Source organism: Pyrus communis, chromosome 5 (genome assembly GCF_041283825.1).
Source record: "Pyrus communis isolate YQ-2024b chromosome 5, ASM4128382v1, whole genome shotgun sequence".
Taxonomy (NCBI): Eukaryota; Viridiplantae; Streptophyta; class Magnoliopsida; order Rosales; family Rosaceae; genus Pyrus; species Pyrus communis.
This window is the reverse complement of record NC_142569.1, coordinates 15,864,582-15,936,071: the sequence shown is the minus strand read 5'-3', so window position 1 is coordinate 15,936,071 and position 71,490 is coordinate 15,864,582. Positions and strand designations below refer to the sequence as shown.

The 71,490-nt window shown below is 36.6% G+C and overlaps 6 protein-coding genes, 1 long non-coding RNA gene and 3 pseudogenes across 8 annotated transcripts in view; 1 reads left to right on the top strand and 9 right to left on the bottom strand.

The window, feature by feature from the left end:
• The window catches only part of LOC137726209 (mechanosensitive ion channel protein 6), a 4,574-nt gene extending 2,552 nt beyond the window's left edge, over positions 1-2,022 (bottom strand). Inside the window, exon 1 of the mRNA XM_068465096.2 lies at positions 1-2,022. This exon is cut by the window's left edge and continues 213 nt beyond it. Within this exon, the coding sequence (XP_068321197.2) occupies positions 1-1,688 (1,688 nt within the window). The 5' untranslated portion in view covers positions 1,689-2,022.
• A 6,213-nt stretch (positions 2,023-8,235) lies between these two features.
• LOC137725698 (serine/threonine-protein kinase STY46) lies at positions 8,236-14,598 on the bottom strand. 2 transcript variants are annotated; one of them, XR_011067536.2, is made up of 16 exons: positions 14,213-14,573; positions 13,714-13,828; positions 12,865-12,956; positions 12,580-12,699; positions 12,103-12,160; positions 11,694-11,804; positions 11,420-11,470; positions 11,030-11,202; positions 10,807-10,914; positions 10,254-10,327; positions 9,951-10,126; positions 9,732-9,827; positions 9,096-9,192; positions 8,956-9,009; positions 8,707-8,841; positions 8,236-8,616 (listed from the first exon to the last, which is right to left on the bottom strand). XR_011067536.2 is itself a non-coding variant. In XM_068464467.2 (16 exons), exons 1-16 carry the CDS (start codon positions 14,413-14,415, stop codon positions 8,545-8,547), a joined length of 1,719 nt encoding a protein of 572 aa, XP_068320568.2. In that variant the 5' UTR covers positions 14,416-14,598; the 3' UTR covers positions 8,236-8,544. The 2 variants fall into 2 exon arrangements, 1 of the variants encoding a protein (XP_068320568.2); XM_068464467.2 differs by having other exon boundaries at positions 9,096-9,176; positions 14,213-14,598.
• A 10,575-nt stretch (positions 14,599-25,173) lies between these two features.
• Positions 25,174-25,285, bottom strand: LOC137727169 (U6 spliceosomal RNA; annotated as a pseudogene).
• Positions 25,286-26,874: 1,589 nt separating this feature from the next.
• Positions 26,875-29,980, bottom strand: LOC137725931 (F-box/LRR-repeat protein 10). Its single transcript, XM_068464773.2, has 4 exons — positions 29,675-29,980; positions 29,363-29,568; positions 29,132-29,225; positions 26,875-28,600 (listed from the first exon to the last, which is right to left on the bottom strand). Exons 1-4 carry the CDS (start codon positions 29,858-29,860, stop codon positions 27,149-27,151), a joined length of 1,938 nt encoding a protein of 645 aa, XP_068320874.2. The 5' UTR covers positions 29,861-29,980; the 3' UTR covers positions 26,875-27,148.
• Positions 29,981-32,282: 2,302 nt separating this feature from the next.
• LOC137725793 (heterodimeric geranylgeranyl pyrophosphate synthase small subunit, chloroplastic) lies at positions 32,283-33,832 on the bottom strand. Its single transcript, XM_068464586.2, has 2 exons — positions 33,341-33,832; positions 32,283-33,070 (listed from the first exon to the last, which is right to left on the bottom strand). The coding sequence occupies exons 1-2, from the start codon at positions 33,686-33,688 to the stop codon at positions 32,411-32,413; spliced, it is 1,008 nt and encodes a 335-aa protein (XP_068320687.2). The 5' UTR covers positions 33,689-33,832; the 3' UTR covers positions 32,283-32,410.
• A 5,275-nt stretch (positions 33,833-39,107) lies between these two features.
• LOC137726341 (GPI mannosyltransferase 1) lies at positions 39,108-41,663 on the top strand. The gene is made up of 4 exons (XM_068465256.2): positions 39,108-39,452; positions 39,674-39,856; positions 40,328-40,872; positions 41,079-41,663. Exons 1-4 carry the CDS (start codon positions 39,182-39,184, stop codon positions 41,388-41,390), a joined length of 1,311 nt encoding a protein of 436 aa, XP_068321357.2. The 5' UTR covers positions 39,108-39,181; the 3' UTR covers positions 41,391-41,663.
• Positions 41,664-43,972: 2,309 nt separating this feature from the next.
• On the bottom strand, positions 43,973-45,278 carry LOC137724868 (acetylserotonin O-methyltransferase pseudogene; annotated as a pseudogene).
• A 3,063-nt stretch (positions 45,279-48,341) lies between these two features.
• LOC137727164 (U4 spliceosomal RNA) lies at positions 48,342-48,482 on the bottom strand (annotated as a pseudogene).
• A 107-nt stretch (positions 48,483-48,589) lies between these two features.
• Positions 48,590-50,843, bottom strand: LOC137722601 (acetylserotonin O-methyltransferase-like). Its single transcript, XM_068461646.2, has 2 exons — positions 49,732-50,843; positions 48,590-49,052 (listed from the first exon to the last, which is right to left on the bottom strand). The coding sequence occupies exons 1-2, from the start codon at positions 50,509-50,511 to the stop codon at positions 48,750-48,752; spliced, it is 1,083 nt and encodes a 360-aa protein (XP_068317747.1). The 5' UTR covers positions 50,512-50,843; the 3' UTR covers positions 48,590-48,749.
• Positions 50,844-61,786: 10,943 nt separating this feature from the next.
• LOC148696869 (uncharacterized) lies at positions 61,787-65,022 on the bottom strand. The gene is made up of 2 exons (XR_015962812.1): positions 64,435-65,022; positions 61,787-62,033 (listed from the first exon to the last, which is right to left on the bottom strand). It is a non-coding gene; the product is annotated as an uncharacterized LOC148696869 (long non-coding RNA).
• Positions 65,023-71,490: the final 6,468 nt, after the last annotated feature.

Here is a 71,490-nt window from a genome sequence, read left to right as displayed (position 1 = left end):
ATCGTGATCCCGGTCTCCTCTGCCTTCTTGGAAAGTGGCCTAGAATACTTGGTGCTCTTCCCAATAAGCCCGCTACCCGCAATCACCCTCCCACTCCTTATCGAACCACTCCCAATCACCCTCCCAATCCTAGCGGACGGGAATGCATTTGCCTTGAGGTCCGGAGGCATAGTAGCCCCGGCATTCTGCAGCTTCCTGACCTCATCCTCCAGCCTATCGTCCTCCTCCTCCGCATTCTGCATCTCAATCAAAGGCCGCCCGGACAGCGTCTCAATCACATACTGATTAAAAAGCGAGTCCTGAATCCGATCAAAATACGACCTCACATGGAATGACGAAGCCAGCACCTTCACAATCAACGTCTTCACCAGCCACAGCAACACTCCAATCAAGAGACAGAACAAGATTTTCGTCACATAAGCGACCACCTCGCTATTGGTCTCCCTTTCCACCTTCTTATCAAACATGAAATGCCATGCTATCAGAACCAGGCCGAGCCAGAGGCAGTTCTGCACCGCCTTTCGGACTCCATACACGAAATACAGAACTCTCTTCCGCAGAAGGAAATTCCTCTCCACAAAAAACACTATGATCCTAATCCCCCAACCCGAAACCAATCTCCCGCATATCAGAACCAAAATCAAGACCTCCCACTTCCACAATTTCAGTTTCCACAAGCTCTTCTCCCTCAGAACTGGAATCGTCAGCGTGCAAACCACCGCCCCAATGATCAAAACCAAGCTTACCCACTGAAGCAGCGTCAATGCGTTGAAGTTCTCCCTCTTGTACTCGTGCGGCACGTCCTCCTCCAGAAACGGGTCGTCGTCGTCGTCGTCGCCGCCGCGGCTCAGCAACCCGGACCTCATCTGACCCGATTTCGGGATCTGTCCCGACCGCGGGATCCGGCCCGACTTGAAATCCGGCTCTTCGGGCGGGTCCATTAGTCTGGACTTGGTCTTTATTCTCAACAAATCGGACTTGTTCGAGAACGAAGGCTCTCGGCGGAATGAGGCGTTGGAAGTGCACCGGACGATGTCGTCCTGTCCGTTGCTCAACCTCTCGCTGCGGCGCCGCTCCTCATCGGGGGACTCCCTGTATCGCCTCCGAACCGACTCGGCTTGCGGCGTATCGGTGAGGTCCGGCGCCGGCGATTGGAACGAGACTTTGAGCTCCTTCGAGTTGCGCGAGTTCCTCGGACTCGGCGACTCGGCGAGGGGCGGCAAATCGCGCTCGCTCTGCAGCTCCTCCATCTCCAAATCCATATCCAGCGTCATGTCGCCGGAGGCTCGCTGCTTATGCAGGAACTGCCCAATCAGCTTCGACGGCGGATCCTCCCCAGTCCCCTCATCCGTCTTCCCACGCTGCACGAGATCAAAATTCTCGGCATTGCCAGCGCCGTTGCCTTCCCCGTGCCAGAAATCGATGCTGGACTGCCGCCAAACCTTCCTGCCATTTTTGGCAGGGTCGCTGGTGCTTGTGGACGAATCTGCGCCTTCGTCGATTTTGACGATGACTTCCCGGCGGTCGGCCAAATCGACGTCCGTCATCGGCTTGGTGTGGTGGCGGTGGTCGTGATCCAGAAGAATAGGGAGCTCCTCGTGGCTGATGTCTTCTGCTCCGGCGGATATCTTCCTCATATGCTTGGCAGAGCCATGGGATTTAAACGGTTTCTTGATGGAGAACTCCATTACACGACGACACCACTGGTAATTATAATAAACAATCTCCTCCCAATAAAAAATTAATCTTTTTTTCTGTTAAATTTAAATAAAAAACAATAAAAATAAACTACAAGTGAGAGAAAAGTTGAAAAAAAAAATACAGAAAGGTTGGAAAATTTGGTTTTGATTAGGGTTCGCGGGGGATTAGGTTGACGCGTGTCCTCGTATAACAACACAAAGCTTCTTTTTTATGAGTTGATTGAACACACGAGAGAGAGAGAGAGAGAGAGAGAGCAGAGGAGAGAGAGAGAAAGTGCAGAGGAGTGGGGAAGGAGAGAGTGAAGCTGCAACAGAGAAACGTGTGGACGGCGACCAGTACGGCGTTATTGAAAGGAGAGGGACAGAGATGGGTTGGGCCGCTTTGCATGGGGAAGGTTTTGAAATTTGCATCGTTTAGTCCACCTACGAAGAAAATGACACTAAGTTGGGGTTTAATTACTATTATGCCATTTGTGGTTTTCTTTGGTGAAAAATCCAAAAAAAAAAAAAAAGAAAAAAAAAGAAAAAAAAAGGAAATTACCTTTCACGAGAATATAAAAAGATTTACCATTACTGAAAATTTGAATTACTATAGGCTAGTAGTCATTTTAGCACTCATCCAACAAGTAACAAATGATTGCAAGTGACTCTTTATCATAATGGTGGAAAGATGTTCATCTCTTGCATGACGACATAGGTTCGAATCTCATCAATAACTAATCTTACATCTAATTCAACAAATCTATCGTTTTGGCAAAAAAAAAAAAAAAAAAAAAAAGTAACAAATGATTCAAAAATCGTTATTCATATCATAAAACATGTAAAGAAATTGATCCTAGAAAACTCCTAAAAAAAGTTTGGCAGAGAAATTGTTGTAATCGAGTAAACGTTAAAACTCATGTGTTGAATTTTTCAAAAAAAAAAAAAAAACTCTCAAAATGATGGTATTGGTACAAGAAAAGCTACAGTTTTTTGTTGAATACAACTTAATAAAAGGGAAGTAAGGTATTAAAATGACCGAAATAACCCTAAACAAAAGTCATGTGTGAGGCACATAACTTATATTGGATGTAAAACTTAACAGAATTAGGGACATATGACAAATTAATGATTTCAAAAAGTTGGTATGATAAATTGCTTAAAATTTTAGTTTATATGGAAAATTGAAAAATGCGTACAAGTTCATATAACATTTCAAAATTTTTTCCATACAATTATATATATTTTTTAAGTATAAGTAGATATTTATTTGTATGTTATGTAATAAATTTAATTAAAATTAGAAAAACAGCCCCGCCTAGGATATCAGGCATTAAACCCCTTAAAATTTTCTTTCATCATCACATTGAGTGGCATCACCGTTTGGTAAACATTCGCAGGAGCTACTACATAAAAAAATTTATTCATATTTTTCAAAAGTTGATTTGTACAAATGAATCATGATAAAAATAAATAAATAAAAAAACCAGCTACTTTTATTATATTTCTTGTAAGATTTTGTAAATTTGGGTCGACACGCTACGCGAGCTTGAAGGGCAAAATGGTAATTTTACAGCGCACTGCCTCGACCTTGGCGCGCTTGCTTCTCTTCTCCCAGTCACGTGGCGCCGTTCCATTCAGACCCCACAAAAAGCCCGCGAATTCTTTTCAAACGACACGTCGGTAACGCACTCGAACCCGCATCAGCACAACACGCCCATACAATCAACGATACGTGGCACGCATCCAACGGACTGTTTCTTAGTCATCAAACACTCAAAGTAACAGTACAACTTTGCAACCATACGACAGCAATATACGCGCTACGTGTCTCGGACACTGAGTCTACGGCAATGTTTGGTAATTAATAATTTAATTGTATTGTAAACGACATGGGCCGGAAATGGTGGAGGTAACAAAACGCCAAAAGGGAATGTCGTTGGGATGAAATATCGATTGATTTAGTAAGTATGAACGGATGGTATATTTTCGTTGCTTGTGAAATCAAAACCAACCAAAAGGAGAAGGGTGGTCACTATCTACAGCTCCATGCTTTGCGTGACACAATTGGTGCTTAGGTGTTTGCCTATGTTGGGTTGGAATCTGGATACAAGAATTAGTTCCAACTTATCACCCAATTAGATTAGACTTGTAGTCGTTATATGGACAAAAATTGGCAAAAGTGAGGCGATTCTTGTCGCGGGTCAGTGTTTTTAGTTTGTGTTTGTTTTCCAAGTTTCATTTGGCTTGCAATGGAAGCGTTGTGGTACGTTGTTTTTTGTTCTTTGGTCTTAGGACTATGGCTTTTATTTTGGTGGGTCGATTTGTTTCAATCATAGGCTGTCTTCTTTGTAATAATATCACAATTTGTTGTGTTTTATAGTCTCGCTAGAGCCGATGGATATTTATCTTGTTATGCTGATTTGCATCCGATATGTATTAATGACCAATGTTATTTTAGTGTTTTTTTTAGTCAAAGTTATTTTAGTGTTTGAACTTGATATTTTATCTCTTGTTGGTTGCGATTCTCTTCAAATCATGCCGATTTTGCTTTATGTTTGTCTTAGAAGCTTACTGATCACTTGAGAAAGTGTATCCTTATTTAACGTCACATTTGTTCTTCAATGCATGCCTCTTCCAGTTGGGTTGAAGAACCTGTTATCTTCTAATGGTGGGTTTATTGCACCGGACGATCTCGGACTGCATTAGATTTATGGACTAAGCTGGACTGGCTTAGACTACACTAAGTTGGACTGATTTAGTGAAGCGTTTAGTGCAGTGTCGGACTAAAAAACAGAATAATAAAAATAACAAAAAAATAATATTTATTTTTCTTTCCATTTTTTGGAACTCTCTATCTGTCTTTTTTTACTCTTTCTTTTTTCTTATTATTCCCCTAAGTTAGTCAAAGTGCACAAATTGATAAGCGCAAAATGAAGACATGCCTCACTTTCAGTTCTCAATTCCTAATTTTTTTTTTTTTCTTCCCAAATTTCCAATTTCCACCAAAAACCCCAATGACTGCTCCTCCCAATTCTGTCGGCGGCCATGATGAGTTTTCCCATCCAACAACCTATCTCTTTCCTTTGTTTTCCCGTCTAAATCCATCTCGCCAAATCCCTCTCTCTCCTAATTTCGTTGGCGGCCATGGCGAGTTTTCTCGTCTAGGTGGTTCTATTTTAGGGGGTTATGGGTCATAATTAGATTCTGGGTGGTTCTGCACTCCCTCGCGATGCAAGCATGTGGTGGTGGGTTGAGGGGTTCTAGGAAGACAGGAGGCAATGACATAGTCATAACTAATACTAAGGTTTCAGTTGGGACTAGCTAGTGACGCCTAGCGAAGTTCGAAGTTGAGGCGAGTTCGACCTAGCGACATTTAAGTTAGTCCTTTGCTACGCTAAACACAAGATTATATAGATTGTTAGTCCAGTATTGTCCAGTGAATACTAACGATATCAAACAAACGCCCCCTAAAATTGTATTGCTTGAGTTTTGCATTATCTTCTTTTTGTCTCAATAATATTGTATTTAATTTAAATACAATAAAATAAAATAATAGAGTTTAGACCTTGGTATATAATGTCTCATGTAGGGATCCTCTTCGGATTCCTTCCACTTAATCCTTCTCATCGAACAATTCGAACGCTTGAAATTTGATCAAACGGCTAAAGTTATTATAACTTTTAGAGTGAGCTCGTATTTATAGCCGTTTGATCAAATTTTAAAAATTCAGATTGTTTGATAAGGAGAATTAGGTGGACGGGATCCAGAGAGGATCCCTTTCCTAATGTCTCATCATAAAACTATCACACTCAGCACATAGAATTAATTATTCTCTAACAAAATATCTATTTTATTCCGTTGAAAAGATTTTTTTGTTTTTTGTTTTTTTTTTTTTAAGAGAGACAACTGATAGTAAGTTATGATACTTCATTTCTTTCGGGTTTGGAAAGGTTATGAGGAATTTCCCCCTACCTATAATCACAATCAAACAAATTCATCAGCTTTGAACATCGAACCCGAAACCTCCCACATTATGTTTATTTATTGGGAGGAATGTTAATTTTGACGTCATATGGAAGCAAAGAAGGTGGAGAACCAAATAGTCTCTCTTCTCAGTTCCCACCTGTAAGCACTAGCATGCACTTGACACATAAGTACAAATAGACAGCCTCTCAAATCCAGGTTGTTAAATCTACCTTTCCAATTTTAAATTCTAATCAGATCCGAGAATTGTCGTTTATGAAAAACATCCACTTTGCTTATTTGTGATAGTGAAAGAGAAACGATAAATAAATGGTTGGACATATTAAAATAGCACTGTGCAAAAGCAGTCCTAATAAATATTTTATATTAAGGGGAATATAAGTTCGATTAAATCACACAATGAGTAATTTAATTTAGTATCGTATTCATTGTTTAAGAGATTCAAATATAAAACCTCTTACTTACAAGTGAATAAAAATATCATCGTTTTGATGTATTTTTTGATCTGAAAATCAAAATACGATACTATCTCATGTTGTACTTCGGCTGCATGAGAATAGAATTCGGTTGTCATCATTGTGTGATAGAATGTACACACACACATATATATATATAGAATTAGAATTCGGTTGTCATCATTGTGTGATAGAATGTATATATATAAATAATACACACACACACACACACATATATATATAGAATTCGGTTGTCATCATTAGGTGCTAGAATATATATAGGCCCTTTAAGAAACGCGATTTCTATTTATTTTTTTTAAATGAAGATTAATTGTATGATCTATTTTACATTTAATTTCAACGACTCAAACTGTCTATTTTGTAAATTTTGATTTGTAGATTATCTATGCAAAAATTTAATTCAATTTAAAACTATTTGGCCATTTAATTATCATGATAAAATTTCAATGTTTCTTAACACATAGTGTTTGTCAATTTCTAACTCAATCAGATGCCTCAAATATTTTCAATTTGGCTAATATTTTGTAAGGATGATTTATGAAGTGCAACTTGAAAAATAGACGATTCAGGTAAATTCGATGTGGCGTGAACCCCACTATTGATCTCCATTTAAAAAAAAAAAAAACACAAAATAGGAATCTATTCTGTTAAAAATCTGTATATATATATATATATGTGTGTGTGTGTGTGTGTTGGGTCCTAATAACTAATTTAAGACCAAATTAAAAAAGAATGATTTCAAATATTGATGTGAATATTCATAAAAGCTATTTTTTTTTCCTAGTCCAAATCCAGAACTTCCTATTTGATTACTCTTTGAAAAGAGGATCGTGAAGGCAAAAAGGTATCATGGAGTGCCCCACAGCCATATGTTAAGCTCCACTATATTCGATTCCACATATGTCTAGCATCATCTTTTCCTCCTTTCTAAATCATAGGCTACTGTACCGCCGTGAACGTCGGCTAATTGACCTGTGCAGATGTACTTTCCGTATGCTTGGAGTCCGATATCTATTTGTGCAGTTCACATTATATTAAAATACAATTTTATTGGTATCAGAAATTTAAGAAAAAAAATACAGGTTACTCTCTTCGCCCATTGTATGAATTATTAATAAAATTTAGGTTTTTTTTAGCTAAAAGGTGTCTGAGATTGACATAACTCTTCATTTGGTCCCTGAGATGTGGAAATCATAGAAGTAGTCTCAGAGACCACTTTTATTGATTTCAAATTTGAGGGACCAAGTAAGGAATTATTAATAAAATGTAGGTTTTTTAGATAATAAGTGTCTGAGATTGACATAACTCCTCACTTTGGTGCTTGAGATGTGAGATGTGAAACCAATAGAAGTAGTCTTTGAGTTTGTCTACCATAAATCATTTTGGTCATTCCGTGAGAAATTCTATTAAATGAGGACCAAAATGACAAAAATACTTTTAATTTAGTAAACAATAGGCCAAAATAATTCAACAAGAATTGAGGGTATTTTTGTAATTTTATCCTTATTTAACAGAGATTTTTCACAAAAGAACCAAAATGATTAATGATGGACAAACTTAGGACTACTTCTATCGATTTCAAATTTGATGGACCAAGTAAGGAGTTTATACCAATTTTAAGGACTATTTAAACGAAAAAGCCCACAATTATTAATATATCAATCCTCTAATTTGACCACAAAAGAAAAAGAATGCTGATCTGATTAAGAGAAATGAAAATTAATACTTTGGAGCCTTAGCTTAAATCTAGCTTCAGGGACATTGACCTGTAAATTGGGCAGACTTTGGCACCCAGGCCCATTTCACAATCTGTATGAATTACTGAACCGAAAAAGGCCCGTTTAGACTATTTCTGTTAGAATTATATATGCTAGTAAGCACTTTTGCTAGAAGTATTTTTATTATAAAACCATGTAAGGTTTCGTTACACATCCTAGTGTCTCCTAAACTTATAGTGCTTTCCTACAGAGGCACGTGCTTCCCCAACAAGCACTTCTACCCAAATACGAGTAAAAATTGAAAAGCATGATAGAATAATATTAGTAAGAATCATTGTTGTTCACTTTTGCATCGAAAGAAACATAAGCAGCCAATTACAAAAATCATTAATCGTTGAAAGAAAAACTCACGACAACATTGTCATTGTTAAACATCAGGATACTTGCAAAGTTACAATGCTCATCCAAACCATCACCATTACATTCTGAACTCTTGTTACGATATGAAAACGCAAAATAAATAAATAAATAAAAAGACGGTGCTCCGTCAAAATAATGGCTCTAACAAGTTATCATACGAAGGAAAAGAGGATGTACTACTGTACATGGTATGTGAAAAATAGTTGGGGAATTCCCCGCACTATAATTCCTTTTGATCAAGCAATAAACATCTGCTTGCCTTGGTTAGTGGTGACCCCGTCTCAGGATGGACAGTAATCCTCCCGATGATTTGTGTCGTTCCTCTCCATCACCAACCTGTTCCAAAAAGTTAGTTTAGTCCGTTAATTTGCTCGTATTATTAATGACATACGTGCTTTGTCAAGTAACTGCAACCAGAATTTATACCTCTTTGGCTAATGCCTGCAAAATTTCTATGATTTCCAAGAAATCAGGTCTTGATTTTGGATCTTGTTGCCAGCATTTCTCGAGCAGCTCAGCAAGCTTGGGAGGAGTGTTCTTTGGGATGGTCGGCCGTAAGCCCTGGAAAGATGGTAAGCAAACTTATACACAGTCCATCGTTTGGATTCAAGATGTATCACTCAATGATTTTTCATTTTTCTCCCCAGGAAACAAAATTGTTGAATGATGATGTACCTTTTGAACAACTCCAACGGCTGCTTGTAACGGGGTCAAGTATTCATATGGAAGCTGTCGATGAAACAGAAGAAATCTTAAAACAGTAGCAATGGTGGGCAAAAACATGATAAAAATAAAATTCCCATCGCCAAGCATACCTTTCCGGTCAGCAACTCCCATAACACAACTCCAAAGCTAAAAACATCAGCCTTGTGATCATATGGCTTGTGTTCTATAACCTTCAATGCAAAAGAACTGTTGTAAGGAAATGACAAGATGAAAGACCAATTAGAATTCATGTAATAGGAAGGACACGGACAGAGATTCATGACGGAAATTAGGTAGCGAATAACCATTTTCTTAAATGTTGCTTTCACTTTCAAGCACACTTCTAAAACAAAAAATTGAAAATAATAATAATATTATTATTATGTTATAGTAAATGTGAGAATTAGGAAGGACATTTGGAGCTGCAAAGAGAGCTGTGACCATGTGAAACCCTCAGGCACAACCCAAAAAAGTCTAATACTCTATGTTGACTAATTAGGAAGGTTTACCGCATAGATGATGATGAAGCACTTGGTTTATTTATTTTAATAGTACGGGAAAACCTAAGTTACCTAACTATGCAGGTCTAATATAATCTCTCTCTCTCTCTCTCTCTCTCTATATATATATATATATATATATATATATATATATATATCTCTCTCTGTGCATTTGTATTTGTGTAAAACTAAATGATGAAGTGAATGAAAACAATTTCAAAGAACTTTCAAGGTGGAAGTACAGACCTCTGGAGCCATCCACCTATATGTCCCAGTTTCTGCTGTCATTACTCCGGATTGAGATATCACTCTAGCAACCCCGAAATCAGCAACCTTAACGACCTGTAAAGATATATCAGAAAAGGTTTAGAAATGGTAAGTTATTGATCTCTAAAAGTATTAGCAGCTAAACTAGACGCAGAATTACTTTGCTGACTTGATTAAAGTATCACGGGGGTCTCTTACTTCATTTTCATCCATCAAGAGATTGGCCGCTTTCAAATCCCTGTGGATTATGTTATTCTGATGCAAGTAGGTCATTCCCTTGGAAACATCGATTGCTACCTTGAGCAAGGATGGGAGCTTAAAAACACCCTTTTGTTTATGCAAGTAGTCATACACACTTCCACCAGACATATATTCTGTCATACGACGAAAATAAATCTTAAAAAAAGGAACTAATAACTACCATTATTTGAAATATCAAGGCATCAAGTAAGGTTTTTATGTACATTACCAAACAGCAATGATAAAGTCATTGTAATTTACCTGTTACAATGCACAAGCTTGGAGGCTTGGTACATGCACCAATGAATTGGACAACATTCTTGTGTCGAACTTTCCTACAAGTTTCAGAATTTTTTTGTCAAACTAGGAGAAAAAAAAACGTAGTGTAAAAATATTATAGTAGATTTCAACCACTTCCTCGTTTTCTTGAACAAGAAAGAAAACCGTTCAGCAGCTAACAAACATTTAAAGGAACGTTACATAACAAACACAAACATTTGAAAGAACGTTGAGTTGAGGCGTCAAATCAAATTAACGTAAAATATTTAAAAGACCAACTGGGAATGCAGTCCTTATGATTCCTGACAAACCCCTATTCATGTCCCTTAAACATACCATCTTCACTTTTTTTAACTGCCTTCACAAGAAAATGCTGATAAAAATGATTTCTCTTGGAAATTTACACTGGAATTTGCCAGCCTAGTATCTCCCTGGCGAGCCAAAGCCCAATATACAGCTCTCATGGCTATTGATTCTGGGCAAAGTCAGATTAAATAAAAATGGTGCACATGTAGGTTAATATAAATTGATATACCTCATAATATAAACTTCCTGGGCAAAATCTTTCTGCATATCAGAATTTACACACTCAGGCTTGAGGACTTTAATGGCGATTTCTTGAGTACAATATGTACCTTTATATCTGATAAAAGATCCACAGTCAGTCACCACTCAAAAGTGCATGCTTAGCTGGGAGGGAAAAGAAAAAGGGAAAAACCGATTCGAACAGTACAAGTATCTTATACTTCAAAACTTACAAATCTCCACAAGACCCAGATGCAACTTTGTTCCCAAACTTCAACTGTCTAGGATCAATTTCCCATACATCAGTCCCATCATTAGGTATTTGCAGATGAACAGGTTCAGTTTTGATCACTACTTGATTATGCTCGCTGCCAGAAGATGATTGATGAGTAAGCGGCCATGGCCTCTGCACATAAACACAAAATTTCACATGTAATGATGCATTCCTCATGAAATTGCATGTTGACCATGGGAAGGTAAAGGTTAAGGTATAAGGAAAAGATAAGGATGTGCACCTCAACTAACATAAAAATGAAAACAAAAACATTATACCCATGGGACATCACGCATTGTCACCCACCCTACTCAATCCAAAATGAAATTAACAAGTAGAAAAGAATCACCTCAATCTTTAAAACTTCCTTTTGTATTGCGATCTTAAGCTTCTCTGTTTCCTGTTTCAATACCAAGTCAGGCAACTTAGTTTCTCATTGTAAAGAAAATAAATATTAAAAAAAATAAAAAACTGCTGTTGGGAGACTGGAAAAGCCTGATGTTGTAATACTTCCTCGGTAAAACACTATTCAATCAAAATCATGTTTACCATCTTAAGCAAACGAATGCCTTAATAAAAACTGAGTATTCGAATTGAAATGTCTAAGAATTATGTGTATGTACCTCGTAAGGCCAGCCATCAACAACAAAGACATCCAAGGAGTAACCATCTAATGTGGAAAAAGCATGTGCTTCTTGGATGTTCAGCCCAATCTCCGCAAGCAAGGAAGTCAACTGCCAAATTTGTCATGAGAGAAATGACCATGAAAAATGAGAGGTACCCTAATATATGAGGATATAATGTTCACAGAAAAACTATGTATTTCATGTGCGTGACCCTCATATGGAGGCAACATCAAGTGAAAATATGTGAGTTTTATGTTTTTACAACAGTAACTTGCGACATTTCCTAGCTCAAAATGTGTTTATTGCCATAAGCTTAGCTCACACAAGTCCACACACACACACGAAGGTTCAAAAGATCCTATGAATATTACTTGGTTTTAATTTCATATAAGAAACTGGCAAATACCTGACTGAGTAGTTTAGGCTTGTCGTCTGTTGAGAAAGTAATTTCATGCAATATGGGCCTACATCATTGTCAATCAAAAGAAAAACACATCACTATCCATCTGCAAGTGTAGTCACTTTACTTTAGAGAGACATTAGAAAGCAGAATATAGTTGATTTACCAGTGGTCAGGTTCTTTTAAAGTTTAAATTCTGAAATATGAAAATTAAAGTTTAGGCATAGATGAGTACACTTAATCTAGCTAGCATGGATGACTGTTAAAATGCAGTGCGTCAAGCCATCAATTAAGTCCATGGCTAACAACAAACTAGCCAATTTGCAACCAATCTGAAGGATAAATAATTCCTAGAGCCTTCCATAAACTAATTTTAAACTAGGAAAGTGAAAATATTGTAGTCAAAACTCATGAACAAAACTGAAACAACTTCAGAAGGAGAGGTGCAGTGAAAATATATTTACTAGAGACAAATAGCTATACCGAGTAAACTGAGTACTGGCATGTACAGAATGTTCATCATCATGCTCTTCGGATTTATTTGCCTCAAGTGCAAGGGCTTCAAGGTTAGGAGATGAGCCGAATGCTGGAGGAGGATGTATACTGATACTCGAAAAGCCAGCTGGAGTTGTCAGTAATGTTTGAGAATGCAGTAGGATGACAGAAAAAAAAGAAGGTGAACAACTTTTATTCGCAGACTATATGAGTTAACTCTTTGGAGCTGCATTTGAAAATTTGGATACACTATAGGAAACTAAATAAGAGTACCTTAGCCTGCTAGATATGTTAGAACTTTGGGCAGCATCTTTACCCAGAGAATCTGTAGCATCTGCTGTATTCCCATCTGCAACAGAATGAACCTGCGTACAATATTGTGATTCCCAGAATGCACGAGGTCATGCAACAAATTTTAAGAATGAATGATAAAGGGGCATAAATTGCTATAAAATTATTAGGGAAGTTCCAGCAGAAGATGGGAGTTAAGACTTTGTTTGAATTTTGATTTTTCAATTATTCATTTGATCATTTGTTTTCTTAAAATTCTTTGGCTCTAGTGGCAGCAAATTTTCCGCCCTCCATGTAAAGAAAACTTGTAGCTCTTATAGAAATAACCTAGTTTCAACGGGCAGCTACTCGTGGCCTTGTCTCTCACAACATGACCAAGTTATTAGGTGCGAAGTGCAAACTGCAAACTGCATTGAGAGTAACAATTAATGCGACCCTCAGCTTACAGATCTAATCTTACTTAACGATAACCACTATGAAACTAAGCTGCACGGGGTAGAACCCTTCATACGATTTCTCTAAGGGAAAAAAACATTCTTTGGGATAAAATTAAGGTTGTGGGACAACTCCTTAGCACAACACTAACTTCTTTGAATGTGATATGATAAACATTTACATATGTTAGGTATGCAGTCTCAAAGTGGGGCCAGATCCAAATTCAATTTCTAAACTTAATCAAGAAAAGATCGCAGAAAATCTGCGGTGACAATAACGATGCACCAGCCACAGAAATGATAAGATAAACAGGCTAGCAGTTAAGCATCAATGGCAACCACCAAATCTTATACATCAGAGGCAGCGGTGGGTCAGATATGTAGTTGATCATCTAACCTGTACAAGGCGGACTTCGATCGCTGGTCGATGAGCAGGATCATGAGCCAAATGCAGTAATCTCTTGTGCATAAGCACATCTTCTGCCCTCTCCACATTCACATCTAATGCGTACCTGCAAATACGCGAGTACAACCAAATGGCTCAACTCATTAAAAAACCGTTTGTGATTCTACAAAACAGTAAACCGCGAGTACTGAAGCGATTACAAGTAGAATAATTTGTTCGAGAATTGCTAAATCTGCTTTATTTACTACTGTTTGGCTCAATAGAAAATTACGCCATAACGTAACAGAAAACGAAAGGAAAATTTCCAGATACCAATTTCCATAACCAAGATTCAGAAACAAAAATTTCAAATAACAGATTCAGAATCAACAAAAAATCTTAATAAAAATAATAATTAGAAATTAATTCTAGTGAGAGTAATATATATACACATGCATGTATAATATAAATAAATAAATAATTCAAGGAAAATATGAGGATTAAAAGGTACCGAGTGGGGAGGCGATTGAAGTGAGCCCAAAGCTCGTCGTCGAAGCCAGGGCAAATGGCTTCGTCGTTTTTGGAGTCCTTGAGGCGGCGGAGGACCTCATTGTAAACCCCGAGCTTTCTCTGCTGGCGAGACTGAAGCGGAGAAGACGACGCGTCGTTCAGCGCTCTACTCCCGCAGCTCTCGCTGTTGTCCTCCATCACCATTGGCGGCGAGCGCGACGGAATTAAGTAAACGGAGGAAGAAAAAATGGCGGAGAGAGAAGGTGAGAGAGAGGAGGATCGTCGGTTGGTTTGTTCGCTTTTTACGTGATACGACGAGCAGCTGGGCTTTTATGCGCAGGATTTCAGAGTGAGGGTTCAAACTGAAAAATAATAAAATAAAATAATAATAAGAGTAAATAAATAATAAATTACCACAAAATGGAAATTAGAAAGTGCGCACCATTGGCGGTGCGAATCATGCCGAGGTGTATCTCTTGCCATATCGACGCATGCTGATCCGCTTGTTAATTCTGTTTATTTTATTTTATTTTATTCTTCGATAATAACTACTTAATTAATTAACACTAGCATTTGCCTATACATTTTATGTGTATGAACACATTTTTTTAGAAAATGAGAAGGAGAGAGGGGGAGAGAAAGAGAGAGAACGTCGGGGGAGTGAGAGATTTTTGTTTTTTTTATTTTTATTTTTAAATATTAGAGATATTTTAACATCACCGGTAAGTGAGATTTCAATAAAAAAAAATAGTAAAATTTAGATTTGTGAAATTACATTATTGCCCATCATTTTTTTTTTGTGTAATAGAAGACTAAGTTGTCTTTTCACCCTCTTTTGATTGACAAAGAGGGTTTCATTAATTAATAGAGATGGGCGAAAAATCCATCCACTCCATCCAGCATAACTTAGGGGTATATTCAATTGTGTTATGGGTATATATTCAATTGAAATTGAGAGCGCTTTTAATGAATTTATACGTCCATAGATTTTAATGGAATTTAATTTAATTTTAGAAATTTTATGTAAATTTATTAGTGAATTCACTCAAATTCTCAAGAGAAAAATGTGAGATTTGATAATGCTTAAAATACATTGCGAAATTTCTTAAATTTCCTCGAATTCTCTAACTTTTAAAAAATTCTTTAAAATCAATTTCTAAATAAATAAAGTTGGAATGTTATAAACATCTTAAATATTGGTTAAATAATCTTGATTCTCAGAAAATCACTTAAAATTTTAATTGAATACTCATGAATTTGTAAAAAGAACTAAATCTCTAAAAATCACAATTGAATACACCCTTCTTAATAACAAATTAGACTAGATTATGATTTGGATTCATTACATTACAAAAGTAATGATGAGATTGATAACTGGTGAAAGTTTCATCCATGGCATATTCAGTGTCTTATCTTTACTTTTTATATTAACATTTCTTGTCACAACGAAGTATTGTATGATATTTCATATTGTATTGCTTGAACATGTATTTTTTTTTATCGCGCTTTGAAAAATTGAATTAGTGATCCGACCACAAATTAATTTCGTAATACATTAGGGGTAGTGAATTGGCAATTCTCGTTTAAGCTATATGCACTCCAAACATCAATTTTTGACGTGTTAAAAGAAATCCGTCTTGATCGACGGTGTGATTAACTGTGGGGGCATATGTCTAAATTTAATAAATTTCTATGAACCCGTGAGTCGTGACGCCAAAGCCACCTTTTTCTTTGCCAATTAGACGTCTCCGACTTCCCTCCCTCTCCACTCGCATTTCCTCACAATTACCAAAAGCAGACACAAAGTAGCATATTCTGAGGCGCCCACCGATTTGGATAAGCTCGTGCCACAAAGACAATTCTACCCCTCACTCACTACTTACTTTTGTATTGGCCTCCCCTTGTAGGCTTGTACGATCAGCATCCCCCGCCACGAGGTAGGGCCAAAGTTTTGGCTCCTAATTGTTTGGAGGAAGGGTGGACCACAAGACATGCACTGAAGGGGTACAAGTGTAATTTCATGTTGATAATTTCGATTTTTTTTTTTAACAAACGATATCATCGTAACTAAGATGAGAGGTAGACATAGCCTCACAATAGGTTAGCAATAATGTGGTTCAAATTCGCATTTTGCGAGAATCGAACATAAAATCTCTTACTTACAAGTGAAGAAAAATAGCACCAGACCGAAATACTAAATGACATAAAGCAGTTGGGTTTAAACTTAAAAATTCATAAGAAAAACGTGAGGGGCAGAGGAATAAAGGTAAAAGGGTAAATTGAGAGATATCAGTTTGTTTGGCTCGTTGTTGTGTTGATGCGAGCTTCTGAGGTGGAGAATGACGAGGAGTGATGGCAAAATTGACACTTCAATTAAATTGCGCTGTATTTTTGTTACATAGTCAACCAAAAAAAAAAAAAAAAAAAAAAAAAAAAAAAGGCGCAATTTTTATAAGGTTTAGGACTTGGATTCCATCTCTTACTTTATACTAGGAATCTAAGTCGCCATCTTCAATAATTTTCTTTGGGGATCATATTGCCATTGCCACTTGATCATACACATTGGACCACGTTGGACCACCATTTCCGTCTTTATGTTATCTTTGACATAAAATTTATCGAAAACTTCTTATTGCGAAATGTTTAAACATGTGATTTATAGAGCAATCTGTTGTGATTTGCCTAAAAGTGCGATGCATCTAGTCTACCAACCAAAAGTTGAGTTGTAATTAGTTGTGAGAATTTTAGATAGGATTTTTATCTATGTGACATTTCTTATATTCAACTTCCAATGTCCATAAATAGGGTGGATATTGGCTTATAATTCACACACCCAAAGTGGGCTACACTTGTCGAAGCAATTGCAAACCATGCGGATGACGCCGAAAGGTGGTTTACCTTACACCAAGAGTGTAATACCCTGAAAAAATTAAAAATATGAATTAGATAATATAATTATGAATATATGGAGAAAATTGAAAATAAATCGATTTATGATTATGAAAATAGAATTGGGAATTTTAAAGTTTTATTTATGGAAATTATTATAATTTATGTCGTAAATTTTATCGATACGTGGGAAAAGGAAAAAATGCCCTAGTGGTATAACGTAGATATACAAGGACGTATTTTATTCTCATACATCTTGTCGTATTTCTTAGCATAATTTGATAGAATTCGATTCTATGAGTGTACAGGCGAAAACCGTTCGTCAAACGAAATTATAATGAATAACATAGAAGCAAACGAAAGTAAGGGCAAAATAATCATTTAACCATGATTTGGAAAATTCTAGATTTTGGGGTGTTGTGGTGGAAATATGCCACAGGAGTGGCTGACAAAAAAGGAGGGAGGAAGTCGGTTGGGAAAGAAAAAAGAGGAAAAAGGAGAAGAGGAGGACTGACGAAGGAGGGCCAAGGAAAAGAAGAGAAAGGAGAGGAACAAAGGGAATCCACCTAGCCAAATTAACCGGGTCATCCCATGACCTGAGGCTCAATTTGGCGGAATTGATGATCTCCGACGCCGTTTTCAGGCGATTTCTCTGGTGATTAGAAGTCACACACCACCTGAAATTGACCTAGCATCCAATCCTCTCCCAATTTCATAAAAAGAAAACCAAGTTAATTGGGTTCGCGAGGAGTACAACGGAAATTTCCATCATTTCTTAAGGTTATCATGTTGACCACCATTACTAATAGACTTCCCTTAACCCCAGGAACAAAGCCCAAGCAATGGTTGGGACCTCGGAGCTTGTTTGGAGTTGAATCAAGAACACCCATTTCTAGGGTTTCCGGTGAGTTCGAGGGAAATTGGAGACTTTCCAGGCCAAATTGGACTTCGCCGCAGGTATAAAGTTTGCTCTACTATTTGAGATCTTCATTTCTGTAATTTTTGAGAATTTTTAAAAATAGTTGAATCTTCTAACGAGTCGGGGCGGCCAGCTGCCATTGGCGGCAGCAGGTGCGGCGGCGCACGGCCACGGAGCCGACGTTGCCATTTTTCATGTAAATTTCGATATTCTGAATCTATAATTGGTAACCATTTGATATGAATTGGATTATGAAGGTTAGTGTTGAATATGGTGGTTTCTAGATTACGTTTGGAAGTTGGTAAATAATGATTTGTGAACTACGAATAGCTTGATCCCTGTTTAGGGTACGTAGGCAGTCTAACGAGATGTTATATGCAGCCATAAAACAAGTAAGATTAAATAATCAAGAATTAATTTCTGTTAAGAAGTTGAGTTATTAGAAGTAAATTTTGACTTAATAGAAAGCCTAGGTACATGCCTTATAAATTAATTATATTTATGTTTATGTTTATTGAGAGGGAGTTAAGGAATTTAAATAAAGAATCGTGATTTAAAATTCTGCGAAATAAAGCAAAGTTTTTGGGCCGTCACCAATATCATTTCTCAAAATTAATATTTTCGGGCCCAGGGTATGACAAAGAGGCATGCCGAAAAGATGTTGAGAGAGCTTTCGGTATTCTACAAGCACGGTGGAAGATCATTAAGGAACCAACAAGAAGGTGGAGTCGAGAAAATTTGAACTCCATCATGATGTCTTGCATCATATTATACAACATGATTGTGGATGATGAGCAAAATGGGTATATTGAGGGAGAGTTTGATGATGACCAAGAGGATCCAAATAGGTCAAGAATGGCTCGTGCAAAAATATATGATCGGCCTAATTTGCCTTTGAATCCAAGAACATGTAATATCTCTTTAAATGAGTACATGAGGTGTCATAGGATGATACGTTAGTGTGCCACAAACAAGTACCTACAACAAGATCTTGTTGCACATCTTTGGGCCAAAAGAAGCATGGAGTAGGCGTTTAAAATTTATGTTGTTAAACATTTTTTTAATGTTGTTTAAGTTTCATGCCGTTAATTTTTTTTTATTGTTGCTTAATGTTACTTAATGTTGTTTAATCGCATAGGTAGTAATAGGACAAAAAAAAAAAATCAAATTTAACGGCTAGCTAACGTCAGCAACTAGGCTTTGGGATTCAAAACGCTGGACCGGTCGGGGTTGGCTGGCTGGTTGGTTTGGGGCAGCCGGTTGGCCTGATTATCCCTTTGTGGCTCGGTGGGGCCCACGAGCTCTTTGGCCTAGCCTTCGGTTGGAGACGGTTTTCATGTTATTTAGGGCTATTTAGGCCCGGATTGTTTAGAGATGGCCTTAGGGTGCATATGGTTTCTTGAGGTTAGCCAAAGTTTAGAATTAATTAAAACTTAAACGTGTATAGACTATTAGCCAAAATTTTTTCAATGATCAGGGAACATGTTATCACCACATATCGTAACTTTTACATAGGAAGGAAAGAAATTAAGTTTGGTGAAAACAAAGACTCATAATTTATTAACCACAAATTATGCATGTTTGGTGAGTAAATTCTCCTATCATCACTTCTATAAATAACTATATGCACTTAACTATGTTAAGCCCTATATATATATATATATATAGACTTTTTAGCCAAAATGGTCTTTGAGATTTGCATAACACATCACTTTGGTCTCTGAGATTTGAAATCAAGAGAATTGGTCTTTGAGATTGTCCACCATCAATCATTTTGGTCATTCCGTGCAAAATTATGTTAAATAAGGATCAAAATGACAAATATGCCCTCAAGTTAATAAACAATTGGCCAAAATAATTTGACATAAATTAAGGATATTTTGGCCATTCTATTCTTATTTAATGGAGATTTTTCAAGGAATAATCAAAATGATTGATGATGGACAAACTCAGGGACTAATTCTATTGATTTCAAATCTCATGGACCAAAATGAGGAGGACCATTTTGTCTAAAAAGCCTCTCTCTCTCTCTCTCTCTCTCTCTCTCTCTCTCTCTCTCTCTCTCTCTCTCTCTCTATATATATATATATATATATATATATATATATATTAATGTGTGACAACCATTGGAAGTATTGTTTACATAAAATATGACAATACAGTGTGCGTCAGGTATACATGTAAAGTAAAATTAACCTTAAAATGATATATGTGTGTACTGGTTGGACCCGAAATAGCTTATAGAGTAAATTGTAGTAATGGTCTCTTCACTTTAACTCAATTGGAGCAATGGTCTCTCAACTAAAAATTCATTACCATTGGTCCCTCAACTCATCAAAACGTACAATTATGGTTCCTCAACTAAAAATCCATTACCATTGGTCATCCCTCAACTCATCAAAACATGCAGCTATGGTCCCTCAACTAAAAATTCATTACCATCGGTCCCTCAACTTTAATCCAACTGGAGAAATGATCCCTCAATTTTAACCCAATTAGAGCAATGATCACTCAACTTTAACCCAATTGTAGCAATGGTTCTTCAAACATAACTTATTTTGACAAAATTATGACAAAGTTGACAAAAAGAACCATAACTACACATTTTGATGAGTTGCGGGACCAATGGTAATAAAATTTTAGTTGATGGATCACCGCTCCAATTTGATTAAAGTGGAGGGATCACAACTACAATTCACTCTAGTTTTTAAGGTCAACAAGTACGAAGCAAGCAAGGATGGCAACAATTCGGTTTGGGGACAGAAATGCTATATCCATCACCATAACCACGGAAATTAACCATATCCATACCCGCAAATTAGCCATCGGGTATTATCCATAATCATACCCACCGGGTAACGGATTTCCCATCAGTTAACGGTTATATCCATATTCGTCAAAAACAAAAAATTATATTCATACAATTGACGCACAATAATTTAGTAGATACTAATTTCATCATTAAATAGCCTCCAATAATAAAAAACATAACAATGAATGAATTTTGTAGAGTATAAAAATAAGAGTATTGAATAAAACATTGATGATGTTGGTCGTTGATATCTCCCATATGCATGATGTTTGGTGCATAATGAATATAGCATAATGTTTGACGCATAATGAATATAGTATATAGGGTTCGGTGAATATTATTATATTATATACTAAATATATTATGCGGGGAATAATAAATAAGGTAAAATGGTATAGGTTCACTCAATATAAATACATACATATATATATATATATATATATATAAATATGTAGGTGTTTGTATATATATATATATATATATATATATATATATACATATATATATATATATAAATATGTAGGTGTTTGTATATATATATATATATACACATATATATATTATAATATGTATGCAATATATTATTTGGTTCGGATTCGGGTACGAATATGGATTAGAGATCCTAGAACCATATCCAAAACTATAACCAAATAAAGTTAATGGTTTTTACCCATAACCATAATATACCCGAATTTTTATACCTAAATCCCTTCCATTCGGGTGGTTATATACGATTATCGATTTTAACGGTTTGAATTGTCATCCCTACAAGTAAGTATATGGAGGTTGGGCTGCTATTATCTAAAAATGGAAAGAACACCATTTGTAGTACAAGTCGTTGATAGGGCTGCTATTGGAAAGAACACCATATGTAGTATAAGTCGTTGATAATGTAACCCGAGGGTGAAGTTAAGGGTGGTTATTTTATAATAATCCAAGTTGACGATGTGCGGCCCATAAGCTAAGCATGCAAATCGTGGATTAATTAGAGTTTAAATTAAATATTAATTCAAATCAAATGACAAGGATTCAAGGAAAGTGATGTAATTAAAGAGGTGTATTCAATTGAGATTTTGAGGGATTTTAATTTTTTTAATGAATCTAGGGGTATTCAATTAGGATTTAAGTGATTATCTGAAATTCAAGGTTTATTCAATTAGAATTTTAAGATAGTTTATTAAAATCCTTAGAAATCCGGGTGTATCTAATTAGGATTTAAAGAAGTTTATAATATTACAGGTGTATTCAATTAGAAATTGATTTTAAAGAATTTAAGAAATTTGAGGAATTACAGGGAATTGGAGAGATTTCGTAGTGTATTTTAAGCATACACAATCTCACCTCTTCCTATGAGATTTCAAGGGAATTGAATCAAAATTTTATATGAAATCTTTACAAATCAATTAAATTCTATAAAAATCCATTAAAATTTCTCAAATTCTCAATTAAATACATATCGTAAATTTGCCGTATATGATGACATTAAGGCGCCAACATGTTGATAATTTCTGTGTATTCTTCGTAGCTGTTGCATGGAAATCCATATATATAAATAATTACGTTCTAAATCAAGATAATACTTGAAATTAAAAATATTATCTAGCCTTAAGTAGGATTAGTCCGGGATTAAACAATCGCATGGGATGAGGAAAATCGGCATCGTAAAACCACATGGCGCCTGGGGAAGACACGAAGAGGCTGTTGACCAGCACGAGCGGACAGGGGATCCGCATCCCCCCAGAGGAATGACGCTGTGTGAACGACGTGGAGCCACGTGGAGGGAGGTGATTGGCGGAAGTGGAAAAGTGACCCTTGAGGGCAATGAAGGAGCAAAAAGGAGGGAGATTATGGATGAGGATTGAGGGGAGGAGTGCCAGCGAAGCGGCGGGCGGTCGGCGAGGGAATGGAAGGTGGGAAGAAAGTAATGGTGCGAGACTTCTCCGAGTCCAAAGTCCAACGCTCTAACCCATAGATAAATACTATAAAATCTTATCCAGTTTTTTCAGCTGTGTTTTTTGCCTGTTTGGTGGTTGCCTATAATATTTTTCTTGATTATTTGGAGGTTTGATGTGGAGCAAAATGGGAAAATAAAAGTAAATGTGCTTTTTCGATTCCCAAATAATAAAGAATGGTTAGTAGCGTCAGTTGTGGATAAGTTATAGAATATTAAAAATAACATTATACTGATTAGGTTACAAGTCTATCAACGATTATAATAGAGTACAATGATCACGCACAACAAATGCTAATCTAACTTATAAATAAAGTAAACTCATCAATGAGCAAGCAACAACATACAAAAGAAGAAGTATATACTTCTCTATCTTGAGAATATTTCCCTAGTCATAGTTATTTGTTTTGGCCCAATGTGTATCAAATACTATGATAATGTAACACGATTATGTCCTGCGATTATGTACGGCCGATGTTAGTCTAATTTCTAAACCAAACTCGTTATTCGGCAAGCAACAATATAGGCATATATGAACTATCACTTCACAGTACATACAATCACAAAAATTTAAGTATGATGAACTATTACTCCACAGTACATACAATCAAAGCTCCCACGCTATCGACATTTTATCAAGTACTAGCATTCGAATTTGTACCATAGTCCAACATCGATGAAAAACCATGAAGGTGATGTGTGAGTAAGGTAGCATTACAAAAAAAAGAGAACAATAATCATGAAGAAATAATATGTAATTCTTGATTGTTATTGTTGTAGTAACAGTGATATTATTAATATATAAAAAATGACACCGTTGTGGTTTCATTGATACTGATATTAATTTTGACATTTTACCATTATTTTTCTCGTTAATAATATCATTGTTGCTCGGGCAACATCGACAAACTAGTATTTAATTCTTTGCAAGCATTTCTCTCTTTTTGTTGAAGGGGAGACAACATGTACAGGCCCCTCGAATGAGATGTTTTCTCCATGATTAAATGAGGAACAAAAAAGATAACAAAGGGGTTGGCGAGTGGGTCCAAAATGTCTGTCCCTCAAAGGAGCCGTCCAACGTTAACCTACCTAACAGTTAAAGATAAGATCAAGTAGAGCAATTGTACCTCGCTGACAGCCTGACTACAACATTGTCGCCCAAACTCATATGGTCGTCCCCTTTTTTAAATGAATCGTATTCAAGTATGAGTGCATTTCTAGGGTTGTTCTAGTATGCTCTATAAACTAAAATTCGCATTCAATATACCTTTTATTTATTCGGTACATGTCATATACTAGAGCGTACGTATTATAATTTTTGATATTTCAGTTCTTTTTCACGTCCATCTCAACAATTCCATTTTTATTTATGGTATTTCAGTACTCCTCATCAAATATTCCAGTAAGATACGTTCTTATATATAACCAAATGATGTGGTTGTCGATAATTGGATTATTACTTAACTGTTGATTAACGTGTTTATTTTCTATTAATGACATATCGTTTGATTTGCAAATTTGATTTAAAATTTTGATATTCCTAGCATTACCTATATAATAATATAGTTAATATTACTATTCTAAACTATACTATGAGAATGAGGGAGAGTTTAAACCCACAAGGCACTGAGTTGAAGAAGAATATCCTAACCATGACAATCCATCACTTGTTGCATGATACAATCTTTCATCATGTAATCTCCCAAAGAATACATTTGTGAGATTGATAACATCAAGCATTTAAAGACAATTGAAAATTAACAAAAGAGAAGCGCGATAAAACAAAGATTCAAAGAACACATTAATTCTGTGACTAATTATATTCTTAATAAATAGTAGCAGAACAAAATTAAAAGGGTTGGCACATTCAATGAACCTAGACAATTTTTTTCATTGTTCATTGAATGAGGACATATTTTTTTTGGATAATACTAGATAAACTAAATTTTTAGACTAAATTTTCAAATTAAATGATGTGTCACCAGTAAAATAATAATCCAATAATTAATAACCGCATAATTTGATTTACAAATTTGATCTCCATATCATTACTCTTTTCTTTGTAGCAAACGCTTCCTTTGATGACGAACGGACGATTGATTTATCCCTTACTTTTCTTGTTAATTTTCCCTAATTTTTTAAAATAAAATTTCTTAATCTTAAGGCTAGACAAGCTACATTATGAATGGTAATTTATATAATAATATTACCTAGTTCTACCATTTGATATGTTATTGGGCGAAATGTGTAAATAAGTGTCATTCTTATGCGTGTTATACAGGTTCAGAATAAGAAAAAGCGAAAAAAAATTTAGATTGCCTGTATAAAAGGGGTGAATAACCATAATTTACAACCAGTTATCTTCTTAAAAACAAAAAAGAAAAAAAAAACAAACAAACAAACCATTTTTCGATTTATGCGTGCCATTCTTGCGCAGAGTTAGAGACGATGCTAATCTTCTTTGTAACGTTGCAAATTTATTGGATATCCAAAAATTTGAGACTTGTTACTCCATGCATTTATGTAGTCCAAAACACAATCAGTTTGAATAATTTGTAGGCAGTGAGACATGTTACTGAGAAGGCTTCCAGAAAGTTTGAAATATCCACACATTCTCGATCAATGAATCTTTTACACAATATTTTGGCACACAAATTCACATTCAGATACTTTATTTTTGGAAATTCAAAGAAGCTACTTTGCTAACTTGATTGTTGGAATATAAGATGTTACACTTTTGTTTCTTTGTTTTTTAGGCGAGAGAAATTAAGGAGTTGTTTGATAATTGTGGAGTGAAAAATAGCTTAAAAATTCAGAAGGCGACACGTGAACTTTTTTTTCTTCTCAAAGAAGACAAGAATTCCTTCATTAAATGGACACAACACACAAATATTCCCATGTGCAATTCAACATCTCTAGAGGCTTGAGCAGCTGACTACGACATTACCAAGCTCCAGTATAAATACCTGATCTCTACCAAATTCTGGTTAGCTTTTAACTACACATTATGCCCTAAACACCGACTCTTCTATGAGATATTGACTGAGAGACATCAAAGATCCATTGGTCAAACCCCATCACTGCACCTCGTGGGCGCTTGTGGCTTTGGTTTGATCAAATGTGTTGATTATTTTGTAGGTATAAATTCGTTAAGACTGAAGATGATAAATTTTTGCTACCACAATAATCATTTCGTTTTCAATTTTAGTTTCCGTTTCCATTTTGTGTTAGAGACGAGGAAAATATACACCGAAGAAAAGAGGCATATAGGAGAGTGGAAGAATTGCGGAAGAGATGTATATAAGAAATGTATAGAGAAACTTTAAAAAAAAAAAAAAAAAATTAAAACAAATAAAAAACTATTTTACGTTGTTTTCAACTTGTTTTTCTTTCCTCGCCATAATGAAATGAATTCGAGTTTTTGACCTACCATGATCATGACCTATTTCCAATCTATCTTCACAACTTGAACTAATTCCAATAACTTAAAAGTTGTTTGATAACCATTTAATTTTTTGTTTTCTTGTTTTCATTTTTTTGTGTTTATATGAACAACATACGAGGAAATAAGGAGTGAAGAAGGATGGGGAAATGTGTAGAAGAATTGCATAACGAAATTTAAAAGCTAAAAAGTAAAAAGTAAAAATTATTTAAGTTGTTATCACTTTTATGATTTTGTTTTCGTCAATTTTCTTTATTTCTTCCGCTCCCTCTCACCATTCTTCTTCATTTTTTTTGTTTCCGTACAGTTTCTCCACATCTTATGCACAAATAACAACTAAATAAAAATCAAATAATTTTCAAAAGTACCCTAAATTTTAATTTCCTTTTTTCTTTTTCAGTAGGAAAATTGGAGACTTGGAGCATGCTGTACATATACACAGATTTCAAATACAAAGAGTGATTTGGTTCAAGGAGTAACATTTAAACCTAATGAAACCTGGTTTGATTAATTACAACATGATATAGGATTAATTAGTTTTATTTATGCTGCATGCACCCGATAATACCCTATAATTTCTATCTGAGAGAGATCACAATGTAGCTTAAAAAAATGCAAGTGACACTACAGGTGGAACAAATTCAGAATAATTAAGTGAAAAACTATTTCCAATTATCCAAAATAATTACAGAGATTAAAAGGTCCAGATAACGGACTTGGAGTAAATCATACAACAGTAATCAATAAAACATGATACACTTTGCAAGGGATGGATTGTCCTGATGAATTTCTCTTCATCCCGCTTTGTTTCGGGTTCAAACCCTCACCACAGTTTAGAGTACTAATATCGTTCGTCATAAAAAACTATAGTTTCAACAGAACAACCATTATTAACAATAACATAATACGAAATTAAGTGTTTGATCACTCCACTGCTTCTGCATTCACCATATCTTCATCTGCCACCATATCTTCATCAACATAATCATCTTCTGCAAGCCAGCGTTCAAGCTCGTCCATCTCATCATAGTCATGCATGTAAACATCATCAGCGGTATCCCCTTGCTCAACTCCCAGCTCCTCACCACGGCACGACACATGCAAGAACGGTCTACTTCGAGCTAAAGCATCTACCACATCCCTATTTACACTGCCCGTGACTCCCAACCATCTGAGTCTTGGAAAATATGGTTTCTTCAACCACCGGAATGAAAGAGGGGTAATCCCACCGCAATTAAACAGATCCAACAACCTCAAGCCGTTACCATGCCACCTCTCCTCGTCAACTTGCATAGAGGCTAATGCCATTACCGAAGTGTCGCCTATGAGTGGGCATTGCCGCATGCGCAGTTCAAGTAGCGGAATCCTACTCTTTGCCAGTAATAGAACTGCATTGTCGGAGAGATTAGGAAGATTGGACAAGTCTAATTCTTGCAGCTCCAACTTGGAAGAGCCATCAAATAGAGCAGAGATACATTTATCTGTAAGTTTCTTGCATCCTCTAAGAGACAGTGAAATTAGTGAACTTATGACCACTTGTCTCAAATATGATAATCCCACATCACTAATATCAGAGCCATCCAGCAACAATGTCTTTACCTTTGGAAGAGTGCTTATGGCTCGGAGGGATTCATCCCCGAGGTTTCTGCAATCTCTCAAATCCAAAACTTTCAGATCCTTGTTAGACGCCAAACTAGTCACTGCATGGTTGGTTAAAAGAGTGCACAGTCTCAAGCTAACATGTGTTAAAGAAAGGGAAGTTGCAGAAATGTCATGAAAAACCAAATCAGTTAATTGAGTCCCATGAGACACCCTAAGTTTATATAACTTGGAGCAAGAATGCAAGATCGTTTTGAAACCCGTGTCTGTAACACGACAGAAGCCACTGAGAAATATGCTTTCCATGTTTTCACACTTGTCAGCCAATAAGAGAAGCCCAAGATCATTTACTCTTCTAAAATAGGTAACGACATACTCCTGGCTCCGAACCAATGAGAGATGCTTCAACTTCCCATACTGATTAATCTGTTGAAGGCCAGAGTTTGTAAGGTCAAATGAAACTCTTGGTTCTATGAGGGGTGTATCTCTAAGATCCAAATGGGTAAGGGACAGGAGACCTTTAGAAATCGCTCCAACCATAGCATCAGTTATATAGTCAACTGAAAGGCACAATTTGTGAATGTTTGGCAATATTGAAGGCTGAATACGGTTTGATGGCTGATGGGATACAAAATTCGTGCAAAGTAGTTCAGTCACCATCAATGATGAAATGTAGCCAATCTCGAGAGACGTGAGTTTCTCCGACGCCAAAGCCCAAACTTGAGCAAAGTTATGACGGAGATAGATTGATGATACATCAAACATCAAGATCAGTGCCTACCAAACATAATCAAACAGAGATTAGACGAAAGACATCAAGCAATTATAATGCACAGTAACAAAATATGCTTTACCGGTACATTGCAATTAAGGTAACTTATATATGAAGCATCTAATGTCAAAATGCTAACAAGACTGCTATCAACCATTTAATTATTAAGCCAGATGACTGAAGAGGAACCTATCCATCCTAACAAACTCGCCATATCAGTCTTGAAGTTAGCATCTTCCGCAGATTCAAAAGCCAAAATGTTTACTCAAATCCTTCTTGTTAAACATTTGCTTACTAAGCAAACGTATATATTAAGCATCTAATGTCAAGATGCCAAAAAGACTGCTACTAAACATTTAATTACTCAGCCAGATGGCCGAGGAGGAACCTAACCGTATTAACAAACTCGGCATTTTCGACAACTCATCAATTATAAAGTTAGCGTCTTTTGTAGATTTCAAAAGGCAACATCTTTACTCAAATACTTATCATTAAACATTTGTTTGTTATGGAATCATCATTTAACTGAGTCTTACTTGTAATTGAGTGCAACCACTGAGCAACTCCTCCAAATCAGAAATATGAATAGCCCGCCCTCTCTTTTCGGCAACTGACCCCAAGCACAGAGACCTGAAGGGAAATTTCATAATCCCCAAAAGCCAATAACAACAACACCCCTTTCACTTTCCACAACTCAATAAGTCACCAGCAATCTATACATATAATTAGCAGAGCTTGACCGAAATCGAAATCGAAACCAAACCAACCTCAGATCCTTGCACCGGGCTCCGATTTCCGAAAGCAATTTGCCGCTAAAATCTGCGCAATTGAGCATACAGAGCTCTTCCAGCGACGGCTGAAGCAGAATCTGAATGGCGGAATCGTCAAGCCGGCCGCAGTTCACCTTCACGCTCTTCAGCCAGGGGTTTGGGAGCAACAGGGGTCTCAGCAACTCCATGGAAGGCGCTATTTCCTGAAAACCCAATTCAAAAAGTACCAAAATTTTCAGAAAAAAATCCACAAAGTTACCAAATTTCAAATTTTGGGGAAACCCAGAAGTGAAAAATTGGAGGACTTACGAGGATGTGGAAGGAGGGAATGAAGGAGAGGATGTGAGAGGCGCAGGCTTTGAAGGCGGTGCAGGTGGATGCGACGGAGCAGACGGAGGCCACGTCGAGCTTTATCATGATGGTGGCGAGCAGGGCCAAGGGTAGATGATCAAGGCTAACGATTGAGCTGTTGCTTTCGCTCGTCTCCCCCGCCATTTTTGCTTCTTCTAAGTCTTCTTCTTCGTCAATCTTGTGGGATCTGCGTACTGGTGTTTACCGATTGACGACACGACACTACAACCGCCAAGTCTGCATCTTGACGCAAATCGAACGGTGCCTGTACTTTTTAGTTTAGAATCACGAGGTAATGTGGATTTGGGTTTTGGTTTTTACTTGGCCCAAACTATATCCGAAGCCGAAAGCCCAAAAGTCCAAGCTAGTCAAGTTAGAGTTCTATTTATATTTACAGAATTTTTATTAGTACTTTAAAATTCTTATTTTGCACCCAATTTTTCTATATTTAAAAAGAATAATACACTTTTGAGCAGTGTAAAATGAGACTTTAGAGTGTCAATAACAATTTTCTTATACTTATTCATACAAATGATACTGGAGGATGAGAGATTTAACCACGAGATTTCAGGTGTAAAGATTTTTTTTTATTTTTTTATTTTTATAACCAACTGAGCAACAAGATCTAGTCCTCATAAGATTTTTGATACAATCGATATTTTACTTAATTTAATCTATATTATGAGCAAAGAAATTTAAACATAGGTACAAAAAAGGGAACACGTTATTCTAGTCAATATAAATGCCGGTATGCAACCTTTATAAAGAGTTATTAACAATTTAACAACCAATTTGACAAGAACAATGTTATCATTTTGATACTAATAGGTTACACTAATTAGCTGTTGAATTTTGATATATTTGGAAGAAGTAAGCTAGTGGAGTTACATTTTCTTATCGCATTCTTTAATGGGAGTGTTAACAACTTTTGCACTAACTTTTTATGTGAACCATTCACTTTCTCAAATGTCATGTGTCATTTGCTTGCACAAGAAAAAAGACCTTTAAGGCTTTTGGCTAGGAATTAATGGCACATTTATGTAAGGGTAATTAGAATTAAAAAGCAAACTTGAATGTCGATTACGGAATACTCTAGTGTTTATCAAACATTTGGTGGAATCCATGCAAATTTTAGAATCTAATTCTAATATTTGTATTGAATTCCCTACAATTTGATGTATTTGGATTCCGAATTGCTTAGTTAATCAGAATGAACTTTTTCTCCCCATTATGCCCTCATTATTTTTAAAAATACATCTAGAGCTGTCTCACTTTCTTTTCGGCGCAGCTTCCCTTCTCTTCAGTCGCAGCTCTCATCAAATTAATGGAGACATAAAACCTCTTTGTCTTACGCGTTTTCATCAATATGTTGATTTTTTGTTTTCATAAAATTCATCGTGGAAAAGAATTGCATGATGAAATGACTACTTTCATCGTCGAAGGTGTTTTTTTTTTATTGGTAGAACTTAGTCGACAACTCCATCTCTGAAATCAATAACCATTTCTAGAGTTATGGTCTCTAAAATTTTCAGTCACCTTCATGAAATTAGGAAGAGTGAGGCAAAATGATATTTTAGTAATTATACTAGTTATATTTCGATTTTGCTATATTATTAAACAATTTTAAAGAATTAGTACAATTTTTGTTTTAATTCCAAAACATTTAGTAAACAGTTTTTATGGAAATCTGAATTTTGATTCTCCTCAATTCAATTCTTTTTAATCAAATTTCTCTAATTTTAATTACCCTTACGTAAATGAGCCATAAAGGTGAAAAACATGTCATTTGGTAAGGTGAGAAGGTCAAGTTGCTAGCATTTCTCTCAGGTCATTTAATTATATATTTTTATAATGACTTTTTAACCAAAATGATCTCTGAGATTTGAAATCAATAAAAGTGGTTTTTGAGATTGTTTAGCATCAATTATTTTGGTCATGGAATTAAGGGTAATTTTATCATTTTATCCTTATTTTATGAAGATTTTTTATGGAATGATCAAAATGATTAATTATGAACAAACTCAGGGACCAATTCTATTGATTTCAAATCTCAAGAATCAAAGTGAGGAGTCATGCAGATCTCAAGAACCATTTTGGCTAAAAAGCCTTTCATAATTGATGTGCATTACGCCGGTATCACTTTGTTGTTTCTCAAAGATTACAAATGTTGCAATGTTAATATTATTGTAAATTTGCTTAATGTGAATGAGCTTTTAACTTTATAAAAATGTGAATACTGATATGATCATTAGTTTTTTTTTTTTTTTTTTTTTTTAGGACAAGTAATATGATCATTAGTTAGTGAATGGTTTTAATATGTTTTTGTTTATACAAGAAAGAGACTATAATTTACACAACAGATTGGAACTCGAGTGCAAGAAGTGAACATAAAGAGTTGCCCTGGCCAACAAGTCTAACCCACATTTACAATCAACCCATAGCCAATCAAATAAAATTCCCAATGAAAATTTTGTACCCTACAAATGACAAGTTCCCTCTTAAAAACCAACCCCCAAACCCCACTCTTCCCACAACTTGGAAATTCAGCTCAACATAATCTATCATCTTTTACACTGTTTAAAAGCTATTTGTTATTAATGAGATTATGCTAATGCAAGATTAATCCAAGGTGCTAATACAATTTTCTGCAAATTAAGCATCAAACCATATAAAGCTTATGCTCTAATTCTATCATCAACTGACACTAAACCCTCTATCAACAGCATAATCCACAAAGCTGTAGAGTGGCACCACTCCATCACCATACTTCTCAAACCCATCCAACTCCTGTTTAGCTTTGGTTTTGAGCTGCTCTGCCACCTCCATAGCCTTCTCCACCCCATACATTTTCACATAGCTGAACCCCTTCTTCTTCCCCTCTCCATCACCATCATCTCCGCCCTTCATCTTCTCCTCAAGAATATCGTCAACCACCTGGTACAAAACGCCGACAGCTCTCCCATACCTCCTCAGCCTATCCAACTCATCATCTTCAGCACCCCCCAGCAGTCCTCCGCAAACAGCAGAGCACTGACTCATCTCCCCAAACTTCTTCTCCTGGGCGAATTCCACCGCCTCTGGCCCGCCTTCAAGGTCCAGGAACTGCCCGGCCGCCATTCCCGTGGACCCCACGGTCTGAGCAATCTCTGTGATCACACGCAGGAGGCGCGGCTCCGGCACAAGGTTGGAAGGCGTGTTTGATACAATGTGCTGAAACCCCAATGGAAACAGAGCATCCCCGGCGAGAATCGCCATGTCATCGCCGTAAATTGTGTGGTTCGAGGGCTGGCCTCGCCGTGATGGGTCGTCATCCATGCACGGAAGATCGTCGTGTATGAGTGAAGCCGCATGTACCTATCAATTGCCAATCAAAGAAAAGCAAACAACCTTATGAATATTCCAATCACAAAATACAAAACCCAAGTAAAAAATTGAGCAAAATTAGCAGCTATTTACACCCAATTAACCAGACAGGGTTAAAAGCAAGATTCTACAATTTTTTTCTTCTTCTGAAAAACCCAATTCGGATTCTGCGCAAAAAATCCAAATGATGCAAGAATATTCATTGCGAATGAATCGGTTTAATTAAGTCTCTGTAAGGTAAAAGGGAAAGAAATTACTAACCATTTCGAGAGCGCAGGCGGTGGGGAAGGCGGCAAGGCGGTTGCCGCCGAAGAGTTCACAGGCTGCGACGCACATGACCGGTGAGGCTCGCTTGGCGCCATCAGCGAGAACGGAGTATCGCATGGATTGATATATCTGCTCTGGGTACCGAATCGGAATGGCTTCGTGAAGCTTCTGATTCATGTCGGCGATGAGGGTAGTCCAGTAGGTTTTCAAATCGAATTTGAGGGGGCTCGATTGGGTTGAAATGGACGGCGACGATGAAGCGGAGGAGCACCGGATTGGAAAAGCTAGCTTCTTTGGGATATAGAGGTGGGATGATGCCGATATACTCGAGAAAGAAGCCATTTTTTTTCTGGGTTCTTCTGAATCTCAACTGGGAGCTCTAATACGAGATCTGCTCTAATGGTGGGGAGAGAGGAAGCGGGGGGAGAAGATGAGATTTTGGAGAGATTTTTCAATTTGACCACAGCACTGGTGATTCTACGTGTTATTATACAACTAATAAGATATATGTTTCACAATGTTAAAATCTTAAAACATAAAATTCTGTACAATTTATATAAAAACATGTAATGTATTTGTGTTCCGATCATAATAAAAAGTTTATCGAAATTTTGGATGTGATTAGGAGAAAATTTTAGTTATGACGAGAATACAGATGATATACCGCGTATTTTTATATAAATGATGAAAATTTTTATTTTTTAAATTATTAACTTTTTAATACACATATTTCATTATATATACGTGATATATTATCCGTATGAACTTGGTCCAACCACCTGTCCTCATTTCAATTGGCCATCCCCCTCAATTTTATTTTATTTTAATAAAATCAATATATTTGTAAAATTTTACTCTTTAACAAGAAGGATAATTGGAGAGTAAATTTTTAAAACAAATTTGCAAACTAAATAATGTGTCATCAATAATAAATAAGTGCGTTAATTAAAACTTAAGTAATAGTCCAATTAAAAATCATAAACAATCACATTATTTAGTTTACAAAATTTGGTTCTCTAGCTTACCTAATAAGAATTAGCCACTACCAAAAAAAAAAGGATTAGGCGAGTTTGATTTCATATATAGTTTTTTTTTGGGTAAAGTACAAAAAACTACCTCAACTATTGGGGTCACGACATTTTCATACCTCATCTTTTAAAATTGACAATGTCATGCCGCATCTTACGAATTTGTCACAATGTCATATCTCCGTCAATTTTTCTGTTAGTTTTTCTGTTAAGTGATCACGTGGCTTGATTCGGGACATACTTTCTATTAAAAAAATTGTTAAAAACTAAAAAACAATTATTTAATATTTTTTTAAATATTAAAATAATAATAAAAAGCAGAGGAAAAAAAAAAAAAAAAACCATCAGTTCGTCCCTCCCCTCCCCCTCCCCCCTCCTCTCTCTTCTCCCCATCTTCATTTTCTTCCCCCCACCTGCAAACCCAAAAAAATTTAAAAAAAAAAAAAAATTTGGAAAACCCAACAACCCCCCTACGGAAGAACAAGAAGGAGAAGGAGGAGGAGGAGGAGGAAGAAGAAGAAGAAGAGGAAAAAAAGGAGGAAGGAAAAAAAAAAAAAAAAAAAATTTCCCCCCTGTCGGCACGGAAGAAGAAGAAGGGAGAACGAGAAGGAGGAAGAAGAAGAAGAGGAAGAAAAAAAAAAAAAATTTGAAAACCCATCAACACCCCCTGCGGAAGAAGGAGAAGGAGAAGGAGAAGAAGAAGAAGAAGAGGAAAAAAAAAAGGAGGAGCGAATATTTTTTTTTTTTTTTTTTTTTAAAAAAACCATCAACTCCCCTGCGGAAGAAGAAGAAGAAGAAAATGAAAAAAAGAAGGAAAAAAAAAAAAGAAAATTTGAAAAAACATCAAATCCCAAATCCACCACTTTCATCCATTCTCCACATCCTGTTCCACACCCATCCTCCACCTTCTCTGCTCACCCATCTTCTCGCCGACAGGATCTGGGGTTTTTTTTTTTTTCCTTCTTCAGGGTTGCAAGAGGGAGAAGAGTGTGGGTGTGGGGGGAAGACAAATTGGATTTTTTTTTATTTTTTATTTTTGGTTGGGATTTGCAGGTGGGGGAAGAAGATGAAGATGGGGAGAGGAGAGAGGAGAGAGGAGGGGGGAGGGGAGGGACGAAATGAGGGTTTTTTTTCTTCTGCTTTTTATTATTATTTTAATATTTAAAAAATATTAAATAATTGTTTTTTAGTTTTTAATAATTTTTTAATAGAAAGTAGGTCCCGAATCAAGCTACATTAGCACTTAACAGAAAAACTAACAGAAAAATTGACGGAGGTATGACATTGTCACAAATTCGTAAGATGCGGTATGACATTGTCAATTTTAAAAGATGAGGTATGAAACTGTCGTGACGCCAATAGTTGAGGTAATTTTTTGTACTTTACCCTTTTTTTTTACTGCAATTACATATATAGTTGAGTTATCAAACTAGTGGGCAACCACGATTGTAGAGAACTATTCAACTAAATCTCCAATAAAACGTCACTCATTAACATCATTACGATCGTCAAATAATACATTCAGAAATGGTTACTGATGTTAGGCTTTATCCCTTGGGCTTATACACTATTTATAGCTTTTAGGGTCAAATTCCATTTGACCATGACGCTAGATTGAAATTGGTATATGAGGTTCTGAAAGAAAGTTAAATAAAGAAAGGAAAATTAATGAAAAAAACTTGAAAACTTTGAGTTTAATGGTAAGGACAAAATAAAGGTAAAGTGAATAGTACCATGATTGATTTTTTAGTGTAAAAATGTGATTTTTCGTTAAAGTGAACAGTATCGTGAGTTTTTCGTTAAAACTTCTAATAAAGAATGCATGGCAAAGTATGACATAAAGAAGAAGGTTTTGAAACAAAGTAGCTTGACGTGGGTTTTATGCTTTTAATCAAAATGATTGGGATTCGCTTCACTGATTTTCGGCTTAAGAGGAAAGGCACTTTTGATGAACTAAAGAGGTCTCACATCCGACCAAACGATGAGCAACGTCATGAGCTTACTAACACACAAACAAAAACTCAAACTCAACAATACTTTGAATGGTAAAGTGAGAAAATTGTAGCAATGATCCCTAACTAAAAATTTATGAACATTGGTCCTTTAACTCATCAAAACGTGCATCTATGGTCGTTTTCGTTAACTTCGTCAGAATTCCATCAAAATGACTCATGTTGGAAGAACTATTACTACAATTGGGTTAAAGTTAATGGACAATTTCTCTAATTGAGTTAAAGTTGCGAGACCATTGCTACAATTACGTTCAATTGGTTTTCCATATTTGCCCTTTGATTCAGCCTCATGTGCGTGGTACGTGACTTATTTTGATGGAAGTTCTAACGGAGTTGACAAAAAAGACCATAGTTGCACATTTTTATGAGTTAAGAGACCAATAATTATAGATTTTTAGTTGAGGGACCATTACTACAATTTTCTCTTGTAAAGTGTCACAAATGTTGTCACTTAGTACTACAGTTTAGTAGTATTCCTCTTCACTTGTAAGTGAGAGGTCTTAGGTTCGATTATCGCCAAAGGCGAATTTAAACCACATTATTGATAGTCCATTGTGAAGCTAAGCCCACCCCCTCTCCTTTAGTATAGATAATACCGTTTGTTTTAAAAAAAAAAATCTCACAAATGTCCTTACTCCTTAATAACCCCTAAGGCCATCTCTAACCGAAAGAGGGCCAGCTGACTCGTTTTAGCCCTTTGACTCTCCAAGAAATTAATATTTTAATAACCAGTGCAGGGTCATATTTCTTATCATCTTCAACCGAGGGCCAAAGGGCCAAATATAGCTGTCACAAAAAACTATCTCCAAGTAAGGGCCATAAGGCCAAACATAATTTATTATTTAAATTTAAAAACTATAACAACTTAAATTTAAAAATTACAACAACTTAAATTTAAAAACTACAACTTATATTTAAAAACTAAAACTAAAACTTAAAAACTACAACTTAAAATTTAAAATCCATAATCAACATCATCTTCATCATCTGCCATTATAGAAGTATAGTCGGAGATAAACAACTACCGCCGGGTCATAATTTCCCTTTTTTTCGTAACAAAATAGGCCTTACTCATAATCCGAAGCGTCCCCTTGCATATTCCTATCATCCATTTGTTTGGCCCGTTCTTCATGCCTACGGTTCCTTTCTTCCGCGACAAAGGCATTTTGCTCTGTCATTAATTGCAATGAGGCCGCCACTTCATGTTGAGCGGCATAATCATTCTTTGCCTTGCCCTTTTCCTTCAACCTTCGGGTCTTGTTTCGTCCCATAGTCCTAGCCCCTAGGTATGGAACCTTCACCCAAAGATTGATTTTCTACCCTTGTTTTTTGAATGGCAGGAGATCCATCTTCATCCCCATCTACAACTTAGGATTGAGTTCCGAACACCGGCGTAGGACCTACTATATGTTGAGATGGATCTTCAAATAACACCCACCCTTTACAAATTTCCCAACAACCGTCAAACTGAAAGGATTTCGAGCTGCCCTCCATATACAATTTCTCCGCTTGGCGTACCTAGAAAATATAATTACAAAAATTAAAGGAAATTAAATTTAATATAAATAAATATTTAAAATAAATTGTGAAAACACTTACTTCGTTGTAGTAATTGGCGTCGTTTTCATGTTTACTTGCGGCTGCTATTAGTGCTTGATACCATTTATTCAAACTTGGATGAATATATTTCTTCCATCTTGAAGAACAACTCTCGTGGTTTCGAGCATTTGGTGGAGTGGGGCCTTTGTAGAACTCAGAGTATTTTTGGACACACGAGTCCAAATACCTTCACTTGTTCGAGAAGTCCCACTCACACTATCTTCCAAAACCCATCTATAAGCCCTGCAAAGAGCTTCATCTTCTTTTTGGGTCCAAACCCTACCTTTCATTGCAGATGAGGCCATTTGAAAGTATTAAAAAAGTTGAAGGAAATATTATTGGACGGGGTAAGAAAATATGAGAATTGAAATGGTGAAAATGTATTTATAGGAAAAAATGAGAATTTTTTCAAAATTTAAAAAAAAAATTTGCCCAAAAAAAAAAAAAAAAATCCAATAATAAATGACGTCAGCTAGCCGTTGTGTTTAAATTATAGCCTGACCTGGGGCTGAACGGTTGGCTCTTTGGCCCTTTTTTGTCCGTGGGGCCCATGAGCCATTTGGCTTGGCTCTTAATTAGAGACGATTTTTGGGCTATTTTTGGCTCCTTGATCCTCTGGACCTTTCAGTTGGAGATGACCTAATTTATTTGGTCAAGCAATATGAGTTAAATTAGTTAGCCAAGACATTATGTCTACATCTTTACAACTCGTGTTCGAATCTCCTAAGCATAGGTTGGATTAGTTAAGATTCAACATTTTATACTATAAAGAAAATAAAATGTTGAGTAATGTTATTCATACCATATTTTATACTACATTTTTATATCATCTTAGGTGGTATCTGATGTGGACAATCACATCATTTGAAAATTTTGTAAAACCCAAGGAAATGAAGGTGAAAGATTCCTTATATACCACAATTATCATTTAATTAACTAATTTTTCTTAATTATTAGTTTATTAAATAATGAACTAAATTTAAAAATTTGATTAATTCAAATGATGTGATTGTCCACATCAAATACCAGCTAAGGTGGTATGAAAATGTGATGAATAGAATTACTCTAGAATGTTTGTGTCCAAAATCCCCTCGGTCAATGCATTTATTCACTATATTATCCCCACCTATACAACTCAACCCCCTTCACCGCTTTCCTCCAACTCCCTCCTCCATCTCCGTCCCCTCTAATCCTCAATGGTGTCCGTACAATTCCGTACGCTTCTCATCGTCTCGGCGATACTGAGGGTGGTTTTAATCCTCTACGGAGAGTGGCAGGACGCCCACATGGAGGTGAGGTACACAGACATCGATTACATGGTATTCTCAGACGCAGCTTCTCTAATGATGTCTGGCAAATCCCCATTTGAAAGATCCACTTACAGATACTCTCCTCTCCTCGCCTTTCTGCTCATCCCCAATTCGATTCTCCATCGCTCTTGGGGCAAATTCATCTTCTCAGCTGCAGGTACTTTACTTTTTGTATTTGGAAATATGCACAAATAGAACTGGTTACAAACTTTTTATCGAAAATATAATTGCGGATACTAAACAGACAATACCCGTATATAAATCATGGCTTTGATCTTGTAACCGGTTCCATTTGCAAGTATTTCTCGTTTTGTTTTATTATTTGTTTGAGTGGAGGAATTCAAGTGGCATTGTTTTTATGTTGTGCAAATTCTGTAGATTTGCTTGTGGGTTTGCTTATAAGGATGATACTGAAGCTTCGCGGGGTGCCGGAGAAATTGAGCATGATTTCTGTGATTGTTTGGCTCTTTAATCCGTTTACTTTTACGATTGGGACTCGAGGGAATTGTGAGCCAATTGTTTGTGCTTTGGTTCTTTGGGTCTTCATATGTCTTATGAACGGTGTAAGTTTCTTTCCTTGTCTAAAATTTATTTCCCTTTTGGCATTGAACTCATCAGAGAATAACTGCTACTAAATTACTCAGTAATGAATTTTTCTCTGTATTGAGTGAGAGTTATCTGTTGCATTATTAATCGAACTAGCTATACGCTTCTATCTCTTGAGTTTTCTGTAATGACGTTTAATCTTCTCATGATTTGTTCTCTTTTGCGGCAACCGTGCTAGATACCAACAAGCATGGCAGTGTATTTGTTGTTTTCCATTTTCGATATTAGAATTATGATGTTAATATTCCCAATGTTCCTCGGATTCAGAAAGGTCCTTTGCATTTTGTGAGCATGATCTCTTTACGAAAACCCAAGTTGGCATTGCATTCTGCTATAAGTAGTGTTGGTCAAATTCTATTATTTTGAATGGTTGTTATGGCTTCTGCCCATAACTGTCTAACTCTCTGATATTTTTCTTCATGACAGGACGTGTGTTACAAGCTGCATTTTGGTATGGGCTTGTTGTCCACTTCAGAATCTACCCCATTATCTATGCACTACCAATCCTTGTGATTCTTGATCCGCATGTGTTTCAGCCTGGTCAGAAACCTAGACTTCAATATTGGAATCGTTGGCAAGAATCACCTCAAAGCAGTTCTGCTACAAGACTCGCTCAGCTTCTTTGCCCATGGTTTCTTTTGAAAAGTGCATTAACACGAGAAAGGATACTTTTCTCCTTTATATCTGCAGTCGTATTCTTCCTTTTCACTGGTTTATTCTATCATCTGTATGGGTGGGATTTCCTGTACGAGGCTCTGCTGTATCATCTTACCCGTACTGATCCAAGGCACAATTTTTCCATTTACTTTTATCACATCTACCTTCAGTACCACCGTAAACTTTCCATATTGGAGAAACTCGTCTCATTTTTGCCTCAGTTGATAGTCCAGGTTGTTCTTGTCTTGAGTTTCGCCAAAGACCTTCCATTCTGCTGCTTAGTTCAGACAGTGGCATTTGTGGCATTCAACAAGGTTTTTCTCTTCTAAAAATTGCTGGCTTAGTAAATTTTTTACTTATATGATTGACTTTTGATGTCGGATTCCTAGTGGTTATTCTCATTGAAAACCTCTGCTTCAATACTGTACTTTTTTTCGCTGGCGTGGAATACTGTACTTTCGACCTTAGAAAATTTTGATTTCCCGACTGAATCTAAATTACTTCTGTCCATTGTTGACAGGTAATGACTGCACAATACTTTGTGTGGTTCTTTTGCCTCTTGCCGCTGGTTCTCGCTTGGAGCAACATGAAGCTTAAATGGAAAGGTGTATCATGCATCGCATTGTGGGTAGGCGGTCAACTTCATTGGTTGTTGTGGGGTTATATGCTTGAGTTTAAGGGACAAAACGTCTTTCTTCAACTCTGGATGGCAAGCATCATATTCTTAGCTGCAAACACGTACGTTTTAGTTTCTATCATCCGCGACCACAGATTTTCTCCAGTTTTCGCACCGTTGGAGAAAACCTCCAAGGATTCGAAGAAACTCAAGTGATAGAACATGCAGATTTGTTTTGGAGGTTTGTGTATTAGTTGACAATTTAGTTCTCAGTTTCTTCCCGCTGTATTTGGCGTTTAGATAAGCACATTTGGGCTGTATTTGGCGATTGGATAAGCACACAAGCAAAAGAGCCCGCGCGATGCTGCGGGTATTAAAACTTTGTTAAATGTGTGGGACATGTGAAAATTTATTTACATCCATATAAAAATCTATTGACGTCCTATGTTCTATAAAGAACAAATCATACATAAAAATTATCTTATTTACGTTGTTGTTCGGTATTTCACTCTTCTTTCTTCTTTGCTGCTAAAGAGATGTTTTTCTTGTACCATGCATAGGATTTTAAGAAACGGATCAAAACTAACATGCGATGAAGAACTTCTGTGTTTCAGTTGCTTATTGATAGGGTTACAATCTCAGCATGAGAAAAGCATTCCATGATCTGAAAACCCAAAAAAAATATAAAAAAAATAATAATAAAAAAAAAAAATTCAGAAACGAAAAAAGCATTCCACTTGAAATGTCTCTAGCAATTTCCCGAGTTTTTCCCGTGTAGGTGTGCACGTTGCTTTTCATGAGTCACTCCATAGCTAGAAGATCACTGTGGAGCTTTTTGATAGCATGAATAATGCCGACCTACAGAAGATTAGATGTACAACTGACAAAGTAGTAAGCCCAATGTTCTTGGCAATTGCGAACTACATCATTACTTATGCAGCTTATTAGCATTTCCTTGATTGTATACTCTTTGACTGTCAAGGATTTCCGTGGCATTGATATAATAGCTCGACTATCACATTGAGGTACCGTCGGTGGTTGGAACATATTTATGTACCTATGATTTGACAGAAGAGTTATTATAAGAAATGGCAGTTTACGTAGAGGTGAAATAGTGATCCAGTCATAACATGAATTGCTTCAATTAAGGAACCATACTTATTCAAAGGTTCTCCCATTCCTTGAAAAAACACACAAAATCAAAGTATTCAACATCTCAATGGTTCCCATGTTTCTTCCATATGCATACCATTCAATAATAACCACAAATGTGAGAATCTGGAAAAGGATCAAAGGATCAGGGTCACCTTGGGCACAACTCCAATTTGAACTTTGTGATAGCATTGCAGAGGATTATCCCACTTCTCAATCCAAGCTTAACTCTTCCTCCATATGATCCGCCAGCATATCTATAGCAGCAACAACAACAATCATCTTTCAGAGTCCTCCGGCTGACTCATTTTTCCTTGTTGCTACAGAACAAAAGATTAGCTCAATTAGCACAAACAATCAAACGAAACCCAAAATTTAATTTGTAGCCCAAAAAACCAGAGGAACAGTAATCACGACATTTGATGAGTACATATATGAAAAATGTACTTCAAGATTGAAAGTTTCATCAAATAAATCACAAAAAAGCAAAAAATTAGAGAAACCCAAAATTATAAATTGCATAAAATTAGATCATCCATTTCAGTCATGCGTAAATACACCATCACACATAACAAATTTGCTTATATGACGGTGATACACAATGTAATTGTTCAGATTCAAACCACACACAAAGCATTTGTAGCTCCCAAGTATACCTGTATCACATTATGATGCTTGCTTTTTGACCTTGCTCCTGGAGTCCTGACTAATGTGATCTCCTTAAGTGGTGCATGAGGGTAAAGAAATTGGTCACAGCAGGTTTCACATACATCAGTTCTAAACCTTAAAGGCTTTGGATTTGTAGGCTTTGGTTTCCTGTACTTCTCCCCATGAGCATTGCTGGCAACAGATGTGGAGTTTTCTTTTTGAATCTTATCTGCTTGATTGACCTGCATCATTGTTCAAGCGTTAACAGGCATAAAAAACCGTAAGGGAGAAATGAACAAACATAAACACTATGAAGATACGTTATTCTCATATTTTTTGTAGCCTTCTTCAAGGCCTGAAATTATACAACTATTTTTTCCACTAATAGCTCTTATTTACATCTTTACTGGATTTGCATCACTTCTTTCATATTAATAAAATTAGAGGATTGCACATGCTTCTTTTTGGACGCCAAAATATTTTCTTTTTTCAATTATTCTTGTTCCTTGTGGTTGAATGGGATTCTAAGCTTCAGATTTCGAAAACAGAGAGTTTCGAAGAACCTTAGAGCCAGCACCAATGAGCTTAAACAGAACAAATAAGAGCTAAAGAGATAGAGCTAAGCTACTTCACCTCTTCCATAAGTCTACGTCTCCACCTAAGCCTAGACATCCCAACATTGCCCAAATAGGTGACCCATCTTGACCTGCAAAATTTACACAGAATTGCAAAATTGGAAGAGGTTTAAGCATGAACAGATCGTAAAACGTAAAACTTTATAGCAGCAAATTGGGTTGCAAGCGAGCACTAATCATCATGAATAAAAAGTGGGTACACAGAATTGGCAAGAGATAAACTCATTTCCTGAAACGCAGCTATGAGTGACGGCGATCAATCTCTCCATTTTTTACACAATTAAACTTAAACCTGTGCATAACCAAGGTTTGGAATCGTACTCAAATCAGGAATAGGCCCTTGTAAGTTGCAGTTTCTCAAACTCCTGAAAGAAACAACAAAAACACAAAGATATCAATCTTGACATGATTCGTCGTGTTAAATATTAATAGCTACTTCTCGATTGTCATTCCAAACAACCAGCACCATCACCTAATGTGATATAACATCAGATAGAAACGGGAGATGTTCCTTGCACAGTGGTTGGAAATATGTGTTTCCCAACAAAAACTATGATTCCCTCTATTGTTGCTTCTATGATTATAACTTTCCCTCTATCGTTCGGAATAGCTTCTCTGCACTTTTTCAGGATACAAATACAGTCGTCATCTCTCCAGTTGTGAAGAACCCACTAAATTCACAAAAAGATCATACTTTTCACATAACGCGTCTTGTCTATTAAGCAAGAATAGAGGCACCCCATTTTTTCTCGATGGTAATAAGCAAATCACGTGATGTGATAGTTGATATGTTTGTTAACTGACATCTTAATTATATTAAGTCATAAGTTGTGATCCCTAGCTCTATTGAGGTTTCATTGGGGGATTAATATTAAACAAGACGACTGCTAGCTAGTAATTTTTAAGGCAATAATCTTCCTAAGTGTTTTAATTTTATTGGTTTCCATAAACTATAAATATACTAACCATGATAAGTGCAACATCAGCCTTTGGAACACAAAAAAAAAGTCACCTCCATCCGATCACACTCCTGAGCAACAGACACAACATGAGGAAGATCAAAGTCGATGCCTTGAATCCACGGACAAGTCTCGACCAACAAGCACAACGTAGTCCCATCACCACCACCCACACCTACTATTGTCTCAAGCCCTTTGAACACCTCTAAACACCCTTTGAACACCTCTAAACATCTTTCAATCACTGCAGGCACAACCACCCTTGCATCACAAGCCATTGCATCATTGATGATCTTGCTGTGATCAGGATTGGCGGTGGCAAAGCTCCATACATCTTCTCCATGCACTGCCTCAAATGACGGATTGCTATTTCCTCAAAGTTGGGTACTTAGGCCGTGCCATGGTGCCAGCATTACCCGGCTACTCTTGAGAAAAATGAATGCAGCCACGTTATTTTCTCTGGATTTTAATAGCCGTTTGGACAAAGGTGTTTGTGCATAACCTTTGGGGCCTAATTCCGTTGGTTTTTCTTTGAATATTTTGAGGTGGACTAGTACCCTCATGACGCGGTAAAGGTGAGAAGGATCACAACTTAGAGCAGACAAGAGCTCCAAGAGTGTCATGGGGCTGCCATGGCTTTCAATTGCATCGGCTATCCCGAGTTCAATGGCGCATTTTACCACCACGATTTCAACAAATCCTATACATATTTCCACGCATCCACTTTCGCACGCTCTTTCTCTTCTTCTTCCCACCTTAAATCTCTTTTTGTATCTTCCGTTTTTCTCTGCGTGTGCATCTTGTTGTGCGAAAGCTCAACAAAATGTGTAAGATCGTGAGCGGAAACAAATAATGACAAGCGAGAGATAAACAAACAATGAAACCAACGTATTGAACCAAGGAGGTTACATATGGGCATTTGTAATACAATGAAATACACTTATATGATATCACACAAGGTTACTAATTGAAACCTGAAACTATACTCCTATAAATGAGTTTATATGAATGGAGAATTATATACGAAGGGTTGTGAGTCGCCCACATCATATCTCCATAAGTAAACCCCTCAAGTATACATGGGAGCAAATTGCTTTGTATAAGTTCTAAAAAGGTAATGTGTCATGAAGTGTAGAAAATCTTTGAAGGATTCAAATTGTTTGAAGTAAGTCGTGGAAGGGTAAATCATAAATTATGTACTCAATAACCAATGGATGATATAAATTGCTTTAGTGAGTACTTTTATTATGATATTGTTGCAACATACTAAACATCTTGCAAGAGTTGATAATATTAGATTGAGACTCTTGAAGAGTCTAGAAAGATTATAAAGTGTTGAAAGAAATATTGTCTTGAGCTGCAGATCGAACAATATGCCAACACGAATCTTATCCATGATGTTTATGATATTAAAGAACCATATGGATTGAAGATTATGAGTTGAATACTCAAATGATTAACCAATATTTAGACACAAAGACGGATCATCTATCTTTGTGAGGGAAAAGATAAATTGATATTTGGTCCAGAAGTACCACATCTTAGTGAAGGATATGCTTTATTGTATTTAACACGATATATTGGAATGAAATGAAGCTTATCTATTAATTTATATTCTTGGAACTAGAGTATTGCATCATTTCCTCATGTATTTATTGATTATGGAACTAGAAGTTTCTATGGGTTTCTATATCTAACAAGTTGGAATAAAAGTTTTCAGGCATATGGGAGGAAATTTTTATACATACATTACTTGGCAGAACCACAGAAGGAGGAGGCACTGGAGATTGATTATGTGACGCCTTAGTACTTGGCGGAACTCCATAAAGAAGAGGCACCAGAGGTTGATTATTTGGAGCCTCAATACTTGATAAAACTCCGGACAGTGAAGGCAATTGGTGCCCTTGGAATAAAGCCACAAACCTCTGATGGTCACTTTGAATCCGACTTTTGAATTCCTGCAGCTGGTCAAGCTTAATTTTTTTTCATGCTCGTTGAGTAATTATTACAAGCCTGTGCAACTCTCTATTCTCGTGCTTGAGCCCTTTGATCACTTGTATAAGACTTGCCACCTCAGCCATTAATGATTCGACTTGGTGAGTTCGAGTAAGTAGACGTTGGTCCATGTTGGATATAGAGCTCACACACTGAACACTGAAAGCCAGGGGGTCTTGAACAGATCAGACTGTTTTGGAAGTATCCTGTTATCTTTGGGAGCGAGAAAATTCCTAGTTACCACTGTAACAGTTATGTCATTCTTCATCACAGAGTCCCCAACTATAAGAGGATCATTACTGGATAAGGATAGGTGCCATATATTGTCTTGAGGAGACATGTTTGCATTTTTTACAACATTCAAATTGAAATGACAGTCAGATGGGCAAACCATTTTCAAAAATGATGAAAGAAAAGGAAGTTAGATAAATTGAAATCTCATAAATGAAAAAAAAGGGAAATTTCTACAAGCTGCAACTTTTCGAGTGTGCATTTTGAACACAATTGATGCCTCTATAAAAGAAAAAGCAACAGGGCCATTTGGTCAAAAATCGAAGAGGCACTGCTGTTCGAATTTCAAAAGCCAGATTTTCCTGAAATCAGTTGGAACCTGAAATCAAACTTCCAGTTAGGAACCGACTGTCTAAAATCAGTCGGAACCTGAAATTAGTCGGAACTTGAAATCAAACTTCTAGTTAGCAAGACAAGGAGAAATAAAGCAATCAGTCGGAACCTGATATCAAACTTCCAGTTAGGAACCGACTGTCTGAGACCTTTCCCTGATTGCTTACCTAGCATTGCTCTCGAGAAGTCATCTTCAACTGTTGTTAGGTCTCAGATTTCCTCAGCAAATACCTCGGAACAGTTGATATGATGTTGGCTTTTTTACATTGAAGCTGTCAAGCATGGATGAGTCGCTGAGAAGTGATGTTTTGAAGAATCATTCAAAGGTAAAGGTTGCGCACCACTTCTGCTATGCAAGAGACTGAAGCAGAAGGATCAATGAAGAGCCTACAAACGTTCAAATATTTCATTGACACGCATCGGCCTAAAGAATTTACATATGGCTATCTAAGGGGGAGTGTTATAAAAATATGTGGATGACCCACATGAATAGTGATTCCCTTGGCTATAAAATGAATGAGGGGAGAAAGAGGAGAGCACACCAAACCGGAAGGAAGAAACATGAAGGAAGAGAGAAAAGAAAGAAAGAAAAGAGAGAGAGAAAGAAGAGGGAAATAATAAGGAGAAAATAGTGAGAGTTATCTTTGTACTCTTATTATTCCAGATTATAAATGAAAATACTATTGCTGCCCCGATGACGTACTTTAGTCACATTGATTGTAGAGGAACCTCGTAAATATTGTGTCTTGTTTCATTTATTCCACTGCACACATACCGTCGATTTTACAACAATTAACTCATATTCGCCAAATATTGTCTCGTATATGCATGAAACGTGAAGAGCACACTACAAAAGTGTTATGCACAAAATAAATTTCTCTCTTGTATTTGAGCAAATTAATTAGAATCTAATATTGTTAATGATTAAAATGAAGAGAACTTTAACGAAAAACTCACGATACTGTTTACTTTAATGACAAACCATATTTTTACACTAAAAAGTCAATCTTGATACTATTCACTTTACCTTTTATTTTATCCTTATCGTTAAAACTCAAAATTTTTTGTCCTTATTATTAAAACTCAAAATTTTCAAACTATTTTTATTAGTTTTCTTTAAAATAAATTGTTCGAACTAAATATTGTATGGGCTCCTCCAAAGAGATTTCAAAAATTCTCAAAGACATAAGGCTGAACCCAAACTTAAAAGGAAGTCTAGAAATAATTTTCAACCAACAATAAACACACCACGTTTAGAACCTCATTGGCTACATCATTGCCCGAAGCGCAAAGATGCATTCTAAACTGCCGTTGGCCCCATTTTACAGCGCATTTGCAACTCTGCATTCTTCACTTGACCGACATGGGACAAAGTTTTTCTCTTAAATATGTCTCAAGAATCTTAACAATCTAACACATCACACAATTATATATTATTGTCAAAACAATCCAGATACTACAAGACAGACGACAAAGCAACAGCACGAGAAAATTAGTTTTGAAAAAAAAACCACCAATTGAGAATACCAATCGACATCCTTAAGTTTAATTGCTGTGTAAATTTATGGAAAAGCTTGAATCACTGATTGGACTGCATGAATAGGTGTGATTGTGTATCGGCTAAATCCAGCCTCTCCAAGAACATATCCCCATTCCTTCAAGGTCCTCTCTTTGCCTGTGTTTGTATGGGCCAGCATCACCATGTCTAGCATCAATCTCACATCTGCTAGCTTGTTGTCTTCTTTTCCATCTTCTTCGATCACAGCTTCTATGATTATAACTTTCCCTTTATCGTTCGGAATAGCTTCTTTGCACTTCTTCAGGATACGAATGCAGTCGTCGTCTCCCCAATCGTGAAGAACCCACTACAATTCACGAAAAGAGAATTAGATCATACCTTTTATCATAACATGTGTTGTAAATCAAGCAAGAATAGAGGGACCCCACTCTTTGTCTTCATAATAATGGCAGACAACATGATGCAATAGCTGATATATTTATTAATCCATCATCTTAATATAATAAGTCATAAGTTGTGATCCCTAGCTCTATTGTGGTTTCATTCGGGATTTATATTGAAGAAGATGACTACTAGCAGGTAATTTTAAAGGATATAATCTTCCTAAGTGGTTTGTTTTCAAGTTTTTAAGCCAAAATGGTTTGTTCACGAGATTGACATAATTCATTACTTTGGTCATTCAAATTTGAAATCAATAGAAGTTGTCCACCATCAATCGTTTTAAACATTTCTTATAAAATCTCTGTTAAATAAGGAGAAAATGATAAAAATACCCTCACCTTAATAAATAAAGGGCCAAAATAATTTGACAAAAGTTGAGGGTATTTTGTCATTTTAGTCCTTATTTAACTGAGATTTTTCACATAAGAACCAAAATGATTGAGGGTGGACAATCTCAGAGACCATTTCTATCGATTTTCAATATGAGGAACCAAAGTAACGAGTTATACCAATTTTAGAAACCATTTTGGATTCTAAAAAATCCATTAGTTTTATTGATTTCCTTAATCAATAAATATACTGACCATGATAATTGCAGCATCAGCCTTTGGAACACAACAGAAAAAGTCACCTCCGACATTCTCAATCCGATCATACTCCTGAGCAACAGACACAACATGAGGAAGATCAAAGTTGATGCCTCGAATCCACGGACAAGTCTCGACCAATAAGCGCAACGTAGTCCCATCACCACCACCCACATCTACTATTGTCTCGAGCCCTTTGAACACCTCTAAACATCTTTCAATCACTGCAGGCACAGCCACCCTTGCATCACAAGCCATTGCATCATTGATGAGCTTGCTGTGATCAGGATTGGCGGCGGCAAAGCTCCATACATCTTCTCCATGCACTGCCTCAAATGACGGATTGCTATTTCCTTGAAGTCGGGCACTTAGGCCGTGCCATGGTGCCAGCATTACCGGGCTACTCTCGAGCAAAATGAGCGCAGCCATGCTATTTTCTCCGGATTTTAATAGCCGTTTGGACAAAGGTGTTTGTGCATAACCTTTGGGACCTAATTCAGTTGGCTTTTCTTTGAATATTTTGAGGTGGACTAGTACCCTCATGACGCGGTAAAGGTGAGAAGGATCACAACTTAGAGCAGACGAGAGTTCTAAGAGTGTCATGGGGCTGCCATGGCTTTCAATTGCAACGGCTATCCCAAGTTCAATGGCGCATTTTACCACCGCAATTTCAACAAACCCGAACACATATTTCCACACATCCACTTTCGCACGCTCTTCTTCTTCTTCCGACGTTAACTCTCTTTTTGTATCTTCCGTTTCTCTCTGCGTGTCCATCTTGTTGTGCAAAAGCACAACAAAATGTGCAAGATCGTGACTGGAAACAAACAATGACAAGCAAGAGATAAGCAAACAATGAAACCAAGTAACAAGTACTCAAAGATTTATGCTAGTTGAAGTTTTGTAAACTGCAGGTTTAATATGAATAATTAGTAATCCGCTATGATTAAAGAGGAGCATATGGATATAGTGTTTGAACACTCAATATTTAGGATGCACAAGTGAAAGATGGAAAAATATGAGATTCAACCGCAAAAGAGTGGATGTAAATAGCTAGTGTGTTTTTCTCGGGATTTCTAGCATCTACAAATATATGTTGAAAGCTTGGCATTTCTCACACATATGTGTGTGTATATATACACACAATGGCCTTTATGGGGAGGGATACCCTTTTTTTTCCTTTCAAAAAATAGGGATTAGTTATGGGACCTATTCGGCTATTTCATGTCGAACTTTAACAATCCAAACCGTCTATTTTTTCAAGTCCCAATTCATAGATCATCTATGCAAAATTCAATTTAGTTTGAAACCATTTGCCCATTTAATTGTTATGATGAAATTTCAATGTTTCTTAGAATATTGTGTTCCTCAATTTCTTTGAACTCAACAAAATGACTCAATTATTTCCGATTTGCCTAATATTTTGTAAGAATGATCTTACACCTTGAAAAATAGATGGTTCGGATTATTGAAGTTCGATGTCGTGTGAGCCCAAAACAATCCCCATTTAAAACAAAAGGATGTGGAGTCATTCCCTTAAAGGCTTTGTGTGTATATATATAACATCCAATGGTTTCAGGCTGAATTGAATTTTTGCAAAAAGTTTTACACTCCTTTTGAACTATTAGATTTTATAACATCCAAAGGTCTTGATTAAATGTGATGAGAATGTTTTTACACATTAAATGACCTGAATTATAACTAATTAAAAATAAGAAGGCTTATTTTATTAACTCACAAATTGTTGAATAAACCCCACATACTTAATCCACCCCACATTTGCTTTTTCACTTATAAATTATCTTAATACACCCCACATACCTCCCTATAATACTTTCACACCCCACATTCTCAATATATACCTTCTATTTTCTACATACCCATATTTTTTATACACCCCACATTTCTCAAATCTTATAACACTCATTTTTAATTTTCAAGAACTAAATCCAAACATTTGTTTGTCGAATGATTTCAAATTATACGAACGTTTAGGTTGCCGAATGATTTCAAAATGAATGATTTGAAAAATGTTTAGATTCATTTGAACTTTTTCAATAATAATAATAGTAATTTCAAAGCTACCATGCTGTTTCCATTTTCTTGTGCATATTTTGGTCGAACCAATTCGAATTGCAAGAAAACATCTTAGTATACTGCAAGAAAGCACCATTAAGAATCACCATTGCCGAGTTGAAAATCACCATTAAAAAAAAGTCTTGTTGTTTAAGTTGTACTCTCGCCTGGCAATCAATATATTTCAGTTCAGCTTCTAAAACATAACTTAGTCAAAATCAAGACATATCGTTTCGGTGGTGGCTATATTATTTAGACCTGGTAATAGCTTAAATTGTTCCACACGATCTTGGTAGTGGCGTAAAGGTGTCGAGCGTTATTTACTGCAAGAATATGTCAATTTTCTGCAACCGGTGGCATGGGATGTCCTGGTGCCAAACGTAGCTATACAAAACAAAAGGAGTCAATTAGCTTTCAAAAACAATGTTCCATGTTGCAAAAAAAAGTAAGTCATCTCTTAGTACTTGTATAAAGTGATTGTCATTGACGACTAAACCAATAACAATCTCAGGAAGATTTGTGGCCTCATCATCTCCTAATACATATAAAGGTAGGAATGAGAGGCATTGCAAACGGGATAAAAAAAATCACCACTGCACAATAATGAAGTTTCATTGGTTAGAGTTTTGTTCAATAATGAAGGGTGAGAGGAGTTTTGATAGTTGACGAAGAGAAATAATACGCTAAAAGTGATTTGGGTGTATTTAGAAATTTTTTATTTTTTTAATACCTAATAAGGTCAAAATTGTCATTGCATAGTAGGGTAAATAAGTTATTTAATATTAAATTTTATTGTGAGGTGCATTCAACATTTTGTGGGATACTAATATCAAAAGCCAATAAGAATGTTAAATGAATATCAAATAATTAAAATAATAAAACAAGTAAAAATATCATCTAACTTAAGGCACTGGCCAAGAATGAGGTGAAGAAAAAAATTTCAACACCTTCATTAAATGTCGTTCTCATTCGATTGATACTTAAATTCAAAAACATATTAAGGTATTAGCTTGATCACTTGAATTATTTGGTAGGTAAACAAAACGAAATGCTAGACCCTAAATCTTCACTCTTGTATATTTGGGGTGATAAATTAGGTTGTAGAAAAATCCCAATTCATTACGTGAAGAAACATGTGTTAAATATTGTAGATTATATATACACATTATACGCATACTCATACGCACACATTACACACTGTATGTTTGTGAATTGGGGTAGCTTTGGTTCATTGCATGGAGAAATGTGTCAAATATTGTAGATTATCTGTCACATTCAATGGGATCTCTGCAAGATTCAACCACCCTAGATATACAATGGCAGACATCCTTTTGCATGGAGAGAATGTGTCAAATATTGTAGATTATCTGTCACATTCAATGGGATCTCTGCAAGATTCAACTACCCTAGATATACAATATACAATGGCAGACATCCTTTTGCATGGAGAAAGTGTGTCAAATATTGTAGATTATCTGTCACATTCAATGGGATCTCTGCAAGATTCAACCACCCTAGATATACAATGGCAGACATCCTTTTGCCCTTTGGTTGCAAGGATTTTGTCTTAATATCAAACAGGCTGGCAAATGTGCAAACCCGATTGCCCGGGGTTGATAGAAAAATCCGAATTCGGAAAGCGAGCCAAAATTAAAAATAAAATAATTAAAGAGAAGCTGAAGGTGAAGATAAATTCCTTTTATAGAAATAAAGTATAATTCTTTAAAAAGTGAAAATAAATAAATAATTAAACTTCTAGTATTACATTTGATCTGATCTTATCTCATCTATCATTTTGATTGTCTAGTTTGTAAACATGCATAACAATAGAGGGGTAAGCTTTTAGTAGCTCAGTAAGAACATAACTTTATCACAATAAATTGACAATACTAAATTAAGTATCACGACATCACGACATCATACAATCAGGTATCAAATCATCAACGATAATAATGCATGAATACAATGCAAAACACCTTAACTATACTCGTTAATTTGTAAACCAAACACCCATAGCTCGGACGTCCCATTATGTACTTATACCCTTGATCCCAAGTGACAAATTATACGAACTAACCCTGCAACTCAATCATCTAAATTTCTCTTTTGTTAGTCGTTTTGCCTAAACTCTTTGTTGTTATTCCTGAATTACTCTAAAAAAACGGTGCATTTATGGACTCGCTTGAGATCTGGCAAATGTTGAAATTTTAGGTGGTATTTCAAAACACAAATTCTCATCTTACACTACCTTTGTTGTTAATATTTGTTTTAATTCAAAATTACGTTTGATTCTTTAAATTAATTTCCTTTTGGTTGGTATTAATTCATTTATAATCTTTTGTTGACCGGACCTTTAGAAATAACTTTCCAGGTGTTGAATTCTTATACTACACATTCAAAGCATTTGATATCAAATCTTTTATATGTTTGTTTTGATTCCAATCTTACTTAATTGGACCGTTAGGACATGGCATTAGAATTGGTTTTTACTTACTATTATTTTCAATTAGATGAGAACAAAATCCTTCAGTTTCATGAGTCTGGTTTTAACGTATTGGTTAACAATCACATTTGAATGCATAACGTTGCAATCATTTGATTTAATTTGTTTTCATTGCCATGAATGTACACAGGTTTTTGGGGCTCAGCCTCTACTATATATGGGTAGTCGTGAGTCTTTTTTGGGATCATATATACAAGATCATCATCTGTATTCCCTAATCGAATCCCTCATTTTTCCAAGTGTGGCTATATCATTCAATTGTTTTGTACTAATGGAAAAATTGAGTTATTCATCCGATTTAAGTATGGCGAGTGTACGCTTGCAATGATGCTCCTGTGGCACCTCCCGACCACCTCTTTGCCAGGGATAGCTCTTTTCCCACGTCGGGTGGGGAAAGTTGGACGAGTGGGGAAGGTTGGGGGGACGGGTGAGGAAGGTTGGGGTTTTCTGTTTGAAAATGGGGAATTAGGGTTAGGGCTTGGGTTCGAAATGGACGGGAAGAGGTAGGGGAATGGAAGAGGTGGGGGGTGGGGGTGGATTGGGGAAGGTTTAGGGGACAAGGAAGAGTTTGGTGGCTGTCGAAGAGAAGAAGAAGGTTGGTGCGGGTGGAGGAAAGGGGAGGCCCGCACCCCTAGGCCATTTAAAATTTTTTTTATTCTTAATTTTTTAATTTTTTTTAATATTTAATTATTTATTAATCCAGTTGGATTAGGGAGTGAACCTCATCTCTAGCCACGTCAGCATTTAACAGAGAAATTAACAGAAAAACTGACGGAGGTCTGACATTGTCACAAATTCGTAAGATGAGGTATGACATTGTTAATTTTAAAAGATAAGGTATGAAAGTGTCGTGACACCAATAGTTGAGGTAATTTTTTGTCATTTACCCTATATTTTATATTTTCATAATAAGGATATACTTTAGGGAAATGTTATTGACACTCCAAAAATCTCATTCTACACTTCTCACAACTGTATTTTTCTTTCCTAATATAGAAAGTTTGGAGTGTAGAATGAGATTTTTGGAGTGCTAATAACAATTCCCATACTTTAAATGATGGGATTCTTCTCATATATATATATATATATATATATATATATATATATTATTTATGGATGATTTTGTATAAAATCAATTAAAAGTTATGATATTAATAATAGGTCAATCAAATTTATTGGAATTATAAATAGGTCAATGAGATTTTAAGATATGTAAAACACCAAACCTTTCCATCTCCTTCATTGTAAATCATGCCTCCCACCACCTTCAATGATTGTGCATTCAAATTCATATAGGTTTGTGGATTCAGACACTTTGTTGTAGTGTCTGTTTCCTATTCTGTGATAGTGTATTCATATTCAAATACGTTTATGGATTCAGACACTGCATTGCAGTGTCTATTTTCGGTTTTGTGGATTCATACACTTCATTGTAGTGTCTGTTTCCTCTTCTGTGATTGTGCATTGAGATTCAAATAGGTTTGTGGATTCAACGGGAATCTCTCCGCCGTGTATAGAGAATTCCTCAGGTATTTCCTTGGAAACTAAACCGGACTTCCCATTTCAATAAAAAAGCCCCGCTCCGGCCCCTCTCTTTACAAACCCCTGACTCGTTCATTCACTCGCTTGGATTCAGTCTCGTTTGTTTGTTGATTAGTTCATAGGTAGTTGGTTAGATAGTCGTGGTTGGGTTATTCACTTGGAGTTGCTTGGTAACTTCCTGGCATTATTCCGCCTTTTCGGGTGTTGGATAGTTGCTCGGGTGGTGTATTGTGGTCCCAACTCAATGATTGCCCAAGAATTAGACCAGAAGCGGTTTTATTTACTTTTTCTTTGAATAGGAACTTTCTTGTTCTATGAATTCAGACAGTTTGTTGCAGTGTCTATTTCCTGTTCTGTGATTGTGCATTGAGATTCAAATATAGGTTTGTGGATTTAGACACTACAACGCAGTGTCAGTTTTCGGTTTTGTGGATTCAGACACTTTGTTGCAGTGTATGTTTCCTGTTTTATGATTGTGCATTGAGATTCAAATAGGTTTGTGGATTTAGACACTGCAACGCAGTGTTTGTTTCTTGTTCTGTGAATTCATATTGAAAACCAACGAAGAAGAAGACCGAAATCGCAAGGGAGGTGGACGAAAAACTTCAAATGGCCATAACGGCTTCATTTCTCAACCAAATTCAAAGATTCAAAAGCCAAAATAAAGCTCGAGAGGTAAGGAATATAAATACACCTAATTGAGGTCGAGCCATGTCCAGAGTTAACCGAAAAATACCTGCAACATCGCTAGTCCTTTGCCAGAAACTGGGGGAAATTTCTTCGAGTTGATTTTCGTTTAACCTTCACCAAATCAAATGGATTTTCATATTCAAACTTTGGCATAAGATCCGAACCATAAAAAGGAAGAAGTTCTTGAGTTCCCAACCCTCACCTAGTTGGAAAATCACGAAACCTCGCCAGAAAATATGGAGGTAGAAGTCTGAGTTCGAGTTCGTAACCTGGGGTCTCAGTTTTAGTACTGGGATATTGGTGGACTTTGTTGAGGTGGAGGAGGCCATGTTGCATTCATAGAGAGAAAGAGAGAAGGATAAAAGAGTAAAATTTTAAATACATATAATAACTTAAAATACATGTAGCACTCATCATTGACCTATGTCTAATTAATAAAAATATGTCATTGATTAAGTTCAAAACAAAAACATGTCATTCATCTATGACTAATGGTTTTTATTTTATTTTTATTTTTATGTTTTTAAGAAAAAGAGTGTGATATTCATTGAAGATGAAAGAATATGTATAGGGTGCTAACAATAGGCCTTGATAAAAAACTTGTAGGGGATTTCAACCTGATCGAAGGGAAAAAGAGCGTCCTACATCAAAATTAATGTTGAACACTATCCTCGAAAAGAATATCAGAGATTACATCCGGTGGTTCTTCAAACCAAGAAATTTGACCATCTAATGTTAAACCCAATCTGGCCAATCTGTGAGCTACCTTATTTGTTTCCCGTCGACCAAACGTGACCTTCGTTGTGAGAAAGACTTCAAAATATGTCTAGCATCATTTAGAATATGCCCAAATTCCCCACTTAATGCCGCTACATCAGTTGCCTGGAGGGCATTAATTATCACCACAGCATCCCCATGTATCTCCATGGCCGACCATGACACCTCCTACACAAAATGGACAGCAGCTCGCGCTGCCATTGTTTCTGCCATTTCTGCAGATTTCACACCCCGCATACGTGCAGCCATCGCTGCTACAAACACACCTTGGTCATCACGGATCACAGCACCAATCCCCCCAAATTCTTCGATTCGTGCCACTTTCTATACTCTTGGAGCCATGCTTGAGTTCTACAATGTATATCCACTTGGTTCATCGCTTTCCCGGTCCATAAGAAGGAATTTCTTTCCTTCCATATGCTCCAAAGCAACATCAAAGTTAACTCAAAGTTTTGTCTGGATAAAGCACTCGCCATTTGTGCCAGCCAACTTCGAAGGCCACCTTGTTCTCAAGCTCAACGGGCTAGAAAACCAAATTGAAACTGAACGTGTCAATCGAGCAATGCATGTTCAACAGTTTCCCTCGCGCTTGCACAAAAAACATGTGTGTCATACATCCCCACCATTCTCTTCTGCAAATTAGCTCTAGTTGGTAATGCGTTCATACATCCCCACCATACACAGATTTTAACTTTCCTGAGGACACATGCTCTCCATAAGGCTTTCTATAGCAAATAGATCCCTGCACCCATCATGGATCCTGAAGGTTCCGGTCTTCTTCGCAATCCTTATCAGAGTATCCGGTGATTGAAAATAACTACGGGGAATACTCAAGATCAAACCCGCTTCTTCCACTGAAAAAAAAGCAACTAATTAAATCCACTTTCCATTTCAAACCCCCTTCCTCCATTAGCAACCAATCCACCTTGGTGCCGTGATCAATGCCATGCGGAATTGGGCTAATAACCTTGAAAAAAAATGCTCAATCCACTTCTCTCCCCCACCCCATAACCAAAAAAAAAAAAAAAAAAAAAAAAAAAAAAAATTTCCTTTTCTCCATCCCCAATCCTCCATCTATCCTCGTCGAATAATAGTTCGGGCTTCGCAAGACTACGCCAACAATAGAACGCATTGGTTTTCACTGCTTGCATGAAATCCGAATTGGGGAAATAATGAGCTTTGAAAACACGAGCAGCAAGGGATGTGGGTTGTTGAATCTGCTTCGCAAGTAATGCAAGATTAAAAGCATAAAGGTCTTTGAAGCCCAATCCTCCCTCACATTTTGGTTTACACATTCGACGCCACTGTACCCAATGGATTCTACGCTTGCCAAGCTCACGCCCCCACCAAAACTTTGCAACCATTTGTGTCAATTCATTACAAAGTGTCTTCGAAAGTAAGAATGTTTGCAGTGTATACAAAAGGTAGTTTTGATTCTTAAAAGATACCTACTATTCCTTGAGCTTGTAGAAAACATTTTTTTTGAAATGTTACTAACGAATATTTGTTTACATTTATAATATTATATTTGTGGGGGTTTTCCATGGACCTTGTGATTCGATTGCTACCTATTTTGATTTGTATCATATTTACAAGTGAACTAAGAACTAGGTCGACAAATCTAAACGATACTTTTGTGTCACTTGATTGATTGGCATCCCCAAAGTTTTCCACTTCATCACCAAGAGCGTTCAAAGTAAGTTCTTTCCTAGATGACCCGGATGTGCTGGATTAAGGTCCATTTTCATTATGAAGTTTACAGATAAGTGACACATTATTTTAATTAGTTATTGATTTTTTTCCTATATAAATTAAAATTATTAGTAAGAGTAAATTACATAGAACTACCTCAACTATTGGATCATTAATAGTTTCATACCTCGTTTTTAAAAAGTTTCAATGTCATACCTCATATACGAATTTGTTACAATTTCATACCTTCCGTCAGTTGTCTGTCAATTTCTCCGTTAAAATGCTGACGTGGCTTGAAGCGGGACCCATTTTCTATTAAAAAAATTATATTTATATATATAAACCCAAAAATCCCAAACCCAGATCCCCTTCCCCCCGAAACCCCCCATTCCCTTCCCATCTTCCCTGTCGGTCCCCCCGCACCCCCCCAAAACCTTCCTTCCAAGCCTAGAACCCCTCCCCCACCTCCGCTACAACCCCCCCATCCCTCTGCTCCCTCCATCCATCCATGATTTTGGCCACGATTGTCCACCATTCATGATTTTGGTCATTATGTTAAAAACTCTTTGGGCAATTTTCAAAGTTTCGTAACACAATCGATTCTTAACCAAATTTGACCCATAATCTATCAAAATGAAGATAAGAAAGTGTAGAACAAGATTATACCATTTGGAAGCCCAATGATTGCCGGAGATGGCAGAAAAATAGCCTGAAAGGTGATTGGTCCGCCGGAAAACTGGAAAACTCGCCAGAAACTTGGTAAATTTTAAACGTTCATAACTTCTTCAATACTCAACCAAATCGAATGATTCAAAAACAAAAATCATACTTCTTGACGAGACAAAGAGAATGATATCTTTTTTCACTGCTAACTCACCATGGTTTGGCCGGAAAACTATTCGAAAGTAGATCCCCTTCCCCCCGAAACCCCCCATTCCTTTCCCATCTTCCCTGTCGGTCCCCCCGCACCCCCCAAAACCTTCCTTCCAAGCCGGGAACCCCTCCCCCAACCTCTGCTACAACCCCCTTATCCCTCTTCTCCCTCTTGAGCCTCCCAACCACCTCCCTCTCCTCCACTTTCTTCACCTCCCTTCCCATTCAAAACTTAGGGAAAAAAAAAAAAAACAACCAGTTGTGGTGGTCCGACTTCGACGGGAATGATGAGGTGGTCCGACTTCGTCGGGAAGGAAGGGTTGGGTGGGGTGCGACGATCTGGACAATCTAGGTTCAGATTTGTTTTTCTTTTCTTTTGTTTTGTTTTGTTTTTTTTTTTTTTTTTTTTTTTTTTGTGGTTTTTGAATGAGAGGGAAGGTGAAGAGAGTGGAGGATAGGGAGGTGGTTGGGAGGCTCATGAGGGAGAAGAAGGGGGGTTGGGGGGGGGGTTGCGGGGGAGGTAGGGGAGGGGTTCCAGGATTGGAAGGAAGATTTTGGGGGCATGGGGAGGGGGTGGTGGGGAACCTACGGGGAAGATGGGAAGGGAATGGGGGGTTGGAGCTGTTGGAGGGAGGAGGAAGAGAGGATGTGGGGAAGGTTGGAGCTGTTGGCGTGGGTGGGGAAGGGGTTGGGGCGGATGAGGTGGAGGCGGGTGGAGATGTTGGTAGGGGGTGTGGGGAAGGGGTAGGGAAGATGGGTGTGGTTTTCTTTTTTTTTTTTTTTTTTTTTTTAAAGGGTAAATTATTATTTTAATAGAAAATGGGCTCCGTCTCAAGTCACGTCATTATTTAACAGATGAATTAACAGACAACTGACGGGATGTATGACATTGCAACAAATTCGAAGATAAGGTATGACATTGAAACTTTTTAAAAACGAGGTATGAAACTGGTAATGACCCAATAGTTGAGGTAATTCTGTGTAATTTAGCCTATTACTAATCTATTATGATTCCATAGTCAAAAGTCAATTTATCAGTAATCCATTATAATATTGGTCAAGTACCTCACGAGCTTGCCATGGTTATGATGAAAAGCAGTGATGTGCTAAAGACAGCCTTGTGATATGAGCATGCACTATAAGGTTTGCAAGTCCTACATTTGCTGGAGATTTCCCTCAATTTGTGGGGGTTCATGGTGAGCTAGTTTTTGCATAACTTGTTGATGCTTCTTGTGTGGTACACTTCTTAATAATCAGATAGTTTAAATTGAAAAACATATCCATTATAGAGTTAAGACACACATACATGCTTGAGTTTTTTTAATCTCCTTAATTAGTTGTGAAAGACGTATTATTCATTCCAAATTCTAATGGACTGCTATTTGTCACTTATATATTTGACTTGTCTGCAATATCTATAGAGTAGTATTGTGTTTGTCTTCTATGGTGAAGCTGCAACAATACGAGTGATCCTAGGAATGGGGGTGATGTACTTGTGATGACCAAACACTTCCAAGGAAGGCTCATTTAATGGAGTAGGTCACTGTATTTGTCCCTCACTGTGTAAAGGTTTGCCCCTATAGTAGAAAAAAGCTCATCTATCATGGTCGATGTCCGTGATAACTTACAATCCACCACGGCCACTATGTCCGTTAGTAATCTGGATGTGATAGAAAGTCGCAGATTCTATCACAGGTTATGCTTGTTATCAATTTTAATATAATCACGGATTGTGCCCGTTGTAGATTAAGATCTAATAACACGTGCACTATAACCGTTGTGGATTACAAATTGGCCACGGCTAATGCCTGATCTAAAAAAAATTCCAAAAAAAAATTCCAAAAAAAAAAAAATTGTTTAATAAATGTATTATATAATATTTATACACAAAATTACACATTTACTACAATATAACAATTAAATAAAAAAATCATAGATTCAAACATTACAGTTGTACACTAAACTAAAGCTAACAACAAAACGATGAGATATACAAAGAAATACCAAACTATCTAGAGACCTCCAACAAACAAGGACATTGTCACTTGAAGACTTCACATTTCTTTGAACACCTCCAAACAAATGACCTTGGGAGCGAACTACTGCCCCTAATGCTTGAGCCTTAGCAATTGTTGCCTCTCTCTATCTGCATGGACATAAGCATATCATATGGATCAAGAAAAAAAATCTTGTACTTGTATAGGTAGAAATATACATTTGATCTCAATCAAGAAAAGTGAATAGAACTCTTGAAAAATTATATTAAGGGGGGTCCTTTGAGAAAAGATAAACACATGATAGATTATGAACCTGCTAAATGGAGCCACTACATATATTACTGCAAATATATACGATACAAGATTAGCCAACCCAATACCATAAACAAAGATTTTGTTTTTATAAACATAAAACAATAGGAACCAAACCAATGCTATAAGCTAAATCATTAATTAGCCCAGAAATCAATATCAAGTTCTTACCCTGTCTGCAAGTTCTTTGTGCAAATAAAAAGGGTAAACCGCAAAGCTACCAAAACCACAGGTTTAGAAAACATCACTGCAAATTTGTATTAAAAAACTCAAAACATACAAAAACTACCTGTGGAGAAAAGTGCTAGAACGTATCAAATTTTGTGACTTGAAATATTAATTTCATTAGATTACTACTTCACAATTCGACGACAAGGATGATTAAGGACCAAGAAGTGGAAATTAGAATCACAAGTTGGGAATGGAATATGTTTATTCCCGATGAGGAGAACACAAGTATTATTATTATTATTATTTTAACTCAATGATTTGAGTTGTCAGTGAGAAAAAAGTTGAAAGTTTAAACCAGCAGGCCTCTTGAAGCTGCATTCAAAGAACAGAGTACTAATAGTAGACTCAGATTTAACTCCACTTTTACACATTTATGCACTACCTGAACTAGCATGCATTGGAGTGTACAAACTAAACTAAATAAAAACTCGGTGTTTTAAGCTCCATCATAAACAATTATATCCACCAATAATATAAGGACTTTAGAGGAAACTCAGACTACAAAATGAGATTCCGTAAGCTCTTTCTTACACTCATACTCAGTCTGGATATTTGATAAAACGAAACCTCAAATTGTTAGGGAGCTGGTGTTATAATCGACTCAATATAGAGGATACGAAAGAACATAAGAACACAAATTTCCATCAACATATTCTTGATTGAATCAGTTTTTCGTCAATGAGTGAGAAATAATGACACAAACTGGGCACAACTGTATAAAGAGATTAAGACCTGCACAGACAGAACTACCAACACAGCTCTAATGCAAAACTCATACTGAAAAAACCGTTACGATACATAACCAACAATACCCCAACGATTCCAAACAAAAAATGCAACCGGGTTTCACATAAAAAGGCAGCATAATAGACAAATACAAAAAAAAAAAAAAAAAAAAAAAAAAAAAAAACCTAACTTTTCAACATAGCAACACATGTTTACTTCTACTCAATCATAAAAAAAGGGTTATTATACAAAATGGTCCCTGAGTTTGCATGATCAATAGAAATGGTCTCTGAGATTGAAAATCAATAGAAATGGTCCCTGCAATTGTCCACCATCCATGATTTTGGTTATTCCGTTAAAAACTCTTTGGGCAATTTTCAAAACTTCGTAACTCAATCGATTCTTAACCAAATTCGACCCATAATATATCAAAATGAAGATAAGAAAGTGCAGAACAGTATTATACCATTTGGAAGCCTAATGATTGCTGGATATGGCAGGAAAATAGCCTGAAAGGTGACTGGTCCGCGGGAAAACTGGAAAACTCGCCGGAAACTGGGTAAATTTTAAACGTTCATAACTTCTTCAATAATCAACCAAATCGAATGATTCAAAAAAGAAAATCATACTTCTCGATGAGACGAAGAGAATGATATCTTTTTTTACTGCTAAATCGCCGTGGTTTGGCCGGAAAACTGCTCGAAAGTGGCTAACTCGAAAATGGTTAGCCACTTTCGAGCCTTTTTTCGGCCAAACCAAGACGAGTTAGCAGTAAAGAAAGATACCATTCTCTTCATCTCGTTGAAAAGTATGATTTTCGTTTTTGAATTACTCGATTTGGTTGAGTATTGAAGAAGTTATGAACGTTTAAACTTTATCCAGTTTCCGGCGAGTTTTACAGTTTTCCTGCGGACCAGTCTCATTTCAGGCTATTTTCCGGCCATCCCTGGCAACCATTGGGGTTCCAAATAGGTATAATCTTATTTTAAACTTTCCTATCTTCATTTTGATATATTATGGGTCGAATTTGGTTAAAAAACGATTGAGTTACAAAACTTTGAAAATTGCCCAAAATCGTTTTTAACGGAAGGATTAAAATCATGGATGGTGGACATTCTCACGGATCATTTCTATTGATTTTCAATGTCAGGGACCATTTCTATTGATCATGCAAATCTCAGAGACCATTTTGTATAATAATCCTAAAAAAAATAAGGGGAAACCATTACAACAATTCACAAACACAAGTCAAAATTCGTCAAAAAAAGAAGAATCACATACCGAGAAAGGATTTGCCTTTCAAGATCCATCTTCAGTGGAAACGCACTTCCGTACGTGCACCCCTAGATTTTCCTATTTATCTGCTCCTGTGTTACCTTCGCCTAAAACCCAACAGGTAAACAAACCCAAATCAACAAAATTTAATCACATATCTTAAATTCTAAACAAACAGCAACACAAATCAAGAGAAAGAAATAGAGCAATAGAGAGGGAAAATATCGATTCCAAAGCAGATTCGAGAGGTCGATTCCCATTCAAACTAACAACGGTGATTGTGCCAAAGCCTCGCCTTTGAAATCCACCAAGACATACAGCGGTGAGATCTCGTGCTTTCTAGTTGGAGACGAAGCCGAAGATCCTGTAGATTGGGAATACTTGAGATGCCAGGTGGCGTCAGATCTCGAATTGGTAGAGATTGGGGTTTTGTTTTTTCAATTAGAGAAGATTGGGATAAAGATTACTGCACTATATGTGGGAGCATGTCCAATACGTATGACAGTAAATCAGGTGTGATTTGTTAAAATTTTAAGGCTTTCCAGAACTTGTGGATGTTTCTTTCACTGTACCTTGTGATTTATTAAAATAAATTGGTTACACTTTTTACTGCAATATGATTAGAAATTGTGGGGGGTTATCACCATTTTGAAATTAAATATGAGGTTTCCTTACATGCATTTTAATTGTGATGTTGATTTATGCATGATGTCAATTTGATCTGTATGGAACTAATGATATTGGTTGAGCCTTTGTAATACTATAATCAGAGTAACTATAAAGAAGGGGTAGTACAATTGTGATGACCCTTGTGACAGCTCCAAATCGAGAAGGTTCCAATTTAACCGATTATGACAGCGGTGGAACTATGTTAGTGCTAAAGTTTGCAGGTCTTGATGCTATACACCCTTCCAGAATACATTCAAATTGTCGGGGTGGAGAGTCCTTGTATGGAAAAATCTTCTTTCAGGTGACAATAGGTAGTTGTGAATTCATATATGATGAAACACTTAATTGGAGTACATTCAAAAGTTTTAAAGAGCCATATATTTCTCGTACAAATATAAGAGAGGTACTCTTTATTAGTAGATAATGTATGGTGAGTTTTATCTTTCATGTATGATGATAGTATTATTTCAACTGTGAGACTTACCTTGTTATGTTGAGAAGCGATGTCTGGAGCTATCCTAATTAGACATGCATTCCCAATATGAAATCCAGTTGGTAGTCTTAACGAAGACCAACATTGGACGGAAAATGTTTTTAGAATCCTTTATGTGGAAGAGATTAGTTTATCTGTGTTTATATGTGGCGATATCCTACCAATGAGCTTGAGTTGAATTTAAATTTATCTAGTATATATGCATTTGATATAATATTTTGAGATACAATTTGAAATCAGTTTTGTTCTCACCAATTATGGTATGGAAATTATATGTAACCATTATGATATAAACACTCAGCTGGTGAGATGTAAAAGATTTGAACAAGTGTACCAAAAAGTTTCAGGACCATTGCAGAGGCATAATCTGAATGTTAAATAACTTGAGGTACTATATATTATATATTAATTTGAATTAGCAGTAATTATTATAAAGCTTATGGTAATGTTATACGTGCAAATGCCATATTATGTTGAGATGTCATGCTTGGTAGAGATATCTTAATTAAATAGATATGCATGTTCACTTTGAATTGGAGCATGAGTTGACGCTTGCTGGAAAAGATATTTATTTGAGGCTTAACAACCTCTGTGACGACCCATCCCTAATTTCTTATGTAATTTTCTCCCTGAGTGTGTAAATTGACGTTTATGTCCTTTTTGGTAGAAGTGGAAACTGATGTGGACGTACTTATTCGGCTTTTAATTTATTTTCTCGCTATCATAATTAAATAGTACTCATTTTTACGATCGTGTGAGTGCAAATTAGACCTAGATCGGACTTGCAATGAAAATGTTACGCTTAGTTACTGTGCGTTAACAACGGGTAGATTTGTCCACGTGTGTACTAATATTTCAGTATTGGAAACACTGTTTTTGATAGGGTATGTTAGATTACATCGGATTTCGAATGGTACAATCTTATCGTTTGTTTTTCTCTTTAAAATGTATCCCATGACCCTATCTCCCTCACCAATCAATTACTCTCCTCACTTTTCTCAGCCAATCAGACATCACTCATCTCTTCTATCTGCCCAATCAGAAAGCTGTCTCTCTCTCTCTCTCTCTCTCTCTCTCTCTCTCTCTCTCCTTACTCTTTATTCTTTGCAACTCCAATGACCACCTTCAAACCCTCATAGATCGAACTTAAAATTACCACCATCACACTCCCCTCATCCTGACGAACTCATCCGTACCAACTGATCATGAAATGGATGAGTTTTGAGAGTCCAACTAAGAGCTCCGACTCGGGTGGAGTTTTCCTGACGTGTTCCTGTGCGAGTTACAAGGTTTCGAGAGTTTTGGAAGCACCTACGCAACTCCCCGTGGCCACTAACCTAAGTTGGGAGAAGAGCCAATGTTGGAATACCCAGTTTCAAGGAGTCGAGTTTAGGTCCGAGACTTTTGAGCCAATTTCAGTCCATTTCCATCCACTTTTTGGACTTTTGAAATGTATAATCTTATTCTACTCCTCAAGAGCTTCATTTCTATATAAAGTGCTTTCAAAATGGTTGAGAAATGAGCAAGATATGAAGATTTGAAATTTTTCCAAAAATCGGTGAAATTTTCCCAATTTTTGGCAAACCAGACGGCGGCAGCGGCTGATGGCAACGGAGGTCCATCGGAGAAGGAGGAATTTTTTGTTAGACTAACGGAATATTCTAATGCCATTAAGCTATTTAATTGACGCCGTTAGATTTAACATAATATTCCGTCAGATTTGATGGAATATTCCTCTGTCAATCTGTCAGGCACGTGGCCGTGACTTGGCGGCGCGTGAGAGTTCGTTCGGCCACCGGCCGGCGAGTGGTTGACATGTACGGGTCCATGTCGTCGAGTAGAATGGTTTTGTATATTTAAACCCTCCATTTGAGCAAACTATGGGGGTTTTTCCTAGCCCTTTTGTTTATGTCCTTATTAATTAATTAGTTTAGTTATTTCGCACATAGGTGAGATTTATCTTGAGGACTTACGAGGTCAAGCAAGGCTAGGAGGCTACGATCCATCGACCTATCAGTGAGTGGGCATTTGTTTTCGTGTGTATGTGTGTATATATATAAACTTTATAGTTTCCACATATGCTTTTGGATTGATTTATGCCTATCATGCCATGTTTTATTTCATTTTTGAAATGTTATTACGTGGTTGAGAATTATATATTGTCATGGCATATTCATATGTATTTTACCTGCTCATCATACATTGCTACACCTGGTGTTAGTGCTCGCCCAGGGCCAGGGCCATGGCCAGTCTTTCTCGTGTATGTTCACATCCGCATTGCGTGCTCGCCTTAGATCCAACTTCACATGCGAATTGTTCAAAAGTCTAACTGCAGAAAACAATTGAATGATATACTTGGATAAATAATTTTTAGTACATTCACACTCGCCATTTGTGCCAGCCAACTTGACTCGGATGAAAATTTTAATGTAAAAGTAATATAATTGTATACAATGACAAAATGGATATAGTAGAAGGAGACAATAGCTGTGGCGAGGGCAATGGTTGTAATAGTGGTAGTGGTGGTGGTGGTGGTTGTAATGGTGGTGATGGTAGTAGGAATGGTGGTTGTGTTAATAGCAGGATGTGGTGGTTGGGGTGTGGAGGTAATAATGATGCTAATGGTGGTGGTAACGCCAGTGGTGGCAGTTGTGGTTGTGGCGGCAGTGGTGGTGGTTGTTGTTATAGTGGAGGTATGGTGGTGGTGCTAATAGTGGGATGTAGTGTTTGGGGTGTAGAGGTAACAATGATACTAGGAACGGTGGTAGTGCTAGTGGTGGTGGTTGTTGTTGTGGTGGTGGTGGCGGCGGTGGCATCAATGATGGTAGTGACAATGGTAGTAGTGGCAATTATGGTTGTGGTGTTGGTAATGATGTTGATAGTATAAGGTTAGTGTTTGTAATAGTAGGTCATAACGGTCACTTTATTCTCTACGGGATAAAATATGTGTGGAAGGCAAATAATGTTATTTTAAAAATATTAATGAAGATATTACAACAATTGAAATATGTATTAAAGGCTTAACTCTGTTTTTTATTAAAATAGCTTTTAAAAACAAACTACAGGCTACTTTTAAAAGTTGTTGTCTAGAAGTGATTACTTTTAAAATAAGCAACGTATTTTACTTTTACAAAACACTTTTTTACTGCTTAACTTTAAAGTGAAACAGTTTATTTGGTGAAAAAGAAAAATACCAAACGGGACCTAAAAATGGTGTGTATCCCTATCAACAATACCAACTGTAACATCATCGTCATTTAAGATTTATTTGTTATGAATGTAATGAGACAACATAGAATCATAGACGAGACAATCTAGTCAACATATCGAGATGACGGTGATCGAGTATAGTTCTATTTGAATGCGTTTTCATACTTTGAAGATGGTGGCCCCTTTTTTACTTGATTCCTGGTTCAAAGCCGGGCAATTTTTTTTTCAGGGGTCACTCTTTTAAACCTTCTAACCTCTTGTACATTTTCTCGTCTGCTTAGTGAATATTATACTTTCATAAAAAAATGAAAAACAAAGAGTATTTGCAACGTCACAGATGCATCGCAATTTGCAAGAGTAATAATTATGAGAGTAGAAAACTAGCCAATTTACCATTTGCATTACCGTAGAAAACTAGCTAACCTTCCACTAAGGTAGAATACTAGCTAAGTGCAAAACTCGCAAACATTCCACTGAGGTAGAAAATTAGCTAACATTCCACTAAGGTAGAAAACTAGATAATGAGTCTTAAAGTTTTACTTTCTACCTGGGCCGAACATTTCATAACTAACGTGTAAGTCACTTTCTACTTTCTATGATAATTCTCTCTGTTTTTTTTATTTTTTTTATTAAGTTTTGTTCTTTCACTAGAGGAATTTTTTCAATGTGCCGTAAATACAGCTCGGTACACGTGTAATAAGACAATGGTTGCTTTATTTTTTTCTTTATTTTTTTCAAGTTTCTAACCAATTGTATTAATACACTTAGTGTACTTGACTGTCTTCTTGGCAACCTGAAAAGTTTCTCCTTTCACTTAACCTGCATGCTTGACATGGTTTTCTAAATACCTATTTAAGAAGAGTAATGCTACACTTAACACATTTTTCATATCATATTTGTACCACCTGTCTAATAGAGTTGAACCCATTAATATATCTGGATTCATTTCTATTAGAAAAGAGGTACAAATAAGATATTAAAACGCGATAAGAGTATCATTTCAGATTTAAAATTATTGCAGGTGCCGAAGCCCAAAACCATAAGCCACGGCATGCATGTAGAAACGGTCAAAGCGATTTGGGTTTTTCCGCACCATATTTTGATCTACCTGACGCTCAAATTGACTCCTATTGTTGCATCAACTTACGTTACCTAAGGATAGATAAATATCTAGAGCTTTATTTTGTAGCCTAGCTAAAATGGAGTTCTCAAGTATTCATATTAGCATTTGGTTTATCTTCATGCAACCACTCTTTCTTCTCTTTCTTTTTAGCTCTGCCTCCTCCTCGCGTTTAGCGGGGAATGAGGTGGATAGGCTTTCCTTGCTAGCCTTCAAAGCTGAAATCGTGACCAATACCCTGGGCATCCTTTGCTCTTGGAATGAATCCCTCCACTTCTGTCATTGGCTAGGCATCATTTGTGGCCACAGACACCAGAGAATTACAATGCTTGACCTCCGATCAAGCGGGATGGCAGGCCACCTATATCCCCACATTGGAAACTTGAGCTTTCTGAGGGCTTTATACCTCCAAAACAATAGCTTCAGCCACACCATCCCTCCAGAAATTGGTCGTTTGTTTCGCTTTGAAAGACTACACCTTGGTAACAACTCATTTAGTGGTTATATTCCATTCAACATATCACATTACTCTAACCTCCAATGCCTTCGTTTATATGGCAACACTCTTAGTGGCGAACTTCCAACTGAAATTGCCTCATTATCCAAGGTTCGGGTACTTAGTTTAGGTAACAACAATTTTTACGGGAAAATCCCACCTTCTTTTGGGAATCTTTCTTCTCTTCAAATGCTATCTGCATTTAGAAATAATCTGCATGGAGGTATCCCAAATAGCCTTGGCCAGTTGAAAAGCTTAATGCAATTTTCGCTGGGTGAAAATTATTTGAATGGTACCATCCCTCCCTCCATATACAACCTCTCGTCAATTAAATTCATTCATATGTCTCAAAACAACCTTCATGCAACTCTTCCACCTGGCTTGGGCCACACTATATTTCCAAACCCCGAAACCTTTTTTTTCCATACGAACCAATTCATTGGACCAATACCAGTTTCAATCTCCAAAGCCTCAGACCTTTCAGTATTTTCTATCGCAGGCAATAAGTTTATTTGGAAAGTGCCTAGTCTGGCACGCCTGTCAAATTTGTAACTGGTTGAACTTCAAGAGAACAATCTTGGAAATAATGAGGAAGGCGACTTGGATTTCATCTCTTCTCTAGTTAAATGCACCAATTTAGAAGACTTATCTATCGGCCTCAATAATTTTGGAGGAGTGATGCCTTAATCTATCAGCAAGCTCTCAACAAAGCTCACGGAATTATCTTTTCAAGAGAATCAGATACGTGGAAACATTCCCAAGTAGCAAGGAGGAAGAACGGCAGCAAAGTCGTTGATTTCGGGGCTTCATGGGGCTTTAATGTGTTGTTGAACTCGGGGATTGCTGAAGCTCGAGGCTTCGTGGTGGTTGCAGTGTGTTGTCGAAGGTGAAGGCAGAGAAGATCCGGGGGCTGATGGATAGGGTTGGTGATGGGAGAAGGGGGTGCTAGGGTGGAGAAGACGAAGTGGGTCGGGGAGGTGAACAGGGAAGAGTGGATCAGAGAAGACATGGGATTTAGGGTTTGAGTTAGGGGTTGCGGGGAAGGGGAAAGGGAATGGGGTTCAGGTTTTTTTT

Bases quoted from the DNA above. Each gene is read 5' to 3' on its own strand.
- LOC137725698 (XM_068464467.2), bottom strand. From the start codon at position 14,415: ATGGTGATGGAGGACAACAGCGAGAGCTGCGGGAGTAGAGCGCTGAAC. The intron at 12,161-12,579 runs GTATAGCTATTT...ACAATGATGTAG, and splicing joins GCCAGTACTCAGTTTACTCG to GCCCATATTGCATGAAATTA. The intron at 10,328-10,806 runs GTATATCAATTT...TGAAACTTGTAG, and splicing joins CAGGAAGTTTATATTATGAG to GAAAGTTCGACACAAGAATG.
- LOC137726341 (XM_068465256.2), top strand. From the start codon at position 39,182: ATGGTGTCCGTACAATTCCGTACGCTTCTCATCGTCTCGGCGATACTG. The intron at 39,453-39,673 runs GTACTTTACTTT...CAAATTCTGTAG, and splicing joins ATTCATCTTCTCAGCTGCAG to ATTTGCTTGTGGGTTTGCTT. The intron at 40,873-41,078 runs GTTTTTCTCTTC...CATTGTTGACAG, and splicing joins CATTTGTGGCATTCAACAAG to GTAATGACTGCACAATACTT.
- LOC137725793 (XM_068464586.2), bottom strand. From the start codon at position 33,688: ATGGCTTCTTTCTCGAGTATATCGGCATCATCCCACCTCTATATCCCA. The intron at 33,071-33,340 runs GTTAGTAATTTC...GGCAATTGATAG, and splicing joins CCGCCTGCGCTCTCGAAATG to GTACATGCGGCTTCACTCAT.
- LOC137722601 (XM_068461646.2), bottom strand. From the start codon at position 50,511: ATGGACACGCAGAGAGAAACGGAAGATACAAAAAGAGAGTTAACGTCG. The intron at 49,053-49,731 runs GTCAGTATATTT...CGTGAATTGTAG, and splicing joins CTGATGCTGCAATTATCATG to TGGGTTCTTCACGATTGGGG.
- LOC137725931 (XM_068464773.2), bottom strand. From the start codon at position 29,860: ATGGCGGGGGAGACGAGCGAAAGCAACAGCTCAATCGTTAGCCTTGAT. The intron at 29,569-29,674 runs GTAAGTCCTCCA...TTGGGTTTTCAG, and splicing joins TTCCCTCCTTCCACATCCTC to GAAATAGCGCCTTCCATGGA. The intron at 28,601-29,131 runs GTAAGACTCAGT...TATGTTTGGTAG, and splicing joins GTGGTTGCACTCAATTACAA to GCACTGATCTTGATGTTTGA.